Genomic DNA, 70942 nt, shown 5'->3' with positions numbered 1-70942 from the left:
TTTCCTAGTCCAGTTATGGGTTTTTTGTTATTTTTTTTTAGGTATAAAATAGGTCTACATTGTCTTTACTAGGTCCGTGCTAGAGAACTCTCTCGCAAAATAGATCCCCGATTTAAACCCTTGTCACCCAAATTTAATAGAAGATTGAATAAAGTATTGCTACAAAACATGTTTGTTTTACTTTGAAATATTGTATCCAATCAAAAGTGGATGTTTTAAAATTTAAAGATGTATATGCATGCCTAAAATATCACTACGCATGAAAAAACAAATCTAACTACTTTAATGTTCTTATTTTAACTTAACTAGCTAATAATCCCGGGTTTAACCCGGACACTAACTAAAATTTTAAAATAAAAAAAGTTAAAATAATATATGTTGTTTTTGTAATTGATATATCATAACTTGGTTTGGAGATATTAAGTTAGCTAACATAATATATATGTATGAGTATTTATTACATTAACAAAACATAAAAAAGAAATTTACAATTAAAAAGTAAGAATTTAATATAAACATTTAATAAGCTAGTTATTTATTTTTAAAAATATTACAATATTAAATATGGACATATGACATCATAAATAAAATCAAACCTTTTTGAAGAAAAATATGGATTTGCCACATAATACTTTTTCTAAAAATAGTTTTAGAAGACAATTCTTCTTTATTATATATAAAGATTATCAGCATCAAGTATAGTATTTTTTCTTATTTTACCAATTCCAAGTATTTTAATGTATGAATACATGCCTAATAGTAGGGTTGTCTTCGACCCAACCCGAAACTCAACCCGAACCCAACCCGAAAAAAATCAGGTTAGGGTTGAGTATTTTCGACCCACCAACCCGTCAACCTGATTTTTTTTTTGTTGGGTCCGGGTTGGGTTGTTGGGTTGTCAGCCAACCCAATATCTTTAAAATAATTAAATTATATATAATAGTTCATACTCCACATTATACTAATTTATACGTCCTATTCTTATTTTTTATATTTCTAACTTAAAGTAACTTCAAATATTAAATAAAAGGAGGACTCAAAATTCTGGGAGATGATAAGTGATGTAGGATGAGACGGTAAGTTTGTTAACTTTGTGCCAAGTATAAACAATACCCTCGTATTTCTTTCTTTTTTGTACCCTTCGTTTTCGGCTTACACCATCAATGATAAAGACTTATATTGGTTGATTTATTCCATTTTATATTTATATATATTTGCTTCTCGGGTCACATGGGTTGGGTCATGGGTTGGCGGGTTGTGGGTAAGGGTTGAAATTTCTGACCTGAAACTTTTAGTGGGTTGGGTTAGGGTTGGAGTTTTTCAACCCACCGACCCGCCAACCCGAACCTGCCCACCCGAACCCGAACCCATTGACAACCCTACTAATAGAAAGCCTGGACAAATTCCTATTTAGTAGATTTTCCTTCTTTCCCTTAATTCCAACTTTTAGCTCATTTGTTCCACACAGCTAAATATCGTTCTATGTTCTTAGATCCATCGGAGAGTGTAATTCTTCACTGGAACAAGAGATTCAGAATAATGGAAGGGATACTACAAGGAGTCCTATATCTGCACAGACATTCTAAATTCAAAGTTATTCTAAGGGACTTAAAAGGCATGCAATGTTCTTCTAGTTCAGATAATGACTCCTAAATTTCAGACTTTGGATTGGCAAGGATTTTTGGGGTGAACCAAATTGAAGACAAAAGTCAAAAACCAACAGAGTTGTCGGTACCTCATAAGTTTCCAAAAGTCATCCTATACGTACAAATTACATTTAGAATATACTAGAGGGTGTCCGCACATTGCAGCAGTATCTCTGAAAAAAATGGTGGATAAATGTGGTAGCTTTGTTGCGTGAATTCATGAATAAAATATGAGGTTGTATAAGGTAGAAATACACATGCAATGTGGCTAATAATCTTAATCGATTGTAATAGTTAAACCGAGATCATCGTCCTCAACATTAACCAACACTTCAATCCAATGTTTCAAAGATTAAAAATAAAAAGTTAAAAATAATACTTTCTAACGCTTTCTTGAGAAATTGACCTTCTATAAAATGAAATTTACAACTAACATACCCACCATTTGTCGATGTGACTGATTCTAACAACAATTTGACAAAGTTTAACTTGGGAGATATATGCATTAGCATTTAAATATATTGCTACAAATATGGGATGGATATGCAAATGAGTAGTAGTTAAGTAACGCTTGGCAAAATGGAGATCCAAAATCCTTGGCCATGCTCACACATGTATCCCAAGTTAAACTTTCTGCGAGCGTGATTTTGAGAGCATATAAGCATCAGCTACAGAGTCATAGTCTTGCTCATTACCCTGTATATTGAAATAATAAAAGTTAAAAAACAATATGTCCATGGTTTGATCATTACCTTGTACATAATTACTTGATTGCGTCGGTGGTAACATGAAATGGATCTGGTCCAGCAGCCACAAAAACCAAAATATAAGTCCTTTCAATGTTTCACACTGGGATGTCCTACCTAAAGATTACTACAAAACCATCAAATTCAAGTATTCGTTATGAATAAAAAAGAAACTTAAATGAAAAAAGAAAGAGTTTACTCTTTGAGTTTTTTATGCTATCGAAAGGTGAGATCCTGCTTGAGCAGTTGCAACATTAGATAATACAGACGATTATATTAAACCTTATCTTTTGCAGAAAACTATGTTAATGGATATATAGATCTCATTGATATTAACAAGTCCTTGTGTTGAATTCTAATGTAGTTACTTACCAATTAGAGAGAAGAACAATGGGCAATCAAAAGAGACGACAGAGAGCAATAACTTTAATATATATATATATATATAGATAGATAGATAGATATATATATATATATATAGTATTTGTCATTCCTGAAACAAAACCACCATTGATTTAAAGTATTCATCACTCAAATGGTTCATCCTTTCCGTCTACCTATTTTACCCTCTATTACTCCTACAAATTCCGTTCAACAAAAAAAACGATAGCTTAGGCCTAAGATATAGACAATGATTCATAGTAATATCTACGATGTCTCAACTAAAACTAACTTTAATGAAGATTCAATGGCTATACTGTCGGAGCTTGTGGTACATTAAACTTGAGACCTTTAAATTCTTTTATATATGACTTGAGTCCATCACTAAAAGTAAATAACTTATGTAGCAGTGATTCGTCTGACCTTCACAACATATCAACACATGTAGCTGATTGCATAAGCATATATGATATGAAATACCTTAGGTGATTGACAACTTGTTTTAACAAACTTCAATTCACCCCAACGAAGAAAAAAAAAAGAAGCTATACAAGAATTGCAATTTAAAGGAATAATAGCGGTGTCTTATAAAAAAAATATCAAGAATTTTGAAGCAAAATTGCAACTTGAATGGAAAATCTAATAACCTCCATGAGTTATGTAATTCCTATTTATCAACCAGTTGTTGGAAAACATATTGATGTACCTGCATATGAATTTTCAAGATATACAGAAGAAAAAAAGAGAGCAGTAGTTGAATAGGGTTACCCTTCCATGAGAGGCCTCTTCGTTTACATACCACCACAATCGGAAGCCAAACCGCATCTGCAATCAAACATAACTCAATAGCTAAAGGGCATATAAGTTACATTTTAAGCAAAATAAATCCTATTTTTTTTTATAGTTGACTGATAATAGACATTAAATCAAGAAAAATATAATTAAAAAGAAAGTATGTCATTTTTAAGGCTTTCGTAAAAGTAATACTGAATTATTTGATGCTAATGAGTATGTCACATATAGAAGATATTCGAACATCAAATCTCGTTTTTTTAATAACAACTGAAGTTATGTCCAATGCAACTTTGGTTTACGAACACAAAACGTGAAACCCATTGTATTTTGTGAATGCCAAAACTCAGCAGCCTGAGAACCGCGTTCAATATAAAACATGTTAAAATACAACTTTTTTACCTTGGCTACCTATAACTTAAACAATAGCTATGCTAAATAACAATTTTTTTCACCTCAACTTCCAGAATGCAAATTTGATCATAAATTACTAAAGCTTTGTTGATGGTGATGAATCCGGCGACGGTGGTTGGTGGCGAATTGACAATCAATCCATTAAATAAAAAACCAAACTCTATCAAAAATCTGCAAAAAAAAAAAAATCAACCCAAACTCTATCACAAATCTGCAAAATAATAATAATAATAATAATAATAATAATAATAATAATAATAATAATAATAATAATCAAAACATTAAATAAAAAACCCTTTTGAATCCGGTGATGGTCGACTAAGAAAAAAACAGAATCAACCTTTTGTTGCGGCGGAAAGAATCCGGCATCGGTGATGATGATGATGAATCCGGCGTGAATCTAGCGAGAGAGAGGGGGCGCGATAGGGGTTGGGGAAGAAGATCGGCCGACTCTTTTTTTTTTGTGTGGGTTTGTGTGTTTAGATCCGGCTTGTGTGTTTTGTGGGTTTATTTGTGATAAGGGTATTTTCGGTAGATAGTTAAGGAGGGGTAAAATATAAAAGAAAAAAGAGGGTATTATGGGAATGGAAAATGTTGCTTAATTTTTTAAACCCAATACCCTTTATAAGGGTTTATAGATTATACACTAGATTATTAGACAAAAACAGCATGGTTGGATCAGTGGTAAACACCATTGCCTCTAGAGACAGAGGTCATGGGTTCGATCCTCATCCCATGCAAAGCTTAGAGGGCCTTTTCTACCATTTAGGTAGAAACTGGAAGCAGCCTCTTTACTTAGGTAGAGGTAAGGTCTGCCTACATCTTAACCTCCCCCATACACCGTCGAGGTATTGGGGCTCAAAAACCCGCAGAAGACGACACTGAGCCGTAACTTACTTTACACTAGATTATTAGACACTAGATTATTTTCCCATGAAAATAAATATTAAGTTTTCATAATACGTAGTTAGTAGTTTTTTCTTTTGTAAAACTAATTATAAAATTCTCAAATAATATACTATCTTCTTATTTGTAATCTATATTTAAACTATATTATAAAGCATTTAAAGTAACTATTTGAATATTTTTAAAAACTCTATTTAATACCCTTTCAAATACATTGGAGTTTTGTGCATTACATGAAATACAACGAAAGTTATATATTCTTTAATCCCTAATAGAAAATCATCAGTTATAGATGGATATACGGCAGGACTTCTATATGTTAATACTCCATAATTAATAAAATTGATAAAGTTAATAATTTGTCGAGTCTCAATTTGAGATTAGACAAAATTGAACCCAATACATAAAATACTAAAACATAACAATTATTAAAAGATACCAAATTTTAAATTGCGTTGAAAAAAAAAATTCTATGATCACTTGTTTTTTTTTATTAAGCTCCAATCTACATCTATATCTATATATATATTTTATTATAAAACAAACTTTCTTTCTCCTCTTTTTAACATTCTACCTTTGAAATACCTAAAATACCCTTAAGTTTTAACACATTTTTAACTCACAGATTAAATCTACCTAAAATATCCTTAAAATATTTTCAGCCATATTTATCCAAACTATCTTTACTTTATTCATTACTTTAAATATTTCTACCTAATACCTCTAAACAACTCTTAGTAAAATTATATACACAAGATATATCCGTTAACCATATAATAACTATATTAACATTTACATCAATTACTTTTATATTAATAACCACATACCACCACCGCCCTTTGCTGCCACCGTCGCCGTAATTTATATATATTTTGAAACTACCTGTCCATTAGACGAGGCTTAAGACTAGTAAATCCTTATAAAGCAACAAATAATCGTATCTCATTTTTTTAACTTTCTGTCTTTAAAATATTTAAATTATATTTTTTCAAATTTATTAATTTAAATATTTCCATTTAATATATTTATAATCCTCTTAATGAAATTAATCACTTTTATATTACCCTCATTAAATCAATTAATTTTACATTAATAACTACATTATTACCCCGTTGTCTCCACCACCGCCACCACCCTTCTTTGCCAATCCCACTACTTATCATTTCTGTCGCATTACACGGGTAACTTTCTGGTATGATGATAAAGTAAGATAACTCCCATTGAGATGCTTCTTGTTTCTATGTAAGGTAAATAATGATCTCTAGTCCTTGAAAAAGTAAAGATGAAACCCCTAACTTTTATGTTTAGAGGTAAATGTGTCAACCAATTAATCCAAGCCTAGTTTTTTATTACAAGATGAGGAGAAGAGATACACAGGCTAAAACTTGGTCAAATGAGGTCCTGGGTTAATGGGTTTTTAGGTTATTTAATTGGTTAACGGGTCAAGATATTATCATGTTAAATGGGTGGGTTGGTAAGTTATTAATATATATATTTAAAACAAAGGTACGGAAATGCGTGCAAAGAATATAACGGGTCATTTTATTTATTTGGCCCGTTTTCATTTTCTTAATGGGCCACTTGATTTTCTTATGTTTTGGGCTTGACAAATTATGTTTTGATATTTTAAATTGCTTTCATTTTGTTTACAAAAGATCACTTATTTTAATTGCATATTATTATTTTTTAAGTTTGTAACATTTTTAATTTTATCTCATCTTATTACAAGTGAACTATTACATAGTATACATACACATAATAGTAGGGTGTATGTTTTGAATATATACACCTAACCATCTCCGAAAAATTTGTTTGCAATACTTATTAGTTTCAATATTATTTCGGTTGATGTTTTATTATTATAGATTATTTTTGTTTCACTTTTTATTTTCAATGATCTGGGAAATTAGCTTTAATTATGTTTGTATTATTAATTTGTTTTTTTGTTTTAAATATTCTACGTTCATACTTATTATCTTTTAGAATTTATATAATATATTAATCTGTTATAAAATTATACTGTCGATTTTTTTTTAATTTATAATTGCTTACTCATTAAAAAATCAATATCAACTCAGGTTTTGAGCTATATAATGTTTCTAAAAGCATGTAATAATTTTTACATAATATGGAACACAATAAATATAATGTCTCCCGGGGCAACACTCGAATAGCATATCTCGTTTTACATAAATTTAAAATATTTTTGGGCTAGTGGGTTAATATGTAAACCCAAATAACCTAAACCCGACCTGAAAAATTCAGGATGATAATTGACAGGTTGACGGGTCGAGAATATATAACCTCAACCCGTTTATTTGTCACGTCGGTTACTGGCGCCTCTACCTTTTGCTATATGATATATGGACAATTGAATACGGGTGAGGCATCTTTGCCACCGTCCATATAGATACACACATAATCTTGAATTCAAGTCCGGACACCCTTATAGCTACACTGTTCAGGTATGTCTTACATTATATAGGTAGGTAGCCGATTGTGAGTCGGTTTGGATTGTCGATAATGAACCTTTTCCATTAACGATATATATATATATATATATATATATATATATATACTAGCTTGGTGCCCGCGTGTTGCGGCGGCTTAAAGGATGATCACAACATACAGATACGTAAAAATGGTGAAATTAAATCGCATCAGAAACTATAAATTAATAGATCAAAATAACCATATTGGAAGAAACTCGATCATAGCAAATAGAAATGCAAATAGAATTTACCAATAACAAATGAATATAGTTAGAAACTTAGAAGTACTTACCAATAACAAATGCAAATAGATTTGGAAAGTGTAGCTTGACTATGGAAAAGTGCAGGCATGTTATTATGTTATTGTATTTTTTTTTAGAGATAAGGAATGTCACAGTAATTACCCAAAGTACATTACAATAACAATATGCTAATCCACAATAAGAGAGGTAAATAAAGGATCAACCTTTTGCTATTAAAAAAAAATAAAGGATCAACCATCCGACCTACCGAAACAACATGATCTTGATCTTACACCTTACAATACATGAAAATACAACACTACAATTAACCAAATATTACAACTATACTATGTGTGATGACCAACACCATATACCTGTTAATATCATATCCTTATAACATTACTCCAACTACTCGGTGACCAACAACAATAGCAAAGCAAACCATGAAACTAAACAAAGCAAATACTTCTTGACCTAGTAGCAGAGAAGTGACTTGTGCTGCCAGCAGTCTGAACATGAGCAAACTATCGGCTAAAAAAGTGCGCCGAGCCGCCGAACAACAATCATGAAAGCCCAATAGCCCGAATTTGATTTTATAATGTGAATGCTAAATTGTGAGCTTAAATTATACTCCATGAAAGTGTATTGATCATCACATCATTGGTGGGTTGTGTAGCAATAATTTTATACAGATGTATACTTTACCAATTCTCTATAAACCACCATGAGATTATAAAATAAATGTTATAAGATAAAACATCACACTTACAGATTCTAACATTACCTATATTTTGACCCGCCAGCAACCCTCCTCCCTAAATAAGAAACAAAATATCAAGAATGCTTAGATGACCTTGTTGAGAACTTTATACAACTATACGTCACGTGGATAAAACTTTACCTCTTCTATGTTTCGGATAATACAAAATCCAAGTCGTGGGCTCCTAGTTTAGCCGTTGTTTCTGCTTTGCCGCTGCCTGGTTGTCTCATATGAGGATTAACAATGTGGCACTCGAATCTGTAGGTTTCGTTCACAACCTGTAAAAAAATCCAAGTAGAAAAATGAGCAAAGAGAGCGATGAAGTGCGAGTATTGTAATTTTAATTCTTTCAACTGACTTTATCCCATGAATACTCTTTAATAGCTATACAAAAAATCATTACTAAACTTTCAACATGTAACATATATAATCAAATACCTCACCATCCATATCATCGTTTTATTGTACCCCTACCCCACCCGGTTACTTGTATAGACTGCACCAACATTATTTAACCAAGCTTCCCCAAATCATCTTGACAAACCATATACCACCTGTATACGTTGTGTAACAAAATCTGACTGATTAAACCAATGGCAACAAACATAATCAAACCATATATCTATCCTAAAAACACACGGATCAAGCTAGTTGCCATCAATATATCTGTCTGAAGAACATTTGGTATTTGTATGGTGAAAAAGGAAAGTCGGTATTTGATTGGTGAAAGGAAAGTCGGTATTTGATTGGTGAAAGGAAAGCCGGTATTTGTATGGCAAAGGTGAAACTCGGTAAGAAAACCGGTAGGAAAACTGGTATTACAACTGAAATTCAAAGAAAAAAGGTGAAACCCAGTAGGAATACCGGTATTACAACATACAAAAACTAAAAATCGCAAAAATTAAGGAAAAACGGTCCGGATTTTGGGCCATGGGCTCTGGTACCAAATGTAATAGTTAAATTTCTGTTCTTTACATGTTTTGTATCATGATTTGTGTAGGAATTAAAGGATAAAAGGTAGATTAAATAGATATATATCAATATGCATATGTATAGAAAATGGGGGAAGGAAGAAGATACAAAGGAGGTGGGAAGGGGTATTTATACATTATTCTAATTTCACTAATACCGCTTCCACACTTAGATAATTACAATTAAACACCACTAAAATATAAAGTTAACAAATTTCAAAAAAAAAAAAAAAAATTCAGATTTACCTGAAAAACCATAATGAAAGTGTGAATAATCCACTTGCAAAAAATGAGAAACATACAACTTCTCACGAAAGAAAACAAAAAATGCAATGAGTAAAATGAGCACCCATAGGGTAATTTAAGAGGCAATGTAAACATCATACCATGGTATTGTTCATAACGGCTGAAGCTGTGGAACCTTGCAAAAACACAAAAGGGGAAGAATAGCTTATTCGAAAGTTAAGAAAATCTTTGGTTGTTCATATACATAAGATTTAGCAGTGTTATTAAAAAACCGATTAACAATCAAAGTTAAAAACAGAAAGAGGGCCATTTGAACCTTACCATATTTCACATAATAACATTTCACAGAGCAGATTAAAACATTAGTTCTTATTGTTTTTACAAATATGAAAAATAATAATGAAGGAGGAACGAACCGATTTGCAAATATGGAAAATCTACAAAAGATCTGAACTTTTTAAGGCAGCGGTGGTGTTGGACGGCGTCGATGGTGTCAATAGTGGCGGTGGTGATGGATGGCGGTGGTGATTTGATTTCTTTAAATCTGCAGAAGATGGACGGCGGTTGTTATGAATGGCGGCGGTGGAGATGGATTTCAATCCATAAAACACAATTATTAGATTAAATTCGATGTTATCTTTGAATGGCAAAATATCATGCACCTATTTTACCTATATCTCAAGTGAAATCAAACCGCAACCTTTTGACTGATTGATGGATCACCACAGAGAGTGCTAGGGTAAAGAACTAAAGACATGTCTGTAATGTCAATAGACATATAGCACATATAGGGAAAAGACTTACGTTTTTTAGCAATTAGCTTCAAAAGCCCTGCATTTTCTTGCGCATTCAATGATGAATTCAGAGTAAATTATAGATTCAATAGGGGGAAAAAACCGAGAGAGTTAAAAAAAAACATGTTTGTCGTACCAATCAAATTGCCAACACAATTGGCAGAATGGAATACTCTTCTGTTTCATATTACAGGAGGTAAAGTAAAACCGTAAATTAGATGTAAGCATTTCTAATCGATTGCAATGTTATTAAAGTATGGATGAGAACAAAGAGCCCTTTTTCAAATCCGATCAGATTCCTCATTCAGTTTAGCAAGTTAGTAGCGGCGGCTGTTGTTGCTTACCTTTTTACTCGGATCTGACACCATCTATAATGATCACCCAAACACAAATGAAACAATAATAATTAAAATAATAATTTAATTGGAAATTTATGATACTTGATTAGAATGAATAGGCTACCTTGAGATCGAAATTGAAAGAGGATTTGAAAGAAACCAATTGAAGAGATCGATAAAGCATGATTTGAAGAAGCAGTCGAGTGGTAGTGATGCGGCAGGGGTCGAGTGCTTGTAGGGTGTTTTTCGATACTGAGGAGGGAGAAGGTTTGCCGGAGCAAGAGAGGGGGGAAGGGGTTTGGATTGGAGAAACGTGGGAGAGGTACCGTTTGAATTAAGGCTTAAGGGTAGTTTAGGAATTTGGTAAAAAATGCTGAAAATCTTAATCCCAATCCTCTTTATAAGGGATTATAGATATGGACAACATTATCTCTAAATATTTATTACAGTTTTAATAGCGTAACGGTCAATTATTTATACTTGTAGCAAATAATGGAGTGCATAAGTCAAAAAGAGGTATTGAACACGTTTTTTTGTGGCCAAAATGTTTGGTATAGAAAGGTATTGGTTAATTGAAGCCCAAATTGTGAACACTTCGGCTCTTATTTTTCGATGAGTAGACTCGCCCCTAGATTCATAGGTGGAGTATATCCATGCAGTTTTAAGCTCCTTCTAACCATAAACCTTTCAACAAAAATATATATCCTCAGATTACTGGTATATTTGTATAAAGTTGTCTAGAGTTGTATTCATCATGTGAGTTGATCTCACAAAAACCAGGGGAAAAAATTCGTCGGAGTCGAACAATTTTCGATATCCACTAACTTTTAGGGCAGATCATTTTTATAAGGCTCCTAATAATGTTTTCGTTAGTGCCATTACCACTAGTGATTTTTGACATATAAATTGGTTAAGATTGCCCCCGCATGCATCATTATTCCCCTTTTCAGAATGCCTGGATGATTCACCAATTGATATATGATTGATTGCGCCAAACCTTAGAACCACTCACATATCTTAATTATGCTAAAAAAGACAAATCCATATATAATTAACTCCTAGGTTTTGATCCTCAATTCCATAGCTAGGGAAGCTAATGGCATCACCATCATTATAATAGTCCATTTGATATCTTTCATATGTAAAAAGTTGTGTTTATACATACTTTACTCTTCAAAAAGTTTAATGGCAGCATCAAATGATTTCTCATACAAAGAATGTGAAAAAGTCATATTTGATTTCATTTTAAAGGTCAAACTATATATATTGCACATTGCCAAAATACAACATTATATTAATCCTTCAAAGAGGATAAAAGATTTTCATACATTTGAAAACATGTATCATCCAACAACCCAGCACTTCTATATCCTTACATACAAATGAAGTATTTCTTTACTTGTATGTGAAGAAGCAAGCTTTCCAACATTTGGTAAAGAAAGTTAAGAAATGGCGGATACATATAATCTGAAAACATATAAACCATCAATGCAGTGGCTGTGTTCTCTTTTGTTAAGCATCTTATTTTCTATGTTGCCACTAACTGCAAGTGAAAACAGAATCACCATAACCAATTCCATTACTCGAAACCAAACCATAATCTCAGCAGGAGGTAACTTTGCATTAGGATTCTTCACGCCTAGTAATTCCAACAGTAGCTACTTGGGCATATGGTACAACACAATCTCAAAGCCAACAATCATATGGGTTGCCAATAGAGCATCACCGATTCACAAAAGTTTACCACCACTTTTTTGTCTTTCTGAAGATGGAAATCTTGTGCTTTTTGGTGGAAAAAAAGTCGTCTGGACAACAAATGTGTCCGCAAGTAACTCTGCAGATGCAGTGTTGCTTGATAATGGGAATCTGGTACTTAGACATGATAAAGATGGTGAGGTGTGGCATAGTTTTGATCAGCCCACTGACACATTCGTGCCTGAGATGAAAATTAGTTCAAACATCAGAACTGGTCAAGAAACTCGTCTTACATCATGGGAAAATGATGAGGATCCACGACCGGGTATATTTTCAATAGGGATAGACCCATATAGACATCAGTTTTATGTTTGGAAACAAGATAAACCATATTGGAGAAGCCATGTGTATGCTACTACTTATTCATTTGCCAGTCCACTAATAAAATATGATAAAGGATTTTCAACATACCTTAGTTTCGTTGTAGAAGAAGATGAAGTGTATCTTGTGTCTAGTGTCTCTACAAATTCGGTCAGGACACGGTTCACTTTAGTTCCCGATGGGCGAATTCAGCTACTGGTTTGGGTGCAAACTGCCTGGGTTGTTCTATGGCAAGCACCATTAGCTACATGTGATTTTTATGGATACTGTGGCCCGTTTACAATATGTCATAAAAATAAATCATATCCGGTTTGCACGTGTATGACTGGTTTTGAACCAAAATCACGCAACGAATGGAATGTTGGAAATTGGACAGGAGGGTGTGTGAGGAATACGGAATTGAGGTGTGATAATGGAGACAGGTTTTTGAAGTTTGAAGGAATGAAGTTACCTGATCATTCAGTAACAGTTATTAATAAAACTAAAAGCGTTAGTGACTGTGAACTTGAATGCTTTAGGAACTGCTCGTGCACAGCTTATGCATATGAGAACGTGACATATGAAGGTACAAAATTTTGTTTGAATTGGTTCAGAGAGCTTGTGGATACCACAGATAATGACACTCTTGGTTATAATCTCTATGTCCGTGTTCATAACTCCAAAACCGGTAATCCTTCTTCCCTATATATGAATGCTAGTGTTTCAATTGCAATGTTAAATTCCAAATTTATATTTTCTTACTTGGTTACCATTACATGCCTTAGATGATAGTCAAGAACATAACTCTACCCACATAAGAAAAGGAGTGATTGCAGTTGCAGCCGCCATTGTTTCTATAGGATTTATTATATGCAGTGTCTTCGGCTACTATTTGAGAAGGGAAAGGTTGATAAGGAAAGGTAAACACTTAAGCAAACAAAATCTTTATATCTTTCCACTGGAGAGGTGAATATTTCTACTACTTATGAAGGGGCCTATTTAGGTTATGCTTATTGCTGAATCGCTAATGGGTTAATTCTTAATAGATAGTTAAAAGGGAAATGGGTCATTGGTTGAAAGTCTTCCAAAATGTATGCTTTAAAGTTTAAAAGCTTCTAACATAACTTTCTTAATCATGTTTTTGTTGTTTGGAGACAGTTTTTTAATCATATTGAACACATGAACTCTTTATAAAAATGAAGAAATAAATGTTTGCGGGACAACCCAACCCAATCCTTGCTATATACAACTTGTTTCAACCCCAACCTGTTTTGACCTATTATCCAGCTTTCCGGGCCAGCTCATTTTGCCAACTTTACGTCACATACTCAAAGTTTCTACTTATTATTTATACAGAGAGAGTAAAAAAGGAATTGCTTGGATTTGATTCAATGAGCAGCACTTCTGTGGGTTCACAGAGCAATACAGAGCTTGTATCATTTAGCTTAAGAAGCGTATTGGCTGCCACAGGTTCCTTTTCAGTCAAAAACAAACTTGGAGAGGGCGGGTTTGGTCCTGTTTACAAGGTATATTTCCTATTCATAAAAAACACACATATAGTAAGGTTTGACTTCAAAAATTATTAAGAAAGATACAATGCAGGGGTCCTTACCTGGAAACAGAGAAGTGGCGGTAAAGAGACTATCAACAAGATCATCACAAGGACGCGAGGAGTTTATGAATGAGTTGAAACTCATTGCAAAACTTCAGCATACGAATCTTGTTAGATTATTGGGATGCTGTGTGGAAGAAGATGAACAAATCCTTATGTACGAATATATGCCTAATCGAAGCCTGGACAAGTTCCTATTTGGTACACATTTTTGCTTTCACGTATATTCCAAGATTCAATATTTTGTTTCACATAGCTAAATATTGTTTTTATATATTGTCGTTAGATCCATCCAAGAGTGTTAATCTTGATTGGAGCAAAAGATTTAAAATAATAGAAGGGATAGCTCAAGGATTACTTTATCTGCACAAATATTCTAGACTCAAAGTTATTCATAGGGACTTAAAAGCAAGCAATGTTCTTCTTGATCAAATGATGACTCCTAAGATTTCAGATTTCGGATTGGCAAGGATATTTGAAATGAACCAAATTGAAGACAAAACCAACAGAGTTGTTGGCACCTAGTAAGTCCATGAATTATCCTATGCATCAAAATTACATCTTAAATGATATAGCCAATAAGCAAAATGTAATAGGTCTAAGTCGGGTAGATATTATACCTACTGAAATAACCCGCATGGACCCATTCATAAGTAAATGGGTTAAAATAGGTACCTGTAATCCATAACCTTGTTTTTGTTAATTACAGTGGATATATGGCACCTGAATATGCACTTCATGGACGATATTCTGAAAGATCCGATGTTTATAGCTTCGGGGTCTTACTGCTAGAGATTGTGACCGGCAAAAGGAACACTGGTTCAGATTGCATGGAAGATAATCTTACAGTATCAGAATGGGTAATTCCACTTTCTTCTTAATTTCATTCAGTTTACTTAATAACTAGCTGCAAAAAAAGTTTGATGGATTTGTATTTTTTTTTAGGCATGGGAACACTGGATGAATGGCAGAGGTTTGGAGTTGATCGATCCTTCAATGACGGACGTCAGCAATCCACTACTGGCAGTTAAATGCATCAATGTCGGACTTCTGTGTGTACAAGAAAACATGAACGATCGACCAACGATGTCAGAAGTAGTTGTCATGTTGAGCAATGAAACTGCAACCATTTCTTTGCCTCAGAAGCCTCCTTTTACTATTCATAGAAGTTCTAATATATCGTGTAGATACTCTAACAATGAAGTTACAATGTCCCATGTAGACCCTAGATAGAGCTATTTTGGTCAAATTATTAATGTTCTTGTATTATAAAATCTGAACTTCAATGATCAAAACCTTGAGATTCATGGTTATGTGTGTATTCTGTTATTCAAAAATTCAATGAATTATAAAGTTACAAACGTTAATAAAACTCATTAGTTATTCAAACCCTTATCCCATTATTAAAAGGTATACATTGTTTTATCTTGACATAGAAGATAAAATACATAAAGAAATATGAATTGAATAAATTTGTATTACATGTTCTTTGTCTGTGCACAAGTGACCAAAATAAGACGAAGAAACAAGGGAATCTGTAAGGTGTTTGAAATATGGAAACAAAATTGGAAATTGTGAATCTTAACGTATTATAAAAATACAAAGCCAGATGGCAAGTTGGTCATACAGGCAGCATGGTTCTTCTAGGAAAGGGTTGGGCTTATTAAACTGTCTTGATTTATTGGAGCATCAGTCCGGTTTCGTCGAACTCCCATACCTTTAGAAGTTTCTCATTCCACCCTCAACTATTTAAAATATTCACTTTTCCACCTTTAAGTAGGATTCATATCGATTTATGCTCGTCAAGTTTGTTTCATGTGGTTCGATAGATATATGGTAGTATGGTACATGCAGACACTCAGCGGAATAAATTCATTTTTATAGAGTACGAAAGATTTTGAATAGTAAGTTACCAAAAACGAATATACGATGCCTTAAATCTAATTAAGTTCGAGCACAGGTACATGTCAAACCATAGATGAGTTTTGAGTAAAAAGGTTAAGGGTTACAAATGTCACTATTTTGTACTTCATGGACCATTATTTCTAATATAAAAAGCTAGTGATGAAAAATGAAACTTCCAATGTATATAAAAAACCATCTTCCAGCCACAAGACTTTCAAACCCAAGACCAGCCCATTAAATCATTTATCAACCTACAAAATATCCTACAAAATCCATATATTTCATATATCATACAAAATCCTACAAAAAATAATGGGGTCAGAAACAAAAGGAAAGGTTTGTGGGGAAGTATTTGAAGACATGCTACCAAAAATGGCTGAGAAGTTGGGAGGTGAAGGTCTGATTAATGAACTATGCAATGGGTTCAATTTGTTGATGGATAAAGAGAAAGGTGTGATCACTTTTGATAGCTTAAAATACAACTCTTCACTACTCGGGTTACAAAATTTACGAGACGACGAGTTAATGAGCATGTTGAAAGAAGGCGATTATGATGGCGACGGTGCTCTCAATCAAATGGAGTTTTGTGTGTTGATGTTTAGGTTAAGCCCCGAGTTAATGATGGAGTCTGAGGCTTTACTTGATCATGCTTTGCAACGAGAATTTGATCAGTCCAATTAATTCCAACTTTTTTGATTCAAAATGATGTTAAAACTTGTGGCAAAAACCTCTATTGTTGGAATATATGCTTGCGTATATATGGTATAAGCTTGTACTTTTCATTTGATGACTATTATGGCATGTGCTTAAGAATGACCAGTGTTAATTAATTTCATACAGTATTTCAAATGAATATCCGTAATCCAACATATATCATTATTGTTTAGACAGTATCAACTATATAATATCATTATTGTTTACACAGTATCAACTATATAATATCAAACATATATACATCATTACTACTCTTCTTAATTTTATCTTGTAATTAACAATTTAAAATGTACATGATATTATATACTTTATACACTGAAACATGCATTTTCGTTTATTTTCTATGTTCTATGCTCTATTAGTTAAATTTTTAACCGGGTAGGTAACCTTTTAAAAAACTGTTCTATTAATCTTTTAGTATTTTATTATACAAAAGCATAGTTGTTATAATAACTAATCGACCAATCAAAGCTCTTGATTTTTTAAAATTGACTTTTGTTTTCAATTTTGAGTTTAATTTACATTTTTTTATTTTTCATTACAAATTTATACTTTTTACCCAAAAAATTTAACATAATAAATAAATAATAATAGTTTAATGCAAGTCCAATAGAATTTTACTAATATTTATTCAATAAATTATAATTAATATATATCTAATATTATATAGACATAAAATTAATTAATTAAAAAATAAATAAAATTTAATGTAAATATCTTAAAATTTTAAAATTAAACAAATGCGATAAACATATTTTTAAAAAATATGTCAATAGAAAACTCAAAGTGTTGATATATAGATCAATTTTTTATCATTCAAAATCGTATATCTAATGTTAAACGATAATAAATTAACATCCAATATTGATAAAGTCATAAGTCCCGTGTATTAAAATCTAGTTATGAAATTACATCACTGTTCTATATATTTCGAACCAACAACAATCGCTAAGAGTAGTGTAGCGCATGTTCGTCAATTGAGGCTATATATAATATATATATATATATATATATATTTTTTGATAATTAAAAAAAAAACGTATCAAACAAAACATCCCCGACATAACGTCATGATGCAATCCACTTCATGGGCTCTAATACCATCTTAATTAGTTAATGAATTGCTAGATTAACATGACAAGAAGCTCGAGGAAATTCCATAATCCAAGATTTGAACTTTCCAAGTCGATGGCAGCCTCTCGGCGAATTATTGTTGTCTTGGAGGTACAGAATGAGATCTTGCAAGGCGTTCCCATGCTTGAGCAAAAACTTAACTAGACTAATAATGTCATGATTGTCGGAAATCCCTTGAATCTCTACAACCTTCAGATGCTGAAGAAGGAGCTTCAGACCTTCGGCATAGGATTCACTTTGTTGTTCATCATTAGAGTTGATCGGTAAATCCCATGAATGTCTATTCCACTACACGAATATGGCGAATAAATCATATTTAGGCATGTAGATGTAGAAAAAACCTTTTTTTTCCCTTTCAAATATACACCCCCTCCTTCACAATCTATTTAAACCTAGTTTTAACTTTTTCAGATTTTTCTTTTAAACATTACCTGTAAATATTTTTGTTTGTATTATATAATAATGAATGAGATGTAAGGAGTAATACAATTAATTATAGAGGATATGGGGTTTAATTTATGTTACTTACTCTTCTTTCAACAGGCTCGAAAGGATTGGTGAGCTTGACAATAATTAGAGTGTGGATCATAGGGCAGAGCTTGAGTATATTTGCCAAACCCGCAACACTATAGGTGTACAGTTTCAAAGTTTTGAGCTTTACAAATGGATGGAACATGATTTCCGCAAGATGATTGTTCTTCAACATGATCTATTTACAAAAGACATTAAATATATAATTAAGTTATGAAAACGTACATGTGTATTATGGAAAGAACTGCATTTAACATTTTTCGATATAAATAAGTTAATTACCTGAACAAACACTGCTAGCAGTGTTAAAGACTCGGCATGAGATAGTCTAGAGAGAAAGGTAGATAAGCTTTTTAGCTCCTTGGCATAAAGACCTTTCTGAGTCACATGATTCCCAAATTTGAACTCATGTAAGGATTTTAGATGTTGCATACAACTTTTACTAGGGATTGAATTATTCGTCCAAACAAGGGTGTGCAAATTTGGTGTATCGATTTGAACCCGATTACTGGTATTAAAATTAATGCTAAAGCATGTCAAAACCTTCAATGTCTTCAATCTAGGAGAGGAAATCTCCAAGCCTTGTAAAAAACGACAGTCTTGTATCACTAGTTCTTCTAGTAAACAACAACTAACTCGAAGCTGTTCTAGACGGTGAAAAGAATCCAGATGTAGTTTCTTGAGCTGTGGAAATACACAATCCGTGAACATATCAAGTAATGTCGGTTGTTTCTCTAGGCAGACGTCGGAAAGTGAGAGTATTTGAAGGGTTGGAAACCCGAATCTCATTGATCTCGATGGAGGTAACCTAAAACCAGGATCAGCTTTCACCTTCAAAACTCTTAAGCCATCATGGGTTGTAATGCTTCTAGGGAAGTTAAATATGTCATTAGTGTCAATCTTAATGTCAAGTTCTTGAACTCTAAGCCTAACCGCGTTACGGATCAATGCATGGAGGCCTGAAAAGCTCATAGACGCTTTGAAACGAAGGAGCCTCACATCGGAAAGCTTGTCACGTAGAGATAAAATATTGGTGATCACATTTCCTAGGTTCTTAATTAAGCGATCATCACGCTTTGATAATGGTGATGTGACATTATTATTGTTATAAATAATGGTGGTGAAATCAAGATCTGGGAAGGTATACCAAAGATCTAGCCATCGTTTCGATAGGATGCTCGTTTGAACAACGGATTTGAGGGGAAGAAGGATGAGAATGTGATGAATAACAGCATCGGGCAGATCGGATATTCGATCTTGGCCCGTGTTGTTGTTTTGGAACCATGAATTGTTGAGATCACGAAGCTTTTGTCTCTTGGCAGATCTTGTTTCCATGCAATATTGTACGTTTTTGATTATTTGTGGGCGGGTTGATGTGTTAGATTATTAATTATGAATATTGATTGATGATCGATCGATCGTGAATGAGACGTGCTAATTATTAATTGGTTACTAGCTAGGGTTTGAAAAGTTCAATAACTGAAAACTTATCGTAATACGATGAGAGGAGCGCTCCAGTTGGTTCCGATTCGAATTACCTTATCCTTTACGTACGTAATTACGTTAATCAATGTTTTAAAAACCGATATTTTAGTTATATTGGTGTGAAAATTTTTTCCGATATTTTAGTTATATTGGTGTGAAAATTTTTTCCGGTATTGTCGGTATTACTGACAAAACCGGCCGATACAACTATATTAATATTAATATATTTTATAAAAATCTTGCAAATACAATTCAAAGAACATGGTCCAAATACAATTATATCAAAAATAATACCAATTAAATGAGTATTTTATTACAAAATATAAGTTTAAAGTTCACAAATAACAAAAAATAATATTAAAGTAACATAAATATAATTTTTAGAAAAATTTTAAAAACTTTTCTTTGGAAATACCAGAATGGTTATACCAGGAATACCAGTCGATATTGAATAGTGAAAATACCGGGCTTAAAATACCGGAGTACCATACAATTCAAAGGATGAGCTTTTATTATCAAAAATACAAATTTTGTATGAACGTTAAATACACCCCTAAAGAATGTAATTAGCATTCCCTATCTATAATTTGTAAATAGTCATTATTATTGATATAGTCATTTATCCAATGCAAATCTCTTATATAAATAAAACAAAATTATTAGAAGCTTTTTTTTGTTTTTGTTTTGGAAAGTAGTTTAAATTGACTTACAAAACCATTTCCCTTAAACATTACAAGCATGGTATCCGCACAATGCGGCGGCGAGCCGACAATGACGGCGGTGTGATGGTGGCGACGGATGATGATGGTGGTGTAGGCATCAATTGGTGTAGGTAAGGTAATTGATTTAAAGGGGGTTAGTAGAGATTTGTATAATATAATTGATTAATGGTATAATTTAATATAAAGGGTCAATAGTGATAATTTATCAAAGGTATTTTGGTCAATTCGAATGTTTCATTTTTTTCTAAACTTTCAACATAAGATTATAATTTTTATATAATAATATAGAAGAACATAAAATGTTAAGGACAATTCTGGTAATTTGAAAACATAATTAAGTAAAATATAAAGGGGCGAACTAAATTCAGATTGCATTAACTTTGACAAGGAAACCTTTATCAATATCAATACAACTTATGTTTCTTTTTCTTTTTCATAATTATTACTCTCAAAGTAACCTAATGGGTAGTATTATCTCATCAGATAAGATGCTTTAAATTTAACTCTCACTTAAAAATAGATTAAGCTAGTAAAAAAAGTAAAATATATATTTAAACTATTTTAAAAAGTCTCGTATTCTCAAGAAAATTTTGGATTAGGATATTTAAAGTTCTAACACAAATTTGAAAGTAAAGTTGGTGATCTAAATTATTAAATTAAAATCAAGGGTTAAAATTTAAAAATAAATACAATAATTACGATCCCTCAACTTAACAAGTAAAGTGGTTTTCTAACTTTGAAAAATCTTCATATCACAAAAATGCAATTTGATTCCATATTTCTTGTAGTTTCAATACTTGAAAACATGAATAGACTTTTAATTATTCTATGGTAAATTTAAAACATATCCATATCATTAACTTTTATCATTGTAAGTCTCAATGTTAACAAATGTTTCTTTATGATATATTAATATTATGATTTTACTTTTCATATCATTCAAATTAACTTAATAATATATATAAAATTGTTTTTTTATCTATAAAAATGAGTACAACTTATTTAACTAGATACATATATTCAATGAATTACTATACAAAAACATGCCCAACAATCACATACAAATTTCAAGCCCAAACACTAGTACCCATTTGACCCATTAAGACGAAGAAAGCCCTTTTTCTGCTAAAACCTTCAACTCCCTCCCTCCACAATCAAGTCTCGCCACCACCACTACTCCGCCGTGACCCCCAGGCGACCATTTCTGTTAGTATCTCTATCTCTCTTATATTTCTTATTTTCTGTTTATTTATTCCTAGCTTTTTAGTTTTTTTTTTTTATATATATATAAATTTCAAAAAACCCTAGCATTAGTAGTAATAATTTACATGTATTTGTAGATTGTTCATCAAATTAGGGTTTTGAAGCTCAAAATGAAATACAGAATCTAAAAGTTTTATGCACTTCAAGTTTTTGATTTAAGGCCTTGTACTAATATAATACTAAATATTTTTATTTGATTTTGATTTTTTGATAAAATCGTTTCAGGCAAGAGTGAAAAAAAAAAAAAAATGAACAAGAAGGAAGTATTCAAGTTAGCTAAAGGTTTTAGGGGAAGAGCTAAGAATTGTATCAGGATAGCTAGAGAAAGGGTGGAGAAGGCCCTTCAATATTCTTATCGAGATCGACGTAATAAAAAGCGTGATATGCGTTCCCTTTGGATTGAGCGTATCAATGCCGGCACTCGTGTTCATGGTGTATGTTAACCGTCTTTCTTATTTATATAGCTTATGAAAATGTTTATATGTTGTCTATCTGCATTTCTTTATCGAGCATTCTGTATTTCTTACTTTTACCCTGTATAAGCTTGTTTAGTATTTAAAATGGTTAATTACATGTTTGCTATAATAATATGAAATAAGAATAAGAATGAAAGATATTGTCGCATACCAGCCTACCCTTGGGCAAGAACAACTCTAATTTAAGCTTTGATCAAAATGGGCTACCTTATATATTCAAATGGGTTAATAGCAATAGAGAGGTTAAGGCGGTAAGGCAGGGGAAATCAATCTACAATAGGCCCCTATATAAGGATAGTTTGGGTCTAGTCTTAAACTGTTCTCCTGTTAGATTCAACTATATCTATATGTTTCGTAAGCCAACTTCTTACTTCTTTCACTGTATTTCTTATTCCACGTATGACTGTTTTTAGTTCATGACATGGCTCCTACTGGAATTGCTTATATGAAGTGTATGCTCTTGTTAAGCTGCTGAGAAGGGATTTGCTTTTTGCTCATGGGACTTTGTAGGTTCTTAGTAACCATTGCATATTACTATATTAGGACCTATCCTGCACTATGTTTTAGAAGGATATAGGCAGGCGATAAGGGTTCTAAAGCGAGGCGCTCGGTGCATATCTCATGTACACGATATCCATGTTTTTAGCAAAAGTACTCCAATATCTTGAAAATTGAGGCGTACAAAATCTGTGAGGCACAGCCACTAAAAGGTTCCACCATGGATTGCATTTGAGCCACTTTTTATAAGGTCTCCTACTCACCACTGAAATTAGGTTGAGGCGTTTTGGAGATTGCCTAGAAGCTCTAACATGAACATTTTAGTTAGAAACTCTAACATGAACATATTAGTTAAAATTGATATGATGTATTTGAATTAGTAATCAAACATGTGTTAAAGATCTATATGGACTGTTCTCAAAGTAGGTTTTCTTAAATTTGATTGTTTTATGCTTCATTTTATTTTTGAAAATAATATGGCTGGTAACTATGTATAGTCTGCTCATTGAATAATTGTTCTTTTTGTTCTCCTACTTGATCTCAGGTCAATTATGGTAACTTCATGCATGGACTGATGAAAGAGAACATCCAACTAAACAGGAAGGTTCTATCAGAGTTATCGATGCATGAACCATATAGTTTCAAGGCTCTTGTTGATGTTTCACGCACTGCTTTTCCTGGGAACAAAAACACACCATCGGCTCCAAAGAAGGAAGGGCTTGCGATCTTGGTTTGATTACAACTCTTTCATGTTAGTCATTAAAAACTTTGTTTTAGATTTGTTAAAGAAGAATCAAGACATTTTAGTGCCATAATATGCTAAATAAATCTCTTGATCCGTCTTTTTGAAAGCCAATTATGTACTTCGATTTAAGATCATGTTCTCCCATGATAGCGTTGCTGTTTTTTGATCTGTCAAGATACAGGAAGAACATTGTTATTACATATATATCCTGGGTGCCATTTGTTTAATTACTATATGAAATATTATATCATGTAATGCCACCGGGCTTTATGCTTTCAATCCTAAAAGGATCTAACTATAAGCATCTGAACAAACATCAAGAATAACAAAATCTATTTGCTGATGGTATCTGTGTTTTGCTTTTACTAGTTTGTTTATTAATTTAAGTAATTGAAACCTTGGGTTTCTATTCATATACTATAGACTTGAAAGCACTTAGCCTACTTACATGATACCAAATCATAATTCATATTATCTAGTAATGCTGTTAAAATTACACTTGGATTCCTCTAAAACACGTGATTTTTAGCTAAATTAGGTGGACTTGAAATCCCAAAGCATAATTCATCCATGGTACCTTAACGATAATCTTCTAATTTGGTGAAGATTTAGAATTACGAGAAGCTGATTTGATAACAGGTATAAGGGATTGACAATGATATAAGGGAAGATACATGGATCTTGTGTTCATTTGGGACATAAGATCAACAATTTATTGGTTAAGTCAAGTTTGGGCAAGAAAAAACACCATCTATATGAATTCTGAATATCTTATACTCTTTTTGTTAATTACATACTCGAGTATTTAGAAAGATGGCCTCAAAAGTTTGAAATAGGTTCTGAGTTCATTATAGCCTCTATCAGCTATATAATGAGGCGAAGGAAGGTCCCAATCTTATTTGGTGCTCAACATGTGACAATGTCATCCAGACCGTCGATATGATCATGTGCTGGTTATATTCTCCATTTCAGAAATTGTGGTTGGATATCTTTAAATGGTGGAATATTGCATGTTCTAGTTGCTGTGAAGTTAAGTACGCACATCTTCTCTTGGGCAGATTTCCAATCACAGAATGATCTCTAGAACTGCTGCTTTGATACTGTTACTCATCAATCTGCTGTATGGTTCTAATGAAATTTTGCATTACATTTTCCATTCAAGACAAAGGTGCCTCAAGCATTGCTATCTGCCAGTGTCCAATACTATTTTTCCATTGGTCTAATATACTACCATGTCTTCATCGATCAGGCTAAATTTTGAGTGTCTTATGCGGTAACTGGTTACCACTTCCCTGTAACATGCAAAATCATCATAATCGAATGCTCAATTGAGTAACATACTGATACTATGCACGTTTTCTCAATAACTTTTTTTTTCCTTTACAGTCTGTATCTTATTTCTAAATCTAGTCGGCTGCAGCCACATCACGTGTCACGTGATCACAACTGGATTCTAGTTTGAAATTTGTAGGGTATCAGGTCAAATTTTACCTTAATTATAGATTACAGGGAATTATCCAGAATCCAGATTGAAGGAACATCTACTCTTTTTTTGAATGGCAAGTAGTACACACATATTTGATAGTATTATTTTTTAGTTCTAGTGCTAGCTAGATTGTGTCTGCTTTCTACCCTGGATCGACTCCTTTTTTTGGGCTTAATTGCCTTTTTACCCTAGAGGGGAGTTGGAGGACTTCTGAAATTCTTCCTTTTTTCTTTCATAATTTTTTTTTGCCATACAATACATATGCGAATTAACATCTAAATGCATACATATGATAAATTTGATAGAACAACAAGGTACAGTGACAGCGTACACCACTACCAGACTACCAGTACACGGAAACTAAACAACAACATATGATCCTAGACATCTAGCTAATTAGAAAAGAAAGTAAACAGGAACTTGCAGCGAAAAATAAAGACTTTTTAAGGAGCCCACATAAGATCAGGATAACGACCCGACTTTAAACATCATGTCATTCCCTTTTCAAGACACAGGATCAGTTTAGTCAGATCCCATGAGCAAATCCATGAAAGATGCAGACCTTTGCATCTCATCATCATCATATCCAGGATTACCAACCATCGGTTGCTTTTCCAATGAACGCTCATGTCCAGGCTCTTCCCTTGCCATCGTATGATTACTTGTGTTACTACAACTAGCAACCATGTGTTCAGGCAGTGAACTTGAGGAAGGACCTTCAAGAGCGGCTTTTTTGAGCGACTCAATCCTGCTGTCAATATCTGAGATGTTCTGGTCAACCAACAACCCAAGCTCATCCAGATTTGTCATGTTAAATTTGGCCAGTTGCGTTTCATCAATCAGGCATTGGTACATCAATTCTTTCAGCTGCTTCTCCCTGTTCTTCTTGTTCTGCTTCTTCAGATCCTTATCAGCCTTCTTGATCCTGTCCTTAATGTACCTTTCTAGACTCACCATATGTGTTAACCGACGGTGGATGGGCAACCTCAAGAACCGGGATAGCGCCTTCTTGACACCCAAACTGTCAGGCCACACCTCAGCTTCAGCTTCATCTGGGCTTTTAACGATGGCACATGCCTCGACACCACATAAAGTACACAGCTCATCCAACTTCTTTTTCATACTCTCGACTCTTCTTTTATAGCATTTTCTCCTTGCTGCATCCTTGATTATGAACTCAAGCTTCATTCTGTTGCCTCTGGAATGGCTCTAAGAAGTTTGGAATTTTTCTGAGTGGGTGTGGGTTTATTAGTTCAAGATGATCAATTTATACAACAATCACAATGTCCATTACAACATTCTATGTGAAGCATTAAATTTTAAAGATTTTGTCAACATGCATAGCATGCCTAAATATTAGCTGTATGATTCTAATGATTGTTTAGTAAAGCAATATCCACTCTAACTATATTCTAAAAACTTTGAAAAATTAATATAAATTCAAAACAGAGCCAATTTAATAATTATTCTACTCATGAGTCAAATTTGATTAATACCCACATTTACTTGATTTAGTTGATTATTCATTCATTACATGTGAATTAGTTAATGCTAAAAGTTAATTATCTACATTCAAAGGGGACAAGAACTATGGCCATCAGTAAAAGTTTTTATAATATTTTCTTTATCTACAATTAAGTATATTGATAGAATGATAGCATAATCTACTAAAAAATGCCCGTATCATCCATGATTTTCCTGATAAAATCCATTTGAAATTCTAATCGACTAGCGATAAAAAAAAGTAATATCCTTTCCTATTTTGTCAAAATGGGCCCTACGTTCGTTTATGGACCGTTAAAGGTTATATATGGTTGAAATCAGCTGCGACATGTCTTAATGGGTCATATTCAGCTGTAATGAATCATGTTGGATTGCAATGGGTCATTTCGGGTCTCATTGAGTCATATTGGGTTATCCTGTGTTGCAATAGTCAAATTTGGTATCTATGTGTATGTGTTTACTATATGTGTATATACCAAATATTGTGAATAACTAATTCAAGAGGATAAATGCAATCACATGAATATTACACACAGACTTGAAAACGAGCCTGACACAACGACATTTAGAAAAGCTAATCTAAAAAAGAAATGTATGTACTGACGATGAACCAAGGATTTTGATTTTCGACTTCTGAACTAGTATCACATGATGTCGTTACTTGAACAAGAATAATCATACTGTTGAGCAATTTGTAACTATAAAGGATTTGATTTGATTTGTGTCATAGAATTAGTCAAATTAATCTGACCTTTGAACTTTAAGAGAAAAGTATTGACCAGATAGTCTAATATGTAGGTATAAGTTGTATATTGTGTGCTGATCCAAATAAACTAAAAGTTCTTATCTTAGAGTAATAAAAATAAATGTGGACATATCACTAACAAGGTTCGATTTCTCCTCTCCGAAACACCATTATGTTGTGGAGTATATGGAGTATCATCAGTCAAACTATATTTGTAGATTAAACTGCAAATACATCAAGCATATGTCCAAATATATAGCTCAAATGCATATTGCTAAAGTGAAAATGCACATTCAAATGATCATCAGCTAACCATAAATATTGTTTTAATTCCAAAAAATGGTATGTATAAAAACCAGGAGACTGTAAGTGGCATCCCATTGTCTTGAACTACCCTCAAAACGACACAAAACTAAACTAGCATATATGTAAGTGGTTTTGTTAGCATTGCTTTTTCTAGTAACAATAGGGACAAGGTAATGCAAACCTTACTACCTTTAATGAACCAAATGAGCAATCAGTTTAACCCATGACCGAACCAAATAACTTAACTACATGGTTTACAACATTAAGGTCACAATTATCAGGCCAGATCAGGACGATCCTAATCAAACGCTATTACAGGTTCATAAAGGAAACTGCTTGAACATCGGGCTCCCACCCTGTAGTTGAAAACATGATGATCCTTGTATCATGAGACTCAGTTGACAACCTAAGATATGCAATAACCTTTAATGTGGGAGAATATTGAAAAAATTGTTTGATAAGATTAATTTGTTTCAAAGTTGACTATGAATAAAAAAACCCAACATAAATACTAATAACAAAAGGGTTTTGCTAAACAAAGCCCAAAGGGCTTTTGTTAAGGTGCATTAATTAGTTGTACACTTACCATAAAATTCAGGGGCCGACATTTAATATGGAAATGTACAACCTTTTTATGCACGTTAGGTAAAGCCCTAAGAGCTTCATTTAAAGAATATCTTCTCTTTTATCAGCATGAAAGCATTTTTTTTTTGAAAAGCAATAATTTGAGATTTGATTTGACATAATCTTACAATTAATGTTAGTAGTTCATTGACTGGTCTTAAAATTTATGAAATTTATGACTACAATACCATGTTATGACCAAACAGTTCTATGTTTAATTTATACTCTAAGAATAAGAATGGTCATTCAGAACCAAGAAAGCTATACTTACAAGGTTCTATCATATCTTTGTCTCACTTCTCAATAATAACCCTGACCAATGCCGAGGGTTAAAGTGAAGATTGCTTACATCGAGCAGCGTGAAGCAAGGAAAGCCTCTTGGAAGAAAAGGAAGGCTTCTCTGTTTAAAAAGTTGGAGGAGCTATGCACTTTATGTGGAACCGAGGGATGTGCTATCTTGTATAACCCATTTGACCCTACACGTGAGCTGTGGCCCAACTATGATGATGTCATGAATGTACTGGGTAAGTTCATGGCGGAGTCAGAGATGTCGAGGAGAAAGAAGATGCTGGATTTGGAAAGCTACACCAGGGAAAGGATCAAGAAAGTCAAGGTGAAAATCAAAAAACAGAACAAGGTGAACCGTGAGTTGGAGCTGACCATAATGATGTTTGAATGCTTCAGTGGAAAACTCTCGCTGGGTGACTTGAATCCAATAGACTTCAAGGATTTTATGGAATTTACTGATTACAAGATTTCAGGAATTGATGAAAGGATTCAGTTTCTCAAGACCCAGGCTCCTGCACCACCACCACCAGAGTCACAGATACCGCAATTACTGGATGAGGTTGTGGGTGGTAGTAACACTGCTAACAATCTGGTGATGGAGAACCAGCTCGGAGATTTAGATGAGATACAAACTACTACTGATTGGTACCCCAACATCAGCTGGTTAGATACTTGTAATCTTGTGGAGCATGACATGGGGGTTGAATTGATGATACCGTCTTTTGATAACCTTGATCCTTTTGGGCATGGCATGTCTTCTTCATAAACACATTTACGTCTTTCCTGTTGTCTGGGTGATTTCCATGAGAGAAACTGGTCTGTTTGTCATGAAAGATTCTAGGTTTTGCTGCTCGTTTTTTACTTGGTTTTCGTTTTAATGTTGGTTGTATTAGCGTTACAATTCATCTTTGTTTTTCAGTCCGTTTAATTAGTAGATCCATCTCTAGGAAAATCTTATGAAATGATTCCGAATCTATGAGTTTAATGTACCATTTTAGGATTTAAAACTGGTTGATTTGTCTCATTTTTCTTCTACCTGTGATGAATTTGGCATTTCAGGAACATTTACTAGATACGAGATACTATTCGATGAATCGAGAAGTATAATATAAAGAAAAAGTAGTTTTTTTCATCCAAAATACAGACTACTTTCGAATTTTAAGTATTTGGTCATAAAAGATCAAATGAAAATAATATATGAAGTAAGAAACACAATTCAGCTACCAACGCAAAATTTCAAAGCACAAAAACCTTGGTTTCGTAGAATAGACCACCTATATGAAAACAATCAGAGGCCAGATCTCTGTTATTAAGTGGATCAGTTGGATAACTTTCCATAGACTTTGAGAATTGGTCATAACGATGGGATGATCTTTTTATCGCAACAATATTTATAAATCAACCTATATATTGAGAAGCTGAAAGATACAGAACCTAAAATAAAAGAGAGATATTACAAACCAAAACATTAACACAAACTGACAAACCCAACCAAGAAACACACCATGAGAATCCGCCCAGTAAATACACGGGGGTGCTCCTCAATTTCACCTGGTTACATGAAATACTACCATGCTGTATAAAAAATATCTTTGACACACGAAAAAAGAAATAAACTCTAAACGGTTGATTGCTGATAATCACGCCACAAGTCAATAAATGCCATTTGATAAGGATCCAAGCATGGTAGCTCGCACACATGAAGCCTTCATGGTACTATGTTACTACTATTAAAGTACCAAGAAGCTTTGCCGCAGCCTGAATGCCAGCTTCTCCTTTTTCTATTGCGATTTCATAACATTTCTTGTTATGACTTGTGGTAAGTTGGTGAGAAAGAAACCACTATGTTTGCAATCATGTCAGGTAGCACAGCATACAATGGCTCTTCTCTTATATGCTCGTTGCTATGAAAGTCAAGCATGATTGTCTAGGTGATACAATACATTGAATTGGCAGCAAACACTTTGTTTTGAGAGCTCTCCTACATCTACTTATTGTTGCTCTTGTTGATTTTTACAGCAATTTCTTCTGCTTTGTTAGAAAACCATTTAAGAATCTCTGTTGGCGTTTTCTCTTTAAGATCATTTATTTGGAGCGAGTTCCCCAACCATCAGTAACTCTGTACCTGGTGCCACAAGGTCATAGTAGCCCTTTTAATGCTTCGCCTACATTGTGGTTATTCAAATTTTGGGGTGAGCGATTTCATATGCGGCCCCTTAACAAAAAAAAAAACCTAAATAGATCTCTTTCCATTCCTACACATTTTTAGCCAATACTGCTCTACTTCAAAGATCTTGGTGTGTTTCTTACACCATTTGAGGGACATTTTAAAGCTTGAGAATGAAAAATATCTAAATATTGGGAAAATTGTAACCACTACAACTCCAACGGACTGTGTTATGACTTAAGAATATTTCAAGCACGGTCCATTAATAAGATAAAAGCATAGTCTGATAGTCGTATACCAAGTGGCTATCTCAGTTATGTGATAAGAACTTCACCTACAGTGACGTACTAAATACTGTTGTACTAGACCAGCAAATCATACCAGCCACTGATCATAATGCAGTAGTAGCCATAACAAATTGTGGGTCACATAATCTGGATTGAAGCAGTGACAACGATGGTAATAGTTCAACCACATAATATTTGATTTAATAACATTAATCCTACAAATAAAACGAGTCGTGAAGTAAAGTAAGACGATTCACGGCCACCACAATATGTTTTCAACAACTATTTGGCACCATTTTTCATTACGCGGGTACATGCTACTATATGCATTAGTAATCAGTTATTACTATAACAATATTTCCATGTTATGATAACCAACCCACTTAGGTTAGTTGACCACTGGTTTGCCTTGCGGGGGTTAGGCAAGTTTTACTCTCAAAGATCTCAGGTTCAAGCGTTAGATACCGGTTAAGACAACACATGCAAATCTTCCACATTCGCGAGTAATTCACATCTATCAAAAATAAAAAGAATTCCTCTTTATGATAAAATCAAGTGAATTTATGAATCCTAATAAATGCAGTTAACATTCTATACTTAGTATTTAGCATTATTATAACTATAGTTATAGATATATCAATGGTTAATGTTCAAAAAAAAGATATATCAATGGTTAGACATGTAACTTTGGATTGATGTTGAAACTATATATATTTTTGAAAGAAGAAAAAAGTGCCATGTTTATGACTCTCGAATCGATATCAATATATATTTAATGCTACAGTTGTCTTGAAAAGTAATGACAAATTATAATAGAATCATTATCTCGATCATAGTATAAATATTAGCATTCAGTAAAAAGACAACTGGACTAGAGAGCGTTATTTATTGCAAGAACATTCTCAATCGTATTCCATCTCGAGCCAATCTGTACTAGGAAAACACTATCAAATATCTTTAAAACTAATATCATATTATTAATACTTGGTCATAAATTTGGATTCATAGAAAATCTTTGAGTTAATAATTTCCCATATAAACGTCATACAAAACAAAATTTTAACATTATGATTATGTCAAATATGTCCCTTGTAGTGTATATATAGCAATGCTCATTTGGAACTAAGAAATTCACGCATAAAACTTCCATATTTCTATCATTTCTTTGCTTCTTTGGCGTAAACATTGCCATGACAAGGAAGAAAGTGAAGCTTGCTTTCATAACCAACGACTCCGCAAGGAAAGCCACCTTCAAGAAAAGGAAGAAGGGTTTGATGAAGAAGGTGAATGAGTTAAGCACCTTATGTGGCATTGATGCATGTGCCATAATATATAGTCCATATGAAGCTCAACCCGAGGTGTGGCCTAACAATATTGGTGTCCAACGCGTTCTGACTCAGTTCAAAAGGATGCCCGAGATGGAGCAAAGCAAGAAGATGGTAAATCAGGAAAGTTTCATTAGACAAAGGATCACCAAGGCGAATGACCAGCTCAAGAAGCAGATCAAGGAGAATCGTGAAAAAGAGATGACTGAGGTTATGTACCAATGTTTGACTGGAAAAGGCTCGATAGCAAACTTGATCCTGCCAGATTTGAATGATCTGGGTGGTATGGTTGACCAAACCCTTAAAGATATTTGCAGGAGGATCGAGTCCCTTAAGAAAGCTGTCCCTGGTAAAGCTGTAGCTGCACCACCACCATCACAGCCGCCTAGGCGAAGATCCACTGTAGTTGGTACCAGTTCAAGCACTGCTAATGAAATGATGACAAGAGGACTTGGTACCAGTTCAAGCGCTGCTAATGAAATGATGACAAGAGGACTTGGTACCAGTTCAAGCGCTGCTAATGATATGATGACAAGAGGACTTGGTACCAGTTCAAGCGCTGCTAATGATATGATGACAAGAGGACTTGGTACCAGTTCAAACGCTGCTAATGAAATGATGACAAGAGGACTTGGTACCAGTTCAAGTGCTGCTAATGAAATGATGACAAGAGGACTAACGATGCATGCATTGGAGAAGAGACCTATGGTTGATCATAATCTGAATGCTATGGATGGGATGCAAAAGACTCAATGGTTTACAGATTGGATGAACAATCCATCTGAACATAATTTGGGTCTTGCTCCTGGGTATGACATGACTTCGTTTGCTGATAACCAAAATCCGATATGGCCAAATACATATTTTCCTTGAAAATTATACTTTCTTCCTATTTTGAGTGAAAATTATAATGTCATGGGCTACAAATTGTTTTGTTTTGTTTCCTTGGCCATTTTATTTAAAATGTTGGTTTTTGCTTTAATATATTTACAATTTATCCTATTCGTTTCCAATTTTTGCTAGAAAAACGAATCACCAAGCCTTTTCAATTCAGTAATACAAATGCATTATGATTTTTGGATCGACAAATGTAATGATTTGTTTCCGTGTCACCGGCAACCTTTCGCAAATGTATGTCGAAAGATAGAATGAACTGCAGAATCCTTGAAAAGGAAATCATGCTATTCCAAAACATCTTTCAAAGGAAATTTTAGGAATCACGGAATTTGTTTGGATTAAGAGTTAGTAATTTCCTTATAAAGTTATTTTTATACTATAATTATCATAAGATAATAATCTTAGGAAATTTGTATTTACTAGTTATGATAATGATAATATATATAATATATATATATATATATATATATATATATTAAATAGCATCGTCTGTTAGCCTATTCACAATACTTTGAGCTTCAGTAGATGACTTACCAATAGTAAAGTTTTGTATATGTCCTAAATTGTCACAGGGTAAAGAACGTGCAGTTCTATAATTAAGATGACCGATCAGATAGCATCTAAGTATAACATGGGCCGTCAATTATGTTGGTTTCGGGTTGACGGGTACGTTGGGGTTAGTGGGTTGAGATTACTTAACCCAACTTCTTAAAAATTTTAAGTAACCTCCAATCCTAACCTGCTACTTACTAACCCAGACTTGATCCGTGTGACTGAATAAATAGATGCATCAAATATGTTGGTGAGTCGGCCGGTTAGTTTTGGATCAAGTGGGTTTAATGTCAACGTCTTATTAAGTTTCCCCCGTATCATTATAGCTTACAAAAAAAAAAAACCAATAAATCCGCTTATAAAATCCATTAAAACGATGAAACCTGATAAACAAAACAAAACATAACTTCAAATTATACGAAGTTCAAAACATGTTATTATAAAGTTAACTATTAAGTTTTAGATTATAGATGACTTGAGAATATACATATTATTTAATAAAACTATTATCTAAAATAAATCAGGTTAGGGGATGGCTCATAAAGTCCACGTATGCAAGGATAAGATGCTAACAAACAGGACGACATTCAAGAGTATAGGATATAAGGGGCAAGGGTGTAGTCGGCTTGTTTTATCGGCAAAAATCATCGGCTAGCATCAGCAATTTGGCAAAGCTGTAGCACATGCATCGGCAAGTTTAATCGGCAACTTTTGGCAAGGTATATCGGCTAGTTTTGGCCGATGCAAGTGAACGTTGGGGGCTGACATGTGAACGTTGGGAGCGTGTTTTTTTTTTTTTAATTTGGTCAAATTTTTTGGTTGGCAACAATTGGCAAAAAAACCAACTATACCATCAACATTGGCAAGGATCGGCTAGTATTGGCAAGTTTTTGGCTAAATCCATGTGGCTCCCTCTCATTGGCTAGTTTTTTGCCAAAATTTGCCAAAACATTGGCACTACACCCTTGCCCCTAATGATCCCTAGATACAGTCAACAAACATAATCTGGATGTTGGACTAGGGTGATAGAAACTCATTCGAGAAGGTTAATCTCCCAAGAAATAGAGTAAGGAAGAGACTTAAAGCACTTCAACTATTTTTCTTCTTCACATCCATTCCTTAATAATAGAGTTACATTTTATACTAAGACGACAAGTACTACTTAACTACTCTACCTACTAACTAGGAGTACTCAACTGCTTGTTAGCCTCTATGCTACTAGCCGGAAACATGTAGGACATGTACTACCACAAACTATATATATATACTTTAGGAAACACATAATGGAAACGTGGAAATGTGCCTTAGTGGCTTTAAAGGATGCATGCAATAAATATGTATGCACGTGTGGTAACCAAGTCTTGGATATCCATTTTGCATATATGCAGCATTATATATGGCTTTGAAGTACGTATCATAGAGTATGAAATTACTCCATCCGTTGACTTGACAACCGATATTTTCTTTGATAAGTTTTCCTTATACGGGGTAATTTAGAGTATGGAAATAATTTCTAGAAAGAACAATCAGATAAACTTTCTGAAGAAAATATCATCATTAACTTTTAGACACATGTATGATTTGAATCTCATTCGTTAAATTTCCCTTGCTAACGCACAGTATTAATGGATTCAGGATCTATTGTTTCTTGCTGCCGAGGATTTTGGAGTATTGACCTGACTCGCCTTTTCATTTCTTTGGGTACTGATGGCTACATTGCATCTTTGATTATCGTGATATCTATGGGCTTTCAGCTGATTTATATATATAAAAAAGGCCTTTTCTAAAATAACTACCTAGGTTTAATTTTATCTTTTTTTTAGAATAACTACCTAGTTTATGGGTTGATGACTTGATGGTCATCCAAATACGGGTCAAAATTATCAAATTTACTATTTATTCCTATCATGTCAAAGTCACATAAAGTTTGAAATCATGCTAACGGGTAATAATGTGTTAGGCTGTGATACGAACCCATCACATAATAGGCTCGTATCATGCCATAAGCTAGGTGTAGAACTCACTACCAAAAGCTAGCTCAAAGGAGAAGGGGACACCTAGGCTTATAAACCACCAACCAATCCCATACTTGGCCGATGTGGGATCATATCAGGCCGGTGCATAATGGGTATAAACCAATAATTTATGTTTTATGGTATTGCCATAACCAGTAATATTGTTATTACTTAAAATATCATTACATAAAATGACAAATATGTTATTATAATAGGATAAACACAATAGATAATATTAATGAAGAAGAAAATATATAGGAATCACAGCCCTTCCTTTGCAAGTTGTGGCACACAACTTGTGTGACAAGGCACAAAGCCTTATAGTGGCTTAACTATATATGTGGATTTTCGTGTGTTACATCAGTACACTGCCAACGGCCGTTGAAAATTTGGAAGACCTAGGGGCTAGGGCCACCGCATCTAAGGTTGTTAACGAGTCGATCTACTTGAATTAAACTGAATGATTAATATACCTTGTTGAGAATTGCTCTGCTCACAGCATTTTTGTTAATGTGGAAGCTCTTCAATAAGCCGTTGTACATCCCTAATAGATAATTTACGCACATTCTTTATCATCCTTGAAGATTATTGGAAATGAAATGAAGTCAGCGATAAATTTAATAGATAACAGTTAATAATGTTATAAAACTGAATATATTACATCAAATTACAAAATAAATTTAAAAAAAAAAAAAAAAAGTTGATTGATGAAAAGAAGTGATAAATACGGTAAATAAATAAGAACGTAAGCATATTCCACATTTCAATGACATAACATATAACTTTTCTAAATGACATTTGTTAATTAAACTGTCTAGGAGGTCAAGAGTTATATCCTCATGCCTTGCAATGCCGGGGTCCTTTTCAATCTTAGATAGAACCTGGAAGCAACCTCTCTACCTTAGGTAGAGGTAAGACGGCATTGGGTGTTTACTTATATACATTTGTTAACTAGACTAATGATCTAATCTTATTTCATAGCACATGGATATTTGATTAATAATTCGAGTATAAAACTATGCTCAGAACAGCAACATAAGTATACATATCTAATTCATTTCAGTCCTAACACACAGAACTCAATAGAAATAATCTTCAATTCTCAAAAACAAATCAAACACTATATTTCACATCAAAAGTGCATAAAAGTGTTGGTAATTCCAATAAATAATTAGCTTCAAAAACAGGCAACATAAGCACTATATTTCACATCAAAAAACCCGAAAAGTGTAGCTTAATAATCCAAGCTCTATCATATTATATAATTCAGAATCTATCCTAATTTCATTAAAGTAGCTAAAACACTTACAAACACAATATTAAATTATATAATGCAGTAAACACAAACCCTAAAGTTCATGTCAACTTAAAATTGATCCAAAATCAAAATAAGAAACTAACAGTATTAATAAATTTATGAAAAAACCTAATTTAAAATGAATAGAGAAAGCTTACAAACACAACAGTGGCAAAATACACTGTAGAGATTGATAAAGAGGCAGTGGCGGACGCGGAGGCGGATGACTAGTGAGCTGCGGCTGCCGGAGGTGATTTGCTGACCGGTGAATGTGGCGGTCGGAATTGTATGGTTGACCAGTGAACTGAGGCTTTTGCTGCTGATTAAAGGAAACCGAATCCTGTTTAAGTTATTTCTGTTGTAATTAGAGAAGCTGTTAAAAAAGGGGGAGAAAACACAAGTTGTAGCGGAAAAAATAAGTACTACTGTATTTGGTCAACGTGGTTTAACTTTCCCAAATTTGAGTGGTTTGTTTTTGAACTTTTTATTTAGCCAACTCAACTTATTTACGAAGAGAAACTTTGAACTTTTTATTTAGCCTTGTAAACTTATCCCATTGTAGATTACATCCACATAAAGCTTATCCCATTGAATAATGCATTGACCATTTGATAGCGATTAGTGAATTATATGTCAGGTGTAGCATCCATAACTAAACTTCTACCTATTACATAAATAAATCAATGGGACTGTTAAGCTTCTCCAAATATATTACATTGATCTCTTCTAGCTACGTATACTAGTCCACTCCCTCTATATTATAATTAATACTAATCTGAATTCAACATGGAATACTATGGTTCAGATGAATACAATAATTGTAGAATAATTAAGCGTGTCCTAGAAGATGCATACTCCCTTCTTTCCTCCAATCCTGCATACAATTATAGCCATAACAACGTGATCACTCGGGTTGACATATATATGCTAGATGGTTTATGCAATCTGATATATAATTCACAAGTCTTACAAGAAAGTTATAGCAAACCCATGTTGTGGATTGGGATCTACATAGCACTAGCGTCACTACTTTGTGTCCTCGTCATTGCTGCCGATTTGTTTCATGGTTTTCGGTATAAAAAGCTTTGGTTTCCTTCTAAGTATTTCACTCTGAATGTTGCGTCTATCATGGTCATAACTGTTGCAATGAAGCTCCCTGTTGATCTAAGTGGTTCGATGCCAGGAGAGGTGGACCAGATGGCAAAGATGGCTAGTTTGCCCTTCATGACGACTATGATGGCTAACTTAATGCCTTCTCTAGCGTCTATGGATGACACCAAACTTTTTTCAAACGTCGTAGGTTTGCTTATTCTCATTGTTACTGTGGTCGTCAACGTTCTCATCCAGATTAAAACTGGTGTTGTTTATTATGTTTTCTTTGCATATTTGTACATAGGAACCATGCTCTATTTACTTGTGATTCTGATATCTTTATCTTTAACAAGTCCCGCATCAAAAAAGATATTGGAAATGAAGTATCAAGCAGCTCATAAGATGGCATCAAAAGACATACACCCACAACAACACACAAAAATGTCTACGGTCGAGGAACTAATACAACATATAAGAAGATATTCGGTCATGGCAGGAACATGTAGCCCACAGTTTGTGATGGCAACTACTCCCTTATGCACCGCAGCTGGTATAATTTGCATTTCTAGTACCATGGCATATATCTATTATGTGGTAAAGATCTTCACAGACAGTACTTATGGAAACTACACTACTCATTTATTAGACTACGAGTCAGATTATAAATGGTCAATGATTGTGATTTTCATAACACAATCGTTTGGAATTGTGGTGGGTACAATTGCACCAGCTTTTCGATGTTTTGCAGCCTTAAGATTCAAAATTTCTCTTAAATGGTTTAAGAAACACACTTATATCATTGAAGTAGAGAGTTATTGGATCCGGAAGTTATCAGAGTGGAAAGTGCTTCATTTGGGTTTTCCATTTAGTAGCCGTACAATAAAGGCTATTGTCTGTAATTTAAAAAGCCTCATTCTGGATGTCTGCATAGTATTTCAGAAGGCAATTGTGGTATCTTGCAAAACTCTAGCACTAATTCCAGTCGGTATTGTAATTCTTGGTGTGTATTTCTGGAATTCACTTGAGGCAATCTTCGTCTTAAGTCGTGAAACTAGACACGATCTTGAGCAAAAGGATAATACAGACGAAGACATTGGGAACTATGTTTTGCAGCTTCAGGATGATATGGAGCTTGGTACCCGAACACTCAAAAGCATTATAAACTCGGTGAATCTTTTGATCCAAAAGGCCGAGAAACAGCTTCCCAACAATCTTTTGAAACTAGTTGAGCAATCCGTAGGATTTGAAGGAGTGGTGAATTTTGATAGTGATCAAGTTCAACCTTTAACTTCTATCGAGTTTCCAGACAGTTGGAGCTTACCGGTTGTAAATTTAACTTGCATCGCCATGACTCTCCCAAATATATTTAAAGATCATGTTGATAGCATGTTCAGTAGTGTTCGTGAAGGTCTGTCGTATACTTTTCTTATAGAAGAAACCCTCAACAATGTTGGTGAAGGTAAAAATATTCAAAGGGCAAGTAAAAAATTGTGGGATCAGGTTGAAGTCGGTAACAAATGGTTGGGCAACACACTCCAAAGGAATGATTTTAAAGAAAAAAAGGCAACGGAGATTCTGGAATGGTTTTCCAAAAAAGCAGAAGAAATTGTGCCAGAAATCAACAAAAGCAACAACGAGGAAATATCGGAGAACTCTCAAAACATTTTGATTGCTGCTAATTCAATGTATCGTATCACGCAAACCATCATGCTGAAATACCATAGCAGCGAGTGTATCAGAGATCATGAGCTATTGTTTGCTCTACTATATGACATGATTGCAAACATAATGGTAGCTTGCCTCACCAACTTACCACAAGTCATAACGATGAAATGCTATGAAAGCGCGATAGAAAAACGAGAGGCTGGCGTTCAGGCTGCAGCAAAGCTTCTTGGTAGTTCTAAGAGAATGATAGAAAGACTTCATGCGAGTGAACTGCCAAGCTTGGATATGCATCAGATGGCATATATAGATGAGTGGCGTCACTATTTGAAGCAATCAACACCTTAGAATACTAGGATGTATTGATATATAAAAAGATGGTATCCTATTGAAATAATTAACAGACCGTTTTACCTTTATTTTAGGAAAAAAATCAAATAATTACCGTTAATAGCAAATGTTCAGTAAAATAAAATGTATCCTCATAGTTTAGAAAATCTAAGGTAACATAATTAGTACAACAGTGGAAAAAGCATGTTTTATAAGGGTGTGTACACATATGTCAAAAAACCTCACGTATTTGCCATATTTCTACTTGGCAGCAGCTAGCAGTATAGTCCAGAAGTACAATCCAAGATATATACATACTTACGCTTTAGAAAAAAGTTTATTACCATGTTTTGCTGAAAGAGCATTGCTAGAAATGCCTTAAACTATGTCACGACTGTTGAGATCACGACCATCACGTCACCAATTCTTCATACAGCTTCAATGAGTACAAAAGGCCTGTACATTTGCTATAAAGGCTAATATTATGATGGAAGGAACAGAAACATGAAAAAAACTAAATGTAATAAAGAAAAATCAACCAGCCGATTCTATGTGTGGAAAGTACTTTTCAAGCAATACCGTGTTCCCCATCATCCAATTTCTGGACCATCATTACGAAAAGACTGCTAAACTGATAGCAAAGAGGCTTTGCATTCAACAACTACCAACCTGTCAATACTTTCGCGTGCATGCACTCTTACAAGGACCTCACATTAAAAAGGATCAGTAACCAGTTAAAAGACAAAAAAAAGAGAGAGAGAGAGAGATCTGATGGTCTCTGGCATAATATCAAATAGCCCATTTCTAGTAAATTTATTAAGACTAATTGTTCATATTTTTATAGCAAAACAGGCACTTATTTTTATTTTTGTTTATTCGGTCTAATTTTACAGCTCCATATGATATCAAACAGTCCAATTTGAGTCTATTTATTGAAGCTGATCAAATGTTCAAGTGTATTGCCTCATTACATATTTGAATTACTCTTGTTTTAAAGCTAGTTCTATATTATATCAATTGTACATCTCTAGTCAAATTGTAGGAAGACAATAATATAAGCAATTGCAGACTTTAGTACGATATGCAACCCCAAAAATAAAAAAAAAGTCAATATTCCACAAGATAGAGGATCTCGGATGCACACGCAATCCTCACTACAAGAACATACAGACAATCAACCCTCAAGTGCAAGCCTCAAAGTACAAGAAAAGTTAAAGTAGATGTTTAGGTGCCCTAGTATGCGAATACAAGAGGAATTGAACAACTCAAAAACATATGTTACCCCATTTAAAAAAAGCCAAAACCACATAAAGTAGGAGAAGTCAATAGCTAAAGCAATCTCCACTACAAGAACCTACAAACACACGATCAAGTACAAGCCTCAAAGTAAAAGAAAAGTTGAAATGACTGTTCGCGTGTTCTGGTAGTGAGGAATACAAAAGCAATTGAACATTTTAAAAGCATAAGCAACCCCATTATTAAAAACATAAAAGAACAGATTAAGTAGGGGGATCAAAAACGGGGGGTAAAAATGGTACAAGAACTTACACACAAATGATCAACCCTTAAGTACAAGCCTCAAAGCACAGGAGAAGTTGAAACAAGTGTACGAGTGTTCTAGTAGCGGATGAAAAAAAGACGGAAGCAATTAAAAACTTTATAATCATACGTATATCCAATCCTCGTTAGCAAAACATCAAAACCACATAAAGTAAGGAGAATTCAAAAGCAGTTGCAAACCCCGCTACAAAAACAATCTAGATACACATGATCAACCCTCGAGTACAAGCCTCAAAGTACAAGAGAATCTGAAACAAGTGAACGAGTGTTCTTATAGTGGATGGAAAATACAAAAGCAATTGGAAACTTTATAAACATATGTAAACGCAATCCCCATAAGCAAAACATCAAACCCACAAAAGTAAGGAAAATTCAAAAGCAGGTGCAAACCCAGCTACAAAAACAATCTAGATACACATGATCAACCCTCAAGTACAAGCCTCAAAGTACAAGAGAAGTGGAAACAAGTGTACGGTGTTGTAGTAGTTACGGAAAACACGAGCGTTTAGAATTATATGAAAATTACTAAAAGTGGGGAAACTCTAAAGCTAAAGCAAAATCCTCGCTAAAAAAACAGCCTAGATACACACGATGAATTCTCAAGTACAAGCCTCAAAGAGCAAGAGAAGTCAAAACGAGTGTCTAAGTGTTTCTCGTAGTTAAGAATTGCAAAAGCGATTGAAAACGTTAAAACAAAATGCATCCCCAAATGTCATGATAGACGAAAATATGGAAACTCAATAGCAAATACCATTGGCGAATACCAAAACCAAAAGAACAGAATACAAAAATAACAGAATGAGTGTACAAGAGAAGGTGAAACTGGTGTGTAATCGTTCTTGTAGTCTAAGGATAATGGGTTCTTGAGTTTAAGAAAGAACGTTTTCATATGAAATAAGACTTGTCAAAATAACAATAACTTTGATATTATATTACATATATATAGTAATACTTGGTAAATATGGGGCTAGTAACAATTCCTACCAAAAACATCGAAACAAACATATATATAGTAATACTTGGTAAATATGGGGCTAGTAACAATTCCTACCAAAAACATCGAAACAAACATTTTAAAGGGAACCAATCATGTTAAGTGGATGATTCAACCAAGATTATTATCAATCATGTTAAACCTATTTGGTTTTAATCAACAATATTTCAAAAATTATCTTCAATAACTAATAATATCTTAATAAAGTCGTGTTAAATAAAAAAATAATCATTCAGATCTTGTAAAAATAACATATAGATAGATATAGTGAGCGTACCTGATGATTGTCGACTGCATCATGATAATATCTTGACAGTCACTTTGTCATTATAACATCAAGGCAGGTAATGGTGTCCAAGTTCAACACTATTGTGCCAACACACTTCTCATCGGTAGTTTAGTCGTGCATGTGATAGAAACCTTAAGATTAAAAATATATATATCATAAGCAACACTTTGAGATATAAAAGGGAAATCCACATGAAAAGTATGCTAGTTACAGTATGTTAAAAAATATTAACATACCAGAGTTAAATTCAGTGTCATCTTTAGCAAACAATCAGGAGAGCCAGAGGCTTTAAAAGATGCATCAAGCAACCTACTGGCAAATTTAAATCTGTTATGACACGATATTATACCAACAATGTATAGCATTAATCCAGAGAGAAAGAGAAGAATGACGCACAGAAAACAAATTTCAGATCGATTTTCCATCAGGGATATTCTTCCTAAAGCTGAAATCTGATTAACAGATCATATACACAAGTTGTTAGTTTAGACAGCGATATCAGACAAATAAATTATATATCGAATGAAAATGTAAAAACTCACCACAACAATTCGCTTGTTAACATATGAAGTTGTGCACCCTGCTCTTCAAGGTTCTTGTTGTGTTTATACAATTATATGTACATAACGGCTGAACAAAACTTCTTACTTCATTTAAATATGCATCAACCAACCTATTGGCAAATTCAAAAACTGTTATGACATGATATTATACAGACAATGTATAGCATTGATCCATACAAAAAGAGAGGGTGACGCACTAAAACAATATTTCAAGTTGACTTTCCATCAGGGATATCCTTCTTGAAGCTGAATCTGATCAACAGATCATATACATAAGTTAAATTAGACAACAGTGTCAGCCAAATAGATTATATATTGAATAAAAATCTAATAACTAACCACAACAATTCGCTTGTTAACATATGGAGTTGTGTATAAGGTTCTTGTTGTGTTTATATGCTCATCGAAGTACTGCTGAACGGCACTTCTTACTTCACTGAGTTCAGCTTCACTGCCAAAGGAGCCCAGCTGCGGATTATCGAAATTGCACTTCTGAAGAAAACAAAAAAACAGGGGATACCCAGATAATAAATGGGGAAAGCAATCTGAGTCAGCATAAACAAAACCATAGTTACCTGCCAAAGTGTCTCTCGAAATGCATGTAGGGTCAATCAACCGATCACCACGTTCTGGGTAGTGAATAGTAATAGACACCTCCTTTTTCTTGAGTTGATGGATTCCCAAGTATATAAACAGCCCTAACAAACGGATTTAAACATATAATGACAGTTAAAAGATTTTTGATAAAAATTATAATAATAACTTGGTGCTTAACACCAGTCCAAACTTTGTTTGAGAAAGAACCTCTGAATGCTTCATTGTTGTATCTAGATATCTAAACTGAACTATTTCAAGCAAGTCTAACACCTGCCCTTGAAATTCAATACATTAAATTAAATAATAATATTACTCATAGATAAAGCTAACACCTGTCGGTAATACTAAACTTGAGCAGTGTACCTTGCTCCTGTCAATGGCTATGTTTGCAGAATCTCCTGGACTACTTTGAAGTAGAAAAATATTATTATCACTATAATACCCACTTTCAGCTTGAACAAATAGTTGATCAATAATGTGGTGAAACAAATCTCGATGGCTGGATGATGTCACATTGCCTATGTGCAATTCAAGTGCAAAAAGCTTCAACCACCAAGCCCTCTGAACCCTAGAGAAAATAGCTTAATCTAGTCAAAGTATTAAACAAAAACAGAAAAAAGAAAATCGTTTTTATTAAATTTCAACGTCATCGGGAAAAAAAAAACAAGGCAAGGACAAAAATACTAACTTGCATTATAAGCACACCCGGATCATCGGATCTGTTTTCTATAACACATCCTTCAGATCTCAGCACTAGACAGGCAACATAATCTCCAACCAGAAGACCAGCAGAGTTGGACTTTAGTAGTTAAGGTACAAACTCAACCATGCTAGAACTATCACATGCAAAGAACAAGGTCACTTTTCGATCTTGATCCATTACCCAACCTCTCAAACCTGCCAACTTTACCACATATGAAGGTATCAAAACACTATATAGCAAACCATTCTACCTATAATGCTATGACTTGAGTTGCAACATGAATTGTAACAGTATCATCCAACTATTTATATAGGTCAAAATCTACCACTTCTGCTGCTAAGTGTTCATTTTATAGATTATACATTTTGTTTGACATCTCGTTATATGACCGGAGGCTCAAAACCATTAGTGGTAAATTCAAGTGCCAAATATTGCCAACTATGCTACAGCTCTTGGTAGTACAAGGATATTACGAACTTAAATACAATTTACATTAGCCAAACATATAAAGGTCACAATTTAGAAGAAACTTTATATCTTGTTTGCTAAAAGAGCATTGCTAGAAATGCCTTGAACTGTGTCATGACTGTTGACGTCACGACTCACGAGCATCACGTCACCAATTCTTCATACAGCTTCAATGAGTACAAAAGCCCTATACATTGCTATAAACGCCAATATTATAATGGAAGGAACAGAACATGAAAAGAACTAAAAATGTGATAAAGAAAAATCAAACAACAAATTGCATGCGTGGACAATACTTTTCAGGCAACACCATGTTCCCCATCATCTATTTTCTTGACCATCATTACAGAAAGACTACTAACAGGCTCTATCCCCTGTATGAAACTGATACCAAATAGGCTTTGCATCCAACAACTGCCAATCTGTCCACTTTCGCATGCATGCACTCTTACAGGGACCTCGCATTAAAAAGGATCAGTAACCAGTTACTAACAAGACAAAAAAAAATCTGATAGTCTCTGACACGATATCAAATAGTCCATTTCTAGTATATATTTATTAAGACCAAAAACAGGCACTTCCTTATGATATCAATTGTACATCTCTAGTGAAATTGTATAGCAAGAACATTAGATATATACTTCTAGTAGGGGATTTCAAAAGCAATTGAAAACTTTAGAAAGATATGCAACCCCAATAATAAAAAAGTCAAAATTACACAACTTAGGAGATCTCAGATGCACATGCAATCCTCGCTACAAGAACAACATACAGAGTACAGACAATCAACCCTCAAGTGCAAGCCTCAAGTACAAGAAAAGTTGAAGCAGATGTTTAGGCTCCATTATGTGAATACTAGAGAAATTGAACAACTTAAAAACATATGTAACCCCATTTTAAAACGCCAAAACCACATAAAGTAGGAGAAGTCAATAGCTAAGGCAATCTCCACTACAAGAACCTATACACACGTGATCAACGGTCAAGTACAAGCCTCAAAGTACAAGAGAAGTTGTAACGACTGTTCGGGGGTTCTGGTAGTGGGGAATACAAAAGCAATTGAACATTGTAAAAGCCTATGCAACCCCATTAATAGAAAACATAAATAACAGATTAAGTAGGGGAAGTCAAAAACTAAAAAAAAACCTCCAGTACAAGAACTTACATACAAATGACCAACCCTCAAGTACAAGCCTCAAAGTACAGGAGAAGTTGAAACAAGTGTACGCGTGTTCTAGTAGTGAAATGAAAAGACATAAAACATAAAAACCAAATAAAGTAAAAAGAATTCAAAAGCAGTTGCAAACCTCGCTACCAAAACAATCTAGATACACATGATCAACCCTCAAGTACCCTCAAAGTACAAGAGAATTTGAAACAAGTGAACGAGTGTTCTTGTAGTGGATGGAAAATACAAAAGCAATTGAAAACTTTATAAACATATGTAAACGCAATCCTCAATAGCAAAACATCAAAAACCACAAAAAGTAAAGGGAATTCAAACACAGGTGCAAACGCAGCTACAATAACAATCTAAATACACATGATCAACCCTCAAGTACAAGCCTCAAAGTACAAGAGAAGTGGAAACAAGTGTACGGTGTTGTAGTAGTTACGGAAAACACAAGCTTTTAGAATTATATGCAAATCACTAAAAGTGGGGAAACTCTAAAGCTAAAGCAAAATCCTCGCTAAAAAAACAGCCTAGATACACACGATGAATTCTCAAGTACAAGCCTCAAAGTACAAGAGAAGTCAAAACGAGTGTCTAAGTGTTTCTCGTAGTTAAGAATTGCAAAAGCGATTGAAAACGTTAAAACAAAATGCATCCCCAAATGTCATAATAGACGAAAATATGGAAACTCAATAGCAAACAACCTAGATACACACGATTGAAATTATACACAAAATCACTAAAAGAGGGGAGAATCAAAAGCTAAAGCAATCCCCGCTAAAAAAACAACCTAGATACACACGATGAATTCTCAAGTACAAGCCTCAAAGTACAAGAGAAGTCGAAACGAGTGTCTAAGTGTTCTTAGTAGCCAAAAATTGCAAAAGCGCTTGAAAACTTTATAATAAAATGCAACCCCAAATGTCATAATAGACAAAAATATGCAACTCAATAGCAAATATCATCAGTGAATACCAAAAACCAAAACAAAACAAAAAAAGAAACAGAATGAGAGTACAAGACAAGGTGAAACTGGTGTTCTTGTAGTCGAGGATTAGGGGTTCTTGAGTTTTAGGCAGCACGTTTTCAATTGAAATAAGACTTGTCAAAATAACTTTTATTATTTTATATTAAAATATGTAGTAATACTTGGTAAATACGAAGCAAGATTATTATCAATCATACATGTTAAAACTATTCAGACAGTAACAATTCCTTATTGAAAAATATCCAAACAAACAAATTTTAGGGGGCAACGGTCATGTTAAGTGGATGATTCTACCAAAATTATTATCAATCATATAATTTGGAATCATAAACAAATTGTCTTCAAAAAATTATCTTGATAAACTAGTGTTAAATAACGAAATAATCATTCAAATGTTGTGGAAATAACAAATAGTGATCGTACCTGATGATTGTCGACGCAATCATGATGATATCTTGAACCCAAGATGTTCTACATAATCATCACCCTAAAATATAATATTAATTTTTTTTATAAAAGTATGTGTATATGTATTACTTAATAGAGAGAGAAAATATGGGATCCTCGACTCGAAAATATTAGTCGGAAATAGAATTAGGGTTTGGGGCTAAAAACTGATCCAGATTGAGATGAAATACATACAAAAACAAGAGGCGGATTTGATTTATTGATCGTTGAAGTACGCGGGCTGCTATGGCGGTGGCGGTTGGGGGTATACTGCGTTCGAAATAAGCATACGCGTTTCAATTATCCGAGTTTATTTTAAATTTTTTAGTTTATATAGAGTATTTTTTTTTTACAAACAAAAGTTTATCTTCTTGTTAAAATAGATTTTACTACTATCAATTAATATGAGTTTTATCTATTAAATAAAACATAAGTTTTATGACATCATACTTTAAAAAAAATACATATTTTATATCATTCAACTTTTTTTATATTAATTATTTGATTTTATTTAATTGATTTATTTATTTACTTATTTTTTTAGTATACTCTTACTCAAATCTTTATATATAAGTGAAACTTGAACCGAGATTAATTCTCATAATGTCAAAAAATTTACCAGCGGGTAACAACGCCATTGGCATCATCTTTCATTAAGTTTTAAATTTATATTTTTTTTTTTAAGTTTTTAATTCAAAAATAGAATCTATATTTTGTATGTCAAAATACACTTTTAACTAAATTTATTATATGTTGCAACAATTGTGATTTAGAATTGTGTTATTGATCAGTTAATAATAAAAATTTAAAAAAAATTCTTTTGTCTTTATGTGAATAATAAGCTTTCCAAGTTTCTAGTATAATATCAATGTAAAAAACATAATTTTAAAACTATTTCAATTTTAATACATGTTCACTTGACAAAAACTTTTAATTATTAGGTGTCGTACTCTTAAGATTTTCAAAATATAAAACTTTAAGTTACCGCCATTAGAGCACCTTTAATGGAGGTTGATGAAAAGCTTTTTTTAAAAAAAAAAAAAAGTCTTTGAAGAGCTTGATACCATTGGGTACAAGGACTTTTTTTTATCAAAAGCTTGACAATCTTCAACCCTTTGAAGAAAAGTTTTTTTTTCAATTTACACACAAAAAAAGCTTTTGTATTGAAGTGAATGCCTCTTTTTTTTATTTTAAATTAATAGATTGGTTGGTTGGAAAAATAAAAAGTTTTTTTCCATTGAAGATGCTGTTATAAGGTTGTATAGACTTACTATATGGAAATTGTTGTCATTCATTGATTATTCATCTATTATTACATTAGTTATATGCTCCAATATTGTAATAACGAATCATTTCGATAATTGTATCACCTTAAAAGACCCAACAATAAAAGTCATTTCATTATTGCATGTGTGTCTGCATCTAATAAAAAGAATAAAAAAATGCTGGGAGGAGTTTAAATGTAACAAATAATTGTATCAAAGGATTAAAAAAGTTTAAATACACGACAAAACTAACTTCCAATATAAAGGCCAAGTATGCTTCGTAAAGTGGTACATAACATATCTATGCACAACAGTTTTGGACTTCTGCAGTATAGTCAAAAGAAAAAACCAGACAGCCTACACTGATACTAGTGATACTACATCTCCGTCCCATTTTAATTGTCATGTTAACTAACTTTGACCATAAATAACTTTGTTTGTACTATACAGTAGTTGATGAAACTTATATGAACGAAAAATACATTAAAAACCCAATCCATGCATATATTTTATATCAAGTGATACATGACATAAAGTTATTTACGGTTAAAGTTAGTCAACATGACAACTAAAATGGGACGGAGGGAGACTAAACAACAGCTAAAGTACGTTATTAGCTCCTATTAGTTAATATTCCATAATCAGAACATCCTATCTTCCACGAACATGAAATTAAAAATAGTAAACTTGCATGCGAGGACAGAATCCCTATTTCTATATAAAGGCAACCTCTCTTGGAAGACTTCACTCCAACTAGTTTGTTTCCCTTGACTCTTATAGCTATCAGCAGTATGTCGTCCACAAACCGTCCATCCATTGCCTTTTTAGTTTTACTCTTCCTCTCAGCTACTTTGATATCTAATACAGCATCCCGGTTGCTACCTGAAACATCAAACCACGAGAGCCATGAGCAATGGATGGCTCGTTATGGACGTGTATACAAGGATGCTGATGAGAAAGAACTACGTTCAAAGATTTTTCAAGAGAATGTTAAGTACATAGAGTCATTTAATAATGCAATGAACAAAAGTTACAAACTAGCGGTCAATGAGTTTGCAGACCTTACAAATGAAGAATTCAGGACCACAAGGAACCGATTCATGGCCCATGAATGCTCCCCATCTACCTCTGCTTTCAGGTATGAAAATGTGACAGCAGTTCCATCATCAATGGATTGGAGAAAGAAAGGTGCAGTAACACCTGTTAAAGACCAAGGCCAATGTGGTAAGCATCAATCTTTTGGACATTTAACTAACGTATTCGTAAGTTAACTTTAACATACAAATTTTATGATATGTAGGATGTTGCTGGGCATTTTCAGCCGTGGCAGCTATGGAGGGAATAACCCAACTAACAACAGGTAAATTAGTGTCTCTATCTGAACAAGAGCTCGTGGACTGTGATACTAGTGGTGTAGACCAGGGATGTGAAGGTGGTCTTATGGACAACGCCTTTGATTTCATCATAAACAATAAAGGACTCACTACAGAGAGCAAATATCCTTACAAAGGAGTTGATGGAACCTGCAACAGCAATGCGGCATCTAACCACGCTGCAACCATAACGGGCCATGAAGATGTTCCAGCTAATAGCGAAAGTGCACTGTTGAAGGCTGTAGCTAGTCAGCCAGTGTCTGTTGCCATTGATGCTAGTGGGTCCGACTTCCAGTTCTACTCTAGCGGGGTGTTTACAGGAGAGTGTGGCACGGAACTTGACCACGGTGTTACTGCAGTTGGTTATGGAACGAGTGATGACGGGATTAAGTATTGGCTGGTAAAGAACTCCTGGGGAACAAGCTGGGGTCAAGAAGGTTACATAATGATGCAAAGAGATGTTGATGCTAAGGAAGGTATTTGTGGCATTGCCATGCAGGCTTCCTACCCCACTGCATAATCCGAGGAAGACCAAAAGTAATTAATGTACATTCTATCAAAATATCTTATATTGATGCATGTACAAGGAAACTCTAAATATATGATATGTATATAGAATGTAAAAATCATTGGATGGCTAATATCATCATATTATGTATTTGGAACATCTGCGAGCTTGAATCAATGATGTTATATATTCCTCATGATTATGTATACATAATCAGCGAGTAAACTTATGACTCTAAAGCCCTACACCTTTTTTGTTATATCAAAAAAAGTAAAATGCAGAGGAAGTAGTACCTACTTATTTTTCATCCACCATTATATTTTTATACTTAAGTTTAATATAAGCAAATGATAAGGTCTACTTAAGATGTGCATACAAGGATATAGACAGATTTTTAGGACAACCTTCCGAGTCTCCGACACATCTCATCAATAAACCTACAGAAAGGTTTTAAACATCCACTTAACTTTCAGATTATCAAAAAATTACTCTCTGGAGAACTCAAGAATCCTAGAAAAACACGGTGCATCATCCGTGTTTTACTTTGCTTTGCTGTGTTCTCTTTTTTAGCTTCATTAATTAGTTTCAGTCTTTTAGCACCATCATGATAGATTTTCTAGATTTCAATGACATTTACAGCATGAACGCAATGCATTTCCAAATATTATAGTACATGGATGCCTGCAACATAAGTGTATCATAGAACTCAATAAGAGTGCCAAGACAGGAGATAATGGAGCAAATGAAATCATTTTTTACTGGTTAGATAAAATATGATGTAATCAACCAAATCGGACTTACAGTGATGACTAGAAGAACACTCTAGTACTCTACATCCTAGAAATGAAGACACCATTTTTTAAGTATTAGTATAGATTATGGATGCTTCATTCTTCAGATATAATGCATAGCCAGAGCTCTAATCCAATGCTGTATCCAGGGCTCGGCAGATGACATGTAGGGTCATTTATATGCATTGATGTCATAGCAGATAGCTAGACCAAAGAGACAAACCTGTCATGTGTTGCTTTCCCGGTGCCACTGACAAAGCTGCCACAACCCCTATCGACCCAATTTTTGGTTGGTGTTTTTTTAACATCCTAAGATTTTCCAAGTTATTCATTTAACTTCAACCTCCCTCCCGCAATTAGCCAACTCCCTACGTTAGCCAGTGACTCATCAACTGCTCATTATAACTGTTTCTGAAATTTAAGACTGATTCAAGTTGTGTTCACTGTTCAGTTACCGTGGATTTGAATTATCTAGTAAACTTTATGCGTTAGAAAATATGTGCAAATCACGGCTAAAGTTGAGATTGAATGACAGGCATGCCTCATTTTGCATGTGTGTCTGCATTTAGTAAAAAGAAAAGGCGAGGGGGGAATTTAAATGTAACATATAATTGTATCAAAGGATTAAAAAAGTTGGGATATATGAAATAACTAAATTCCAAATTACAGGCCAAGTATGCTTTGCAAAGATGGTACATAACATATCTATGCACAACAGTTTTGGACTTCTACAGTGCAGTCCAAAAGGAAAATCCTGACAGCCTATACTAAACTAAACAACAGATAGAGTACGTTATTAGCTCATATTATTTAATATTCCATAATCAGATCATCCTAACTTCCACGAACATGAAATTTAAAATAGTAAACTTGCATGGGAGGACAGAATCCCTAATTCTATATAAAGGCAACCTCTATTGGAAGACTTCACTCCAACTGGTTTGTTTCCTTTGACTCCTATAACTATCAACAGTATGTCGTCCCCAAACCGACGATCCATGGCCTTTCTAGTTTTACTCTTCCTCGCAGCCACTTTGGTATCTAACACGGCATCCCGGTTGCTCCCTGAAACTTCAAGCCACGAGAGCCATGAGCAATGGATGGCTCGTTATGGTCGCATATACAAGGACGCTGATGAGAAAGAACAACGTTCAAAGATTTTTCAAGAGAACGTTAAGTACATAGAGTCATTCAATAATGCCATGAACAAAAGTTACAAACTAGCGGTCAATGAGTTTGCAGACCTTACAAATGAAGAATTCAGGACCACAAGGAACCGATTCATGGCCCATGAATGCTCCCCATCTACCTCTACTTTCAGGTATGAAAATGTGACAGCAGTTCCATCATCAATGGATTGGAGAAAGAAAGGTGCAGTAACACCTATTAAAGACCAAGGCCAATGTGGTAAGCATCAATTCTTTTGACCATTTAACTAACGGATTTTTAGCTAATTTATTGACAAACAAACTTTATAATATGCAGGATGTTGCTGGGCATTTTCAGCCGTGGCAGCTATGGAGGGAATAACCCAACTCACAACAGGTAAATTAGTGTCTCTATCTGAACAAGAGCTCGTGGACTGTGATACTAGTGGTGTAGATCAGGGATGTGAAGGTGGTCTTATGGACAATGCCTTTGATTTCATCATAAACAATAAAGGACTCACTACAGAGAGCAACTACCCGTACAAAGGAGTTGACGGAAGCTGCAACAGCAATGCGGCATCTAACCACGCTGCAACCATAACTGGCCATGAAGATGTTCCGGCTAATAGCGAAAGTGCACTGTTGAAGGCTGTAGCTAATCAGCCTGTGTCTGTTGCCATTGATGCTAGTGGGTCCGACTTCCAGTTTTACTCTACCGGTGTGTTTACAGGCGAGTGTGGCACGGAACTTGACCACGGTGTTACTGCAGTTGGTTATGGAACGAGTGATGACGGGACTAAGTATTGGCTGGTGAAGAACTCTTGGGGAACAAGTTGGGGTCAAGAGGGTTACATAATGATGCAAAGGGATGTTGATGCCAAAGAAGGGATTTGTGGCATTGCCATGCAGGCTTCTTATCCCACTGCATAATACAAGGAAGGCCCATAGTAATTATTGTACATTATATATATTTCTGGTTATGTCAACACAAAAACTCGTAAAGTATGACATTCTTGAAGTAAAATCATCGTATGGCTGGAAATATTATGTCATCTATCAAAATATTTGTAAAGTGGATTGTCTTTTCCTATTGTTACATGTTTCTCTGAGTACATCCAATGTGAGTATAAACTTGGCAAATCAATTAGTGGCTAGTACAAATTTAGTTGTAGTAAAACATTTATATGATAATAGGTTCTCAAAATATATACGGTGATTATCTATTAATAATATGGTAAAGCTGCAGATATAAAAACTATCACATGATGCTGCAACTTGTATCCTTAAGAAGACTACATCATAATGGATATAGAAGAACTTTGGTCATTTCCACATATATTTAGTCAATCGGAGAGCATACTAACCTGAGATGGCCATAGTCCTAGATGAAATTTGTCGCCCCTGGTTATGTTACTTTGACTTGTTGATCTTTCTAGCACACCAACTACATTAATTATATCAGGGAGTTCAGTAAATAAGGACTTGACTATGTAAAGATGATTGCTAAGAAAAAACTCATGCAAAACAATTCAGTTTCTACACTGGCATACCTGAACATTCTCAAATAAAATAGACTCTCAAGTCTCAACCCTGTTAGATAAGCCATGATGCAGTCAACCAAATTCCTCTCACCAGTAATCTCCACAAGAACACTCTCCATCCTTGAAATGATGAAATCGATTGGCATCCCTAACAACTATTTCCCTGCTTTCTAATTTTGATATCAGTTTTATCGCAGCATGACAGTTTACACATGCACGTAAATTCTTAGTTATCCTAAGTGTACTTCCAAAACGAGTACTAATGAGCCCATAAGCAATTGCCAGCCTTTCACTGTGATTGCAAAGACTCTCTTCCTTATCTTCATAACTCAAGTCATGTAAAGCAGACTCTGTATCAGCAACAAATCCAGCCTCTTTCAACCTCGTGTCCAACCTCTTATGCTCCTTCAATATTTCACTGGATTCCGGATGTGATATATCTCCCATACGAAAGACATGAAGCTTTCCACTAATCTCTATCATACTACAACCGATATCCTTAGCCAATCCTCTCTCCTTCATTAAAAGTCGAACCCGTGCTACACCACTCCACATATAAACTGAAGCGTAAAGATTTGACAGCTGTACATAATGTCCAGTATTGTAAGGATCTAATGAGAAAAGCTGTTCTGCAGAATATTCTCCTATTGCCACATGACGATGAATCCTACTCGCACTTAAAAGTGCTCCCCAAATTGAAACACCAGGTTTGATCGGCATATTAATTATGAAATCATAAGCCCGTTCTAAACACCCTGCGCGACCGAGAATATCAACAACACAAGCATAATGTTGATGCCGTGGCTCAATATTATAATCTTTCATACTGTTAAATATTTTCCAACCTTCCTCCACAAGTCCAGCATGATTACACGCTGTAAGAAGCCCGATGAAAGTGACATCATTTGGGCCCACCCCGGCTTGTTTCATTGAATTGAAAAGATTGATGGCTTCGTGTGCCCTACCATGTACGCCGTAGCCTACAATCATGGCACTCCAAACAACAATGTCTTTTGTTTTTGTTTCATCGAAAACTTTACGAGCCAAGTCTACGCTTCCACATTTTGCATACATGTCAATAAGTGCTGTGCTGACAAAAACATCAGATTTATACTCACTTTTATCAATGTATTCACCCATCTTTCTTGCTTCTTCAAGTGATCCCAGTTGGGCACAAGCCAATATTGTAGAGCAGACCGTGACAGAATCTGGTCTTAGGTTTTTCGACAACATTCTTTTGAAAAGTGATATCCCGTCATTACAGAATCCGTTATTCACAAAACCAGAAATCATGGTGTTCCACATAATCACATTAGATATTTCCATTTCATCAAATAACGAATTCGCAATCATCACATGCCCACATTTTGCATACAATGTTGTCAGAGCAATCCGCAGATCAGGCTCACACTCAAGTCCCATCTTGATCACACAAGAGTGAACAGATCTCCCTTGTCCCAGATCCTCTATATCAGCATACGCGCTTATAACACTAACCAGAGCAATCCAATCGGGTTTGAACCCACAATCCCTCATCTTTTTAAACATTTTCAACGCTTCAACAGGCCGTCCATTCTGAGCATAACCCGAAATAATACTAGTCCAGGACACAACCGTCCTATCACCCAACCCCTCAAACACAACCCTCGCCTCATCAATCCTGCCACACTTTGCATAAACCGCCACAACCCCATTCTGCACAAACCCATCCTTCTCAAACCCACGTCTAAAAACCTGCCCATGTAACGCCCGTCCAACTTCAAGGTCAGCAGCTCCACCACACGCCCTAAGCACATGAGGCAATGTGAAACAATCTGGACCGACACCCGCCTTCTGCATTCGTGCATACAACCCAACAGCTTCATGAAACATGTTTTGTTTCGAGTAGCCACGGATTATAGCGTTCCATAAAAATACATATGGTTGAGGAAATTCATCGAACACCTTGCGTGCATAACAAATGTCACCCAAGTTAGAAGTAACATTGATAAATTTCGTAATGATAAATCCATTAGATTGAAAGCCATTGACAGTTATTTGGGAGTGAATTTGATTAAGATGTTTCTTGGAAGTTGATTGATCAAGAAGGGTTGTGTAAAAAGATTCTGGATTGAGGGCTAAAGTTTGAAGATTGTTAGTAAAGTTGTTAGCTTTGTATTGTTGGAGGGCTAAAGTTTGAATCTTTTTAGCTTGAAATATTCCGGGAAATGTCGTTAATGTTTTCGGAAAATCAAGATTTCGAGTCATGACTTTTATGAAGCAAAATGTAGAGTTTGTTTGAAAAGCGGATAATATAATGTGAGTATCTATATCCCAAAACGATTTTCACTGACTATTGTTCATTTTTTACCGGCTATTATTCACTGTGCATAAATTATTATTTACTTTTCACGGACTATGTATCACTGTGCATAAATTATTATTCCTTGATATATGTTACTGTATTATATATGAATGAACAACTATCAATAGTTTAGAAAGAAATTCTTAGAAATATAATAATCCAATTAATACTAACCCATTATCACTTTATTACATTGCGATTTAACATATTCTAAAATGAACATTACCTTCTGTTTCAAATAATACCAAAAGATACAGCATAATCAATATATCAAGAAAACATTCATATATGCATGAAGAAATCAAGAAAATATACATTTTTATCACTAACAAAACAATCAAAAGTATACTACAATATATCACGCTATTAGATTATTATATCAAAACCCCATTATTCATGGGAAACGCTTGCGCGATTCCATGTACAACGAAACTCTTAGACGCCATCAAATCAGGTGAAGTCATTTCCACTCCATTGATCAAAAGCAAGTCATCAAATACAACATTTCTAGTAATCTCAACCGTTTTACCCGAACACAAAGTCTTGATCAATGATCCTCTACGCAAACCCGCCAAATGTGTATAAGAATACGTTTTAGGAACAATGTGAGACCTCAAGAACATATTGTCATACAATTCAAACTCTGGTGTTCTTTAATAACCTCATCAAGCACATTATATAATCCGAATGCAAAAGATTCATAACCGGATAAACCAAATAATTTAACCACCATTTTCCATTCAAATTTATTTTCTTTAAGATCAAATTTAGGTAAAACCGCGGTATTATTATTGTTTTCTTGGTCGGATTTGAAAGAAGCAAAAAAACTATTGACACCATGTATGACAAGTGATAGAGTGAAGAACATATCAGGGTGAGTGATGAGTACATTGTTAAGTTCACAGATATGGTTTTTCGGGTCGATTTTGGTTATAAAGATTTTTGGTTTTGGTAATTTGTAGGGAAGCAAGTGTGGAGAGGCTTTTGGAGTAAATCTTGGAAGGTAAGTTTTGATGGTAAAATGTGGTAATTTATTATGAGTTGTAAAGAGATGTAAGGTGAAATAGTGAGGTTGTACATTAGGTAATAATCTGGAATAGCGAATGTGATGGTTTCGGGTGATGGATAAGGAGAAGGTTTGGAGAGATGGTTAGAAGGGTGCCAATGAAGGTGAAGTTGTTTGATCGGAGAACGTGGGATGTGTCTGATGAAATACCGAAATTGAACGATGTGGTAGTGGTGGTGTTTGTGGGGTTGGGTGGTTTGCGGTGGTGGAATGGGTGGATCGTGGTGGCAATGAGTATTCCGGCAAGAAATGCGGCGGTGAGAGATGAAATTGAGGCAATGCAAATTAGGATTTTTTTTTTTTTTGATTGAAAATAAGAAGATAGGTGACAGACAGTTTTTGTAACGGTTTTTTAGAATAGTGGGAAATTTATGGTTGGGTTTAGTTAAAGAAAAGATAAGTCCTTTAAGGTGAAAGGATTAAGTGAGAACCAATATATATACTGAGAATCATGAAAACCATTAAAATTTCTGCCTTTAGAGTTAAAGGTTACGCCCGTACCGTATCAAACATCATCCTCTCTTGAATTGTCGCTTATCAAATCCATATCATTCGTATATGTGTCCAGTAACAACCCCTTTAGAACGGATGAGGGTAACGCCTGTAACATATCCAAACGTTTTCAACACGTAACCCATATGACTTTTTTATTTTTATTATTATTATTTTTTCACCATGGGTTTTTGTTAAAAGAAAATAAAAAAAATATATTCAAAAATTAAAAATTAAAAAAACACACCAAAAAAGAAAAAAGGAGAGAAACTAGTGGTTCACAGTTCTCTTTATATTGGTTGTTCTCACGTTAACCCTACCCGTTCTTTTGAGTTCTTAATTGTGTCATATTTTGGTCTAAATTTTGCATCTAAGACTAACAATTATTGGTAAATAATAACATAATAATATTAAAAACTTCTAATGGTTGAATGATATTAAAAATTGAAAATGGTTGAATGATACAGTATTAAAAATTGAAAATGGTTGAACGATGTTTCAAAACATAATGATTTAATTTCTTCAATAAAGCTTGTCAATAGCGATGATCACGGTTGAACGATGATCAGTCATATATAATAATTGTACAATACAACTATCTGATGCATATATTGTTGTATGTGGTAAATTTGTGTTGTGTAGAGATCACCTCCCATATTTTAATAATGTCGTCCATCACATGCGTTCAAATGACCATCACATGTTTCTAAGTATCAAATTATTATATAAAAAAAATTTTAAGATGTGAATTATTTACTCGCAATAGGGGTCTATTTTAAGTTTTTTTAATCGGGTTTACACTAGAAAGTCTTTTCACCCTCAATACCTTGTAAGAAGAAAACTCTCTGATTAAACTTTCTAAAGACACGACATTTAATTGGGATAAACGGTATTATCTTTTGTGTATATATGTACATTGATTGTATAAATATATATATATATATATATAGGAGGAAGAAAATATGAGACTGTTAGGCACTTAAGTTGGGTGAAAAATTTCTCACATACTTTTTTATAAATCATAAAAATCATGGGTGACCAAACATTTATTCAAAATATTAAAGTATTAGTATGTGATGGGTTTTTCACCCAAATTAGCTCATGGTGACTACTGAGTACTGACTAGGCTGCTTGACGCTTGTATAAGGAATAGACAATTTTGTTATATATAACAAACTAGTGCTTAGACCCCGTGCGATGCACGGACAACCCTAAATAATCTTTCTTAAACTTTATTTTAAGATTGTATCAATGAATAAATATAACTCAGTTGGACATAATAAAAATATTCTTATGAGTTGATTAATTTAAAGAAGAAGAATGCTAGATATACCTTGGGATTTATTAATGATACACGAGGGCTTAAAACGCGTACATTGCACACCGGAGAGAAATTATAAAATTGATTGCCCATATTAGGCGCATATAAGAAGGATTATGCTGGTTACCTAGATGTGACAGGTATTATGAATTTCCCCCACTTTGATATATAGACCCACGTGGATGCGCTATAACCTTAAATAATTTATTTAACACCAGTTCAATCATGCATGTAGCGAAGTAAATGTACTCCTGTTACAACTAATGACCATTTTAAAACATATTAATGACTTAAAATGCATAGAAAAGTCTTATTTAGCACTAAAATAAACCAAATATACCTCATAATTTTCATCACAAATTTGATAGGCTGTTCTTTGTATAAGATTTGAAATTTGTTGATCATTCATTTTAACTCCAATAGTACCAGTAGCATCTACAATCCTAGCTTGCACATTAAACCTACTAAAAAAAAAAAAACAGAGATATAATTTTACCACACAACTTAATGATTATAGAATTTTAATATGAAATATAAATATATACCTAGGATTGATGAGAACTCCTTCCTTGTTACATGAACAACAAATCTATATTTTGTTGTCCCTTAAAGCATCAATAATGTCGACTTCATCCATGTAGAGATCGGTCAACTTAACTTCTTGAGAACAGTTCAAACATTCCATTGAATACCATAACTGGTCGGTTGAAATAAAACCGATTGTTGCAACAACAACAACCACTTTATCAAATTGTCAAAATGAAAATGTTTATACATTAGAATGTTAAAAAGCTAGTTATAAATTCGAAAGAAAGTTATGTTAAAAAGTAATATAATCAAAAAAGAAAAATTCACAAACAATGAATACTTACATGTTCGTCCATCAGGATCATTTCAATACTACCTATGTTATTAACATCTCCATATAGAGGTTGCTTCCATAGCCGCAAAATTCTAACCGTTATCGTACATGGCTTATTATTTGGACGCAAATTTCTAATTGAAACATGGTTTAGTGAAGTCATGCTAAAATTGATCTGTTATGTGTTTACGTTTTGAAATGTCTTAAAACTAAATGGAAGTGGCCTTATATAGAGGCCTTATATAGACATAGACATGCAAGGAAGTAACCGCCACAAGCAATACACGAACGGTTACACATTCAAATTTTCGAAAATTTGAACTTCTTGAAAGCATAACTAATCCGTTTTCAAAAATTTGAACTTCTTATAAAAGTAACTAATCCGTAGACCTTCTAAGAAACAATATTGTAATGATTTTTGAGCTTTCTTGTATTTTTAAGCATACCACATAAGCAATAACTAGCAAATTTTGAAATGAGATTTATATAATGTAGGGATAAACTACAGTAAAATATAGAAAACATAAAAAATAAAATAAAAATAAAAAACAAATAAAAATAATAAAAGAGTCGTATAGTCATTCGGTCATTCCCCTTTGAGTTATCCTTGCATTCGGGAATCACATGGGATGTAGACAAGAGACGATTGACTAGGTAGGTTAGTCGCATTGGTGGCTGGTCAATTTTATCTTTTACATTCCATGTTCTTGGATCCGCCTAAACTCGTGGTTCCCCTTTAAACCTTATTTTATTTATTTATTAAATCTAATCAAACTTTTGTCTCTTCTACCTTATTTGTTTTTAAATTTAGATATCTTTCTTTATTTCATTTATAAAGTATTTTGGTTTTTTTTTATTTATGATATATCTTTAAAAAATTAAGCATATCTTTTTTCCAAAAAATCCCTTTCAACATATTTATAGTTTTCAAAATGTCCTCCACACTACAACACTAAATTACCATAACTAATCTTATAATAAATTATCACTCCTAAAATAAAATTTTGTCTCAACGCGTGGGTATTATGCTCGTAGATATTCATTATGAAGTTAAATTTTAAGGATACAAAAAAAAATGAAGAATCAACAAAACTATATTTAAAATATATATATATATAGTATTTTTTGACTATTTTTTTTCTTTTTGAACCATAAAAAAAAAGTTATAAAAAAAAATTAATAAAATTTATTGTATAATCTTTTCATTTCTTTTCTTTCTTTTCTCTCTTTTTCTAAACAAATCCTAAAAAAATCAAAAACACAAAAACATATCATTTAAAAACAAACGCCTTCTACTTTTTCAGCCATATGTTAACTATAATTTCATGTCAATGTTTCATATTATTACTGAATACAAACAAGGATAACAAATTTAAGGCCGGTTAACCAGATTTCACAATCAAATTAAAACAGATTAAACAATAAAAACTAGCTAGTTAAATGCATCTAAATAAAACATATCATAAATTCGTATAATCATGTATATTCACACCAAAAACATAATCACTAATGTTAATAGAGTATAACTAACATCCTTAGTATAACTAATTAAACAGAAGAAATATAAGAAATTTCATTCTTAATTTCTATATATATAGATGATAACATGTTCAATGTTTTTCACCGTCCCTTTTACGAGTAACTCTTATGTAACAAAAGATTGCAGCAAAGGTGACAGTGACAAGACCTCCGATGATGACTCCACCGCCGGCGATGTCGGAAGAATGATGATGCTTTTCAGTAGTATGGACTGCCTGCTCACCGCCGTGTTCTGATCCCTCCGGTGACTCAGCAGGCACTAAAGAAGCTGGATCCATATTTTCTGACTCGATATGCTGAACTGTTCTGACTGTTGTGATAACGGGTCTGCCGGAGCTTGGTCGTGAAATCAAGATTCCGGCAAGAATAAAGCAAAGTAAGACTAGTTTGAAGTGACCCATGTGTGTAAAGATTTTGGAAAATTAAAAGAGTGGAAAAGTTTGTGGCTTTTTTTTTTAATTTTTTTATTTCCTGGGAAATGGGAGAGATATATAGGTTAGATATATATATATATATATATAGGTGCAACTTGCAAATTTTAAGTATGTATGTGTGTATGGTATTAGTTTAGTTTGTGTATATATAAAGTGAGAGACTACAGGGGATATTGAGAGGGAGGTGCAAAGTGAAAGGAAAGTGAAAGTGAAAGAGAGTCAAGAAATATGGTGACCAGATGGACATAAGCTGTAGATGTGAAAATTAGTACTCGTATTCCAATTTCAAAATAACGATACTCAATTCCGCGTGATAATAAAAGAATTCATTTGGTCACAATTAAAGAATTCATTATTTCATTTAACCATCACCAAGTACACTAGTAAAAAAAAAAACAAAACAAAACAACCACCCTATAACAACCTTAATGAAATAATTTACAGTATAAATCTCTTAACATTTAAAATAACTACAATACCACCATTAGTATCAACTATTTTTACATTCACCGCTATCATCGCCCTTAGGCCTGGCAATCCATACCCAAACCCGCCCGACCCACCCATTTTGTCAGGCATCACCTCCCCCACTTCCGCCCCACCACCGTCACCTCCGCCATCATTACCCCCACCGCCACTGCATTGAGCGGTCATAAGTCTAGTCCTAAACAAATTTATGGTCATCACACACACACACACACACATATAGGAAAAAGGAATATATGGCTATCCGGCACCTAAACTTAGGTGTGAAACTTCTCACATACTAATATTTTATTATTTTTTGTTTAATGAATAAATGCATGGGCCCCATGATTTTTATGGATTAAAAAAATAATATGTGAGTGTTCCACATCTAAGGTTGGATACCCGACAGTCTTATATTCTCATCCCCCTATATATATATATATATATATATATATATATATATGGGAGCCTTATTTTGAGATCTAAGAGTTCTCATGGTTCTTACAAAAAAATGGTTCTCAAAATAAGGAAACCCTCTCTCTCTACATGTAATGGAATTGAGTGAGTTTTTTTCTTAAAGTTTCTTATCGACACGGTTAAATGAACATATACTAAATCTTCTAGTATTCAATTAATAATTTATACTTTTCAAGAAAAAAATAAAAAGTTTACTTTCATTTTTCTATTTGAAAGGGAAAAAAAAAAGTTTACAAGTATTTTATTATCATTATAACTTTAATTATAATCATGAGTCTTTCTTTATTCGTTCTTCTAAAAGAGTTGATGATTTATATCGTTGTACATTATTAGTTTTAGTCTTATAACATCAAACATTATTTAAGGTAGTATATATTGTAATCATATGAAACATGTTTAGTGGTGTACGGCTATAAAATAATGATGTATGGTTGATTACCTTCTAAAAACCATGGGAAGTATCGAAAATGTCTTACATTGTTTTCCAAGTATTATTGCTTATATTGTTTATAAAGTATGTAGATTATACATATCATGAGGCCTAATCTACCTTTTTTTAATCAGATGTGCGTTAGAAAACACTCTCGCCAAATAGTCCCTCAATATAAAAACTTCGATGATAATCCCTTATTATTCAAATATCCGAAGAGAAAAACTCAAATCCATATGATCAAATCATGAGTGTTGCTAAAAAAGTCTTATGAAATGTAGTTAAGGTGCATAAAATAGTCATGCACTTATCATAAAATTCAAACGGTTAACATTTTGAATATGAAATTTATAATTTTTTATACACGTTAAGTACATCCTTAATATTATTATTGATATATATCATGCTCTCGTTTGCCTTTTCAAAAGTAAAAAATACCAGTAAAAATAAAAAATCATTGTGCTCGTTTGGTAGGCCTTTAATAGGAGTTAAGTTTGAAAACTGGATGCCAGCAGACAAGCCCTCTATGGTTCCACAAGTCTACCGTACCCCCATTCACAATTTGTGGTTTGCATGTTCATTTTTAATTTTTTTTAACGGCAGTTTGCATGTTTATTAAGTGGCTAAGGTACATGCATTAACCTTTTGTCCTAACAATTGTTTCTATATTTTATATTTTTTTCATTCATAAAAACAAAACTGGTTACACTTTACCTTCTTTATATCCTGGTTTAATAAAGATTAGGTACTGTTGTTGTATTTTTTTTTTTCACCGGTAAATACATTTACAACTGTGGTCATCAAAGATATAGAGGCCAGTAGATGTAGGCCACAATATTTTGGGCTAAAGACATTTCAGTATTTCACTCGCTTTGCGGTCTCTGTAATTAGTTTAAGTTGTCATCTTGGAAGTTCAAATGTCATATTCGTATTTATTATGCTCCGTATATCATAAATGAATTGACTTGTGCTTTTTAAAACTTGAACGTCTATTTTAGCTGGTTGTATTTAAAACATTGATCGTAACTTAGTTACTTTTGGACGGTAGAAGAAGAGTGTATTAAAAGAGTAAACAACTAGCAAAGTATTAAAGATCACAAATGAAATTGTCTAGAGATACAAGAAAACTACACAAACTAAACTCTATTCAAGGCGACTAAGAATGCAAAATGGTAAAAAAAGAAAAGAAAAAACACACGTGCCATTTACGAAAGACCGAGACATGATAAAAACATTATCGGTTTTTCCTCTGTGATGTTTTTATTGCAAACTCAAACAAGCCCTAAGGGGATGAAACAAGATACGTTACATAAGATAATCTGATTACAAGAAACCACAAACGAAAATAAGCTACAAATAACAATAATTATGATAAAACCTCTCACAACATATCATAGGTTTGAAACTATCCTGAGTAAATAGTTTGGGATAGCAATTTTCTAAAGTTGAAAAACAACTTTATTAATAAAGTTGAATAAGTCGAAGATATCTTGACTTTTAGATTACAATTAAAGGTCACGGTTCAAAGATGACTTTTTGATCTTGAATATCAATTTTAATTTAATAGTCAAAGTTCTAAGACTAGTAGAAACAGGGGGTTTTTCGCCTCGTAGATGCCACAAAACGCCATGAGGAAGCCTGACACACCGCTCCGGGTGGCTTTCTCCTTCAAAAAATTGGTGATCCCGGCAGAATTTGAACGGGAGACAAAAGCCTATGGAAATGAGCCAACGGCTCTTTTGGACCCCATCCCAACGTAAACTTTGACCACTTTTTGATATTTTTTTTCTATTCATTTATCTTTATAAATATACTACATCTCTTTCATTTTAAAAAACACACACACAACATACAACTACATATATATACATACTAAAACACGTATAACTAGTTTAGAATCATCATCATATAATGTCGTCTTCGTCATCATATGCATCATCGTCTTTTGATTCGTTCGGTTCGGTCGACTATGACGATGTCGTTGAAAGTGCGGTTGTTGCCGTCGTTACTTTGGCCATGTGGGTCACGCAAAAGGAGGAGGAAGAAGAAGAGCAACCGCGACCGCGTTTTACAAGAAGGGTGGTTCTTGTATGTCGTTGTGCAGAGGCACAAGAGAACTTGATGCGTGACTACTTCGCGGATCGACCGACTTACAACCCGAGACAATTTAGACGTAAGTTTCGCATACATAAGGGTTTGTTTTTTAAGATTGTGGGTGACATGAAAAGGGAGTTTAGATATTTTCAACAAAGAGTGAACGCCGTGGGAAAGCTAGGTTTTACCGCACTTCAAAAGTGTACAACCGCAATTCGACAACAAGCATACGACGTGACGAGCGATTTGCTAGACGAGTATTTGCAAATGGCGGAGAGGACCTCACAAGAGGCGCTTGGCCATTTTTGTAGTGGTACGTTGCTTTTATGTTACTTTTTTATATACGTTACATTTTATTTATATGTTATATTATTAGTTTGTATATGTTTAGGCCCTTTATATATATATATATATATATATATATATATATATATATATATATATAAGGCTGGTAATATAAGGCTGTCGGGTATCTAAGCTTAGTACTAAGGGGGTGTTTGGTATTGCGATTACAAAACAGAATCCGCGTTTTCAAAATAGATTATGCGTTTTCAAAACTGCGTTTTGAAAAAGCAGGTAGGTACATGCTTCTCCAAAACTGTGTTTTCATAGCCGATAATCACTTTTTCATACAAACACTTTTCTAGATTATTTGCGTTTTATAAACGCAATAATCAGATAATCACTTTATAACTCAATCCCAAACACCCTCTAATTTTTTAAACCATAAAGTTCATGGGGGCCCAACCATTTATTTATTAAACAATAAAATATTGGTATGTGAGGAGTTCCACACCTAAGCTTAGGTGCGGAACAACCTTATATTCCCTACATACCTCGTTGAAATGTATGGACCTACATGCCTCGTAGACCAACATGGACTGATCTTCAGCGTATATATGATGTGCATGAAAGAGTTCATGCTTTTTTCGGTATCATTGGTAATATTGATTGTATGCATTGGCCCTGGGAGATGTGTCCCACGGCGTGGCGAGGCACTCACACACGGGGTGACATAAGTAGACCTTCGTTGATTCTTGAAGCGGTTGCATCGTATGATCTATGGATTTGGAATGCTTTCTTTAGGCCACAGGGGTCTTAAAATGACATCAATGTATTCAAGTCATCTCATGTTCTTGAAGATCTTATATCCGGTTTGGCGCCCTCAGGTATATGTTTTATTGTATATGGTTATTTGCTAATATTTTTAATTTTATACGGTTATTTACTAATATGTAAGTTTCTTTTATGCAAACGGTAACTTTTATGAGAGAGGGTACTACTTGGGTGATGGGATATACCCCAAGTATGCTACATTCATCAAGACTTTTACCGATCCGGTTGACGAAAAGTGAAAGTTTTTTTAAGAAAAAACAAGAGTCGGCACGAAAGGGTATAGAAAGGGCTTTTGGTGTGTTAAAAAAGGGGTGGAAGGTTCTTAATTATTTGGCACAATATTGGGACAAAAGGCTCATGCAAGACATGATTTATGCTTGTATCATCTTGCATAACATGATATTGGAGGACGAGAACAAGGCCTTATGTGAAGACTACAATCCGGATGAACCTTCTCTAGTACCGGGTTATTGGAACAAATGACTCCACTCGAACAACGAATTCAAAACTGTCATGCCATTATAAACCGAGAAACACACAACATGCTTACGTCGGACTTGGTTGATCATCTTTGGTCGACCCAACCACGTGACTTTGATCCCGATAACGAGGTCCTCCCGGATCTCAACGAGTATGTTAGTTCCGACGATGAGTAGCTTGTTTATTTTTTTTTTAAATAATGTTGTAATATGTTATTTTTAAGAACTTAAGTTAGTATGTTGTTATTATTTAAGAACTTTATTTATGTAATAACTTAATTTAGTATTATTTAGTTTTTAGTAAGTTGTTTTATATTTTTAAATATATTTTTATTTATAACTTTTGTTAGAGCATACACAATGATAATAAGTCTTAATGACTTATTATTTTAGCCACATAATTATTCCATTACCTTTAACATAAAAAGCTATTATTTCAATGATAAAGTTTTTTCTATAACATTTTTTTTATCACTAAGAAAGGAAAAAAGATTTTGCTCAAAAGGTTGAGTTTCCCAACCTATTGATCAAATAAGTCATTTAACCCAATGGTATCAATCTTTTATAAAGACTTTTTTTTTTCAAAACAAGTCTTTTATCAAATAATATTGGATATGCCCTTAAAAAAATAAGAGTCAAACTAGAAAAAATATATAAAAAAATAATAATCAAGAACCCCTCTCAAAAGAACCCCTTGCTCCAAAGATTGGAAGGGGTCACCCTATTTTATGACACATTTACTACATGACACAAAAAGGTGGAGGAGATGGAGTTCTCATTTAACGAGTGGTTAGAAAACTGATTAAAAAATGATTAAATATACAGCGACTAAATCATGTCATCTTAACCAAAAATACCCGTAGAGTAACTCAAACAAAGCAAACCTCCTTCATCTACCATCTTTTTACAACTAATGAAAGATAGATACCGTTTTATCCTAGATGCAGTGGAACACGTTGTTTGATCCGATAACGTTTTACTTGACATAGATTTTCATATAATTTGATAGTCTCATGCTAGATTATAAATGTATAATTTAATATGAAAGTTGGAGTTAACTGAAGTACTGCACTAAATCTTTATAATTTACTCGTATAAAGCAGGTTAGTTTCGTAAACCTTGTAAAGATGGCAAAAGCCTATACCACATGACCACATGTGAAGAAAACGGGCCACATTTTGATACAGAAGCTAAGATCATTGGGCCAATTTTAATTCGAAATAAAATAGGTCATTTCCATGTCCAAGTCCAACCGGGGCCAGCCAGGGTCTTTAACAAGTTCTTATTATTGGGTCTTTTTAATTAATAAAATTATCGATAGTTTATGTCTAGTATGTTTTTTTTTCCAGTTTTTCATGTGCAAACTTTTTATTAATTTATAATAGGGTAAATAAAAAGAACTCCTCCGGTGTATCAACATGCAATAGTGACACCACATATGCTCCAATTAGACACCTCAAACTCAATATCACACTTGAGCAAATACCTAAATATTACTCAATCATGCTTGCAGGATATAATCTGCATCACATTATAACACTAGTTTGAATTAATAAATCTCTAGTAATCGGTAAAATTGTTATTAATGTGTTGCTAATGATTTTGATCATTTATTTAACTTCATGTTGCTCACTAAATTTATTTAAAGCCTGGTGATACAGTTATTGTATGTGAAACTTGTAATCGTACTGCAATTATTTCTTGCAACTTTTCTAAAATGTTTATAATAATTTATTTATGGCTTGATTTTGTATCAACATGTTTTCAACCAATTACTTTTTCCCATTTAGTATTTGCAACTACATTTATATGCAGTTGAACATGTTCATATATCAAGTTTTGACTTTTTAAAAATTTTCTGTCTCCTTTGTATCCAACCCTATATATAATTTATATTTACTGAGACATTAAAAAATTTAACGTCTAAAATGTTTTAATTTACTTACTTTTACCCTTAAACTACTACCTAGCTACTCCAGTTATTTCCCCCTCATTTGGGTAACCAAAGTCCAAAAACTTTAAATATTAGGAAAAAAGGTAACACAAACTTATTCTCGTCCGGATAATGATAAATATGCCTAATAAGTAATAACATGCCTAAAAGTATGTCTAATGCATTCAAATTTTGACACGTGAATTTTACATCTCCTCTTTCATAATCTTTACCATTGAATGTGTCATGAGTTAACACCACTTTATTAGGCCTATTTATAGGCCTATTTTTTAGTCACATTAATCATTTTTCTTATTGTAATTATACTTATTATATATCTCGACTATTATTGGTTTTTATTGGTACAGCGGTTATAGATGTTCGCTGTAAGCCTGTAATTATTTTGATTTTATTTTTTTAAATATGTACGGAAATGAAAAAGAAAATAAGGCATAAATTACAACAAAACAAGGTAATTATGAATTTATATGATTCATAAAAGACAAACTCAAAATGCCTGTTTTAACTTATATAAATAAGAGAACACGTGATTACGAAAATGACAATAATACACAATATAATTATTTGGTACTGTTTGATTTTACATACGTGACACAAAAGGTCAAGGGGAATACTAATAATTCAGAAAACTGGCAAATAGATCACTTGACGCAAGTGAACATGAACAGCAGAACAACCTAGCTTAGGTAGGTGACATATTCAATACGAGTAATTTATTAGCTACTTGAAATCTAACTATTCTTTACAACATTCAAAATTGGCACATATCTTATATTCTTATTGTTAACTATTTTTTGACTCACTAATACGTAGTGATTTTATAGGCAATCTTAGTTAATACGAATTCAAGCAAGATAAAAACGAATATGAGATCTCTACTTAGGTAAAGCTTTTGTAACATATATTGTGCAATCATATATGATATATTGCATAGTCATTGTATATATGTTTATCAAAAGTTATTGTACCATACCTTACTACTTCTTCATTGAAAACTAGCCTCATTTAATTTT

General features: G+C 33.7%; 12 protein-coding genes and 2 long non-coding RNA genes across 18 annotated transcripts; 8 read left to right on the top strand and 6 right to left on the bottom strand.

The window, feature by feature from the left end:
• The first annotated feature begins 12177 nt into the window (after positions 1-12177).
• Positions 12178-15628, top strand: LOC122610883 (G-type lectin S-receptor-like serine/threonine-protein kinase At4g27290). The gene is made up of 7 exons (XM_043783840.1): positions 12178-13471; positions 13569-13703; positions 14140-14309; positions 14386-14596; positions 14682-14919; positions 15105-15255; positions 15341-15628. The coding sequence occupies exons 1-7, from the start codon at positions 12178-12180 to the stop codon at positions 15626-15628; spliced, it is 2487 nt and encodes an 828-aa protein (XP_043639775.1).
• A 904-nt stretch (positions 15629-16532) lies between these two features.
• Positions 16533-17137, top strand: LOC122580339 (calcium-binding protein KRP1-like). The gene has a single exon (XM_043752611.1). It carries the CDS (start codon positions 16613-16615, stop codon positions 16979-16981), a length of 369 nt encoding a protein of 122 aa, XP_043608546.1. The 5' UTR covers positions 16533-16612; the 3' UTR covers positions 16982-17137.
• A 2068-nt stretch (positions 17138-19205) lies between these two features.
• LOC122610882 (putative F-box/FBD/LRR-repeat protein At4g03220) lies at positions 19206-20014 on the bottom strand. Its single transcript, XM_043783839.1, has 2 exons — positions 19316-20014; positions 19206-19238 (listed from the first exon to the last, which is right to left on the bottom strand). The coding sequence occupies exons 1-2, from the start codon at positions 20012-20014 to the stop codon at positions 19206-19208; spliced, it is 732 nt and encodes a 243-aa protein (XP_043639774.1).
• A 1943-nt stretch (positions 20015-21957) lies between these two features.
• LOC122579370 (50S ribosomal protein L20) lies at positions 21958-23974 on the top strand. The gene is made up of 3 exons (XM_043751536.1): positions 21958-22092; positions 22375-22583; positions 23668-23974. The coding sequence occupies exons 2-3, from the start codon at positions 22398-22400 to the stop codon at positions 23857-23859; spliced, it is 378 nt and encodes a 125-aa protein (XP_043607471.1). The 5' UTR covers positions 21958-22092; positions 22375-22397; the 3' UTR covers positions 23860-23974.
• Positions 23975-25876: 1902 nt separating this feature from the next.
• Positions 25877-26542, bottom strand: LOC122610881 (agamous-like MADS-box protein AGL80). The gene has a single exon (XM_043783838.1). The coding sequence runs from the start codon at positions 26540-26542 to the stop codon at positions 25877-25879; it is 666 nt and encodes a 221-aa protein (XP_043639773.1).
• Positions 26543-28851: 2309 nt separating this feature from the next.
• On the top strand, positions 28852-29586 carry LOC122610880 (agamous-like MADS-box protein AGL80). The gene has a single exon (XM_043783837.1). It carries the CDS (start codon positions 28852-28854, stop codon positions 29584-29586), a length of 735 nt encoding a protein of 244 aa, XP_043639772.1.
• A 2827-nt stretch (positions 29587-32413) lies between these two features.
• On the top strand, positions 32414-33472 carry LOC122610879 (MADS-box transcription factor PHERES 1-like). Its single transcript, XM_043783836.1, has one exon. The coding sequence runs from the start codon at positions 32465-32467 to the stop codon at positions 33470-33472; it is 1008 nt and encodes a 335-aa protein (XP_043639771.1). The 5' UTR covers positions 32414-32464.
• Positions 33473-36190: 2718 nt separating this feature from the next.
• Positions 36191-41228, bottom strand: LOC122578578. 4 transcript variants are annotated; one of them, XR_006320528.1, is made up of 4 exons: positions 41024-41036; positions 40789-40900; positions 37519-37700; positions 36191-36640 (listed from the first exon to the last, which is right to left on the bottom strand). It is a non-coding gene; the product is annotated as an uncharacterized LOC122578578 (long non-coding RNA). The 4 variants fall into 4 exon arrangements; XR_006320527.1 differs by having other exon boundaries at positions 40789-41228; XR_006320529.1 differs by lacking the exons at positions 40789-40900; positions 41024-41036 and adding an exon at positions 37784-37827.
• Positions 41229-43871: 2643 nt separating this feature from the next.
• On the bottom strand, positions 43872-44250 carry LOC122609914. Its single transcript, XR_006325422.1, has 3 exons — positions 44190-44250; positions 44048-44102; positions 43872-43960 (listed from the first exon to the last, which is right to left on the bottom strand). It is a non-coding gene; the product is annotated as an uncharacterized LOC122609914 (long non-coding RNA).
• Positions 44251-50079: 5829 nt separating this feature from the next.
• LOC122611146 (pentatricopeptide repeat-containing protein At3g12770) lies at positions 50080-57211 on the bottom strand. 2 transcript variants are annotated; one of them, XM_043784121.1, is made up of 8 exons: positions 54863-57211; positions 54677-54756; positions 53850-54234; positions 53409-53547; positions 53077-53295; positions 50999-51377; positions 50554-50692; positions 50080-50374 (listed from the first exon to the last, which is right to left on the bottom strand). In XM_043784121.1, exon 1 carries the CDS (start codon positions 57098-57100, stop codon positions 54941-54943), a length of 2160 nt encoding a protein of 719 aa, XP_043640056.1. In that variant the 5' UTR covers positions 57101-57211; the 3' UTR covers positions 50080-50374; positions 50554-50692; positions 50999-51377; positions 53077-53295; positions 53409-53547; positions 53850-54234; positions 54677-54756; positions 54863-54940. The 2 variants fall into 2 exon arrangements, with proteins under 2 accessions (XP_043640056.1, XP_043640057.1); XM_043784122.1 differs by lacking the exons at positions 53077-53295; positions 53409-53547; positions 53850-54234.
• On the top strand, positions 50205-51385 carry LOC122611149 (senescence-specific cysteine protease SAG39-like). The gene is made up of 2 exons (XM_043784124.1): positions 50205-50716; positions 50793-51385. Exons 1-2 carry the CDS (start codon positions 50284-50286, stop codon positions 51383-51385), a joined length of 1026 nt encoding a protein of 341 aa, XP_043640059.1. The 5' UTR covers positions 50205-50283.
• Positions 53139-54242, top strand: LOC122611148 (senescence-specific cysteine protease SAG39-like). The gene is made up of 2 exons (XM_043784123.1): positions 53139-53571; positions 53650-54242. The coding sequence occupies exons 1-2, from the start codon at positions 53139-53141 to the stop codon at positions 54240-54242; spliced, it is 1026 nt and encodes a 341-aa protein (XP_043640058.1).
• Positions 57212-62548: 5337 nt separating the features above from the next.
• LOC122610878 lies at positions 62549-62878 on the bottom strand. Its single transcript, XM_043783835.1, has one exon. It carries the CDS (start codon positions 62876-62878, stop codon positions 62549-62551), a length of 330 nt encoding a protein of 109 aa, XP_043639770.1.
• Positions 62879-66197: 3319 nt separating this feature from the next.
• LOC122610877 lies at positions 66198-67735 on the top strand. Its single transcript, XM_043783834.1, has 3 exons — positions 66198-66693; positions 67467-67549; positions 67652-67735. The coding sequence occupies exons 1-3, from the start codon at positions 66198-66200 to the stop codon at positions 67733-67735; spliced, it is 663 nt and encodes a 220-aa protein (XP_043639769.1).
• Positions 67736-70942: the final 3207 nt, after the last annotated feature.

The sequence above is a fragment of the Erigeron canadensis genome, chromosome 8 (genome assembly GCF_010389155.1).
Source record: "Erigeron canadensis isolate Cc75 chromosome 8, C_canadensis_v1, whole genome shotgun sequence".
NCBI lineage: Eukaryota > Viridiplantae > Streptophyta > Magnoliopsida > Asterales > Asteraceae > Erigeron > Erigeron canadensis.
The sequence above is the reverse complement of the archived record's forward strand: the minus strand, read 5'-3'. Positions and strand labels throughout refer to the sequence as shown.

Excerpts from the sequence above, each read along its gene's own strand:
- LOC122610883 (XM_043783840.1), top strand. The coding sequence starts at position 12,178 with ATGGCGGATACATATAATCTGAAAACATATAAACCATCAATGCAGTGG. Across the intron at positions 13,472-13,568 it reads TGTTCATAACTCCAAAACCG|ATGATAGTCAAGAACATAAC; the intron begins GTAATCCTTCTT and ends TACATGCCTTAG. Across the intron at positions 14,597-14,681 it reads CCTGGACAAGTTCCTATTTG|ATCCATCCAAGAGTGTTAAT; the intron begins GTACACATTTTT and ends TATTGTCGTTAG.
- LOC122580339 (XM_043752611.1), top strand. The coding sequence starts at position 16,613 with ATGGGGTCAGAAACAAAAGGAAAGGTTTGTGGGGAAGTATTTGAAGAC.
- LOC122610882 (XM_043783839.1), bottom strand. The coding sequence starts at position 20,014 with ATGGAAACAAGATCTGCCAAGAGACAAAAGCTTCGTGATCTCAACAAT. Across the intron at positions 19,239-19,315 it reads ACCGTCTAGAACAGCTTCGA|ATTGAAGACATTGAAGGTTT; the intron begins GTTAGTTGTTGT and ends TTCCTCTCCTAG.
- LOC122579370 (XM_043751536.1), top strand. The coding sequence starts at position 22,398 with ATGAACAAGAAGGAAGTATTCAAGTTAGCTAAAGGTTTTAGGGGAAGA. Across the intron at positions 22,584-23,667 it reads CCGGCACTCGTGTTCATGGT|GTCAATTATGGTAACTTCAT; the intron begins GTATGTTAACCG and ends ACTTGATCTCAG.
- LOC122610881 (XM_043783838.1), bottom strand. The coding sequence starts at position 26,542 with ATGAAGCTTGAGTTCATAATCAAGGATGCAGCAAGGAGAAAATGCTAT.
- LOC122610880 (XM_043783837.1), top strand. The coding sequence starts at position 28,852 with ATGCCGAGGGTTAAAGTGAAGATTGCTTACATCGAGCAGCGTGAAGCA.
- LOC122610879 (XM_043783836.1), top strand. The coding sequence starts at position 32,465 with ATGACAAGGAAGAAAGTGAAGCTTGCTTTCATAACCAACGACTCCGCA.
- LOC122611149 (XM_043784124.1), top strand. The coding sequence starts at position 50,284 with ATGTCGTCCACAAACCGTCCATCCATTGCCTTTTTAGTTTTACTCTTC. Across the intron at positions 50,717-50,792 it reads TAAAGACCAAGGCCAATGTG|GATGTTGCTGGGCATTTTCA; the intron begins GTAAGCATCAAT and ends TATGATATGTAG.
- LOC122611148 (XM_043784123.1), top strand. The coding sequence starts at position 53,139 with ATGTCGTCCCCAAACCGACGATCCATGGCCTTTCTAGTTTTACTCTTC. Across the intron at positions 53,572-53,649 it reads TAAAGACCAAGGCCAATGTG|GATGTTGCTGGGCATTTTCA; the intron begins GTAAGCATCAAT and ends TATAATATGCAG.
- LOC122611146 (XM_043784121.1), bottom strand. The coding sequence starts at position 57,100 with ATGACTCGAAATCTTGATTTTCCGAAAACATTAACGACATTTCCCGGA.
- LOC122610878 (XM_043783835.1), bottom strand. The coding sequence starts at position 62,878 with ATGGGTCACTTCAAACTAGTCTTACTTTGCTTTATTCTTGCCGGAATC.
- LOC122610877 (XM_043783834.1), top strand. The coding sequence starts at position 66,198 with ATGTCGTCTTCGTCATCATATGCATCATCGTCTTTTGATTCGTTCGGT. Across the intron at positions 66,694-67,466 it reads GCTTGGCCATTTTTGTAGTG|GCCACAGGGGTCTTAAAATG; the intron begins GTACGTTGCTTT and ends TGCTTTCTTTAG. Across the intron at positions 67,550-67,651 it reads ATCCGGTTTGGCGCCCTCAG|AGAGGGTACTACTTGGGTGA; the intron begins GTATATGTTTTA and ends AACTTTTATGAG.